The sequence below is a fragment of the Saccostrea cucullata genome, unplaced genomic scaffold (assembly GCF_032062105.1).
Source record: "Saccostrea cucullata isolate Sc308-1 unplaced genomic scaffold, CSIRO_AGI_Scuc_v1 ctg746, whole genome shotgun sequence".
NCBI classification, from domain to species: Eukaryota; Metazoa; Mollusca; class Bivalvia; order Ostreida; family Ostreidae; genus Saccostrea; species Saccostrea cuccullata.
Window position 1 is genome coordinate 502,816 of NW_026938715.1, and position 57,510 is coordinate 560,325.

The window sequence follows — 57,510 nt, forward strand, 5'->3', positions numbered from 1 at the left end:
AAGGAGTTTTTACAGTTGCGGTGGGGGCACAATAATAATAAAAATTTTGATATTCAAAAAGAAAGGTAATCATATATTACTTTTGAGGGCCACTAATGCTAGATAGATTCGTTGAATATATTTTATTTGTAAAATAAGTGAAGTCACACATCTGTAAATTTTTAATCAAAATAATTAATTTTAAATAAAAGATTATTAATTGGGGTATATATCAAATGGAACAATTAAATCAATCATCATTTTTTCTGCTTGACACAACTATTGTAAGATAGCTTTTTGTCAATTGTTAAGTGAACATTGTCCAATTTATTGAGGGTAACAAGTACCGGTATATATGATTTTTTTTCTTTTGCGTTAATTTAATACTGTATAACAAGTAACAAGCTCGATAAATTGTCCCCCAAAGAATTATTGAGCGAACTGAAGCACCCGTATGAATGGAAGTATTGGCTTAATGGACCTCATTAGAACACAAAAAGTTCTAAAGAGACCCAGTGGTTGGACCGTCTGCTCAAGAGTGGCGAAGGAAGGAGTTGATCACTACGTCGCGGGTTCGAATCCTACTGTAAGACGTGGAAATCGGTCTTTTGGATGACACCGTAAATGTATAAACCGATCGAGATCCCGTGTCGCAAAAGGTGCTTGCACAAAAAAGATACTTTTTGTGCTTGAATCACAGGTATCGAGGGTTGTTCGAAAAGTTCGTGGACAACTGTCATATCTTTTTTTGACCTCATATGTTATCCAAATTTGGTAGAAATATTTTTACAATAAATCCAAATTATTTGTACTAAGTTTTTCCAAAATATAACGATTTATTCAAAAGGCATCCACACTTTAAAAATGCATAAATTAGATCGCGGAGCAGGTCAAAATTTAGTAAGTTACAGACAAAACGCTATAAAATGCCTATAGTCATATTCTCTGTAAAATGGAGCAAAAACAAAAAAAAAACAAAAAACCAAAAGAAAAAAAAAACCTAGTATCTCAAATTAAGAATTGTTACATGGTTTCGTATACAAAATTACGACTTTATATTGTGCTTTGTTGAAAAGAAATCAACTTAAGAGGATAGGTAGTGCTTATTGAAAACGACAAAAACGATGACATTTTAGAACGTCACGGAGCAGCAGATACGAGGCAATTTTCTGTTTTACTCAGGAAAAAACCCTAATGAACTATAAAAAGAGGAATCTAGAAAATATGTCACAAGCGAGTTGTGCATGTGTGAACAAATAGAACAGTCATTATTTGAGTGACAGAGACTCTGTATCGGATGAAGACAATCTGTGAAGCACGGTTTAACTGTATACATCCTATCAAAAACTTTAAAAAGTTGGAACGTCAAGGAAAGACATATGCGCTCCAGAGTTGCGTATCCCGTGAAAGCAGATTTAAGTAATAAAAGAAATTAAAACCTTTACAAAGGAAATTATACAACAAGAGCAATTCTTAAAAAATAAATGTCATGTATTAGAAAAATAATTTATAAAGTGAGCATTTGATTATACTGTGTGAAATGTTTAGGGATAGTGTTTTTTTTTAAAAATTCTTAACGCTATGTTTTGACGTTACATTGCCGTTAAGTGTGCTCCGCGGGTACAAAACATGTCAATTTTAAAAAGAAGTAAATTGATTCTTGTTAAATCGAATGGAATGATACTTCACATATCAACAAACCAAATGTTTTTACATATTATTTGTGCTTATTTTTAAATTTCTAGTGAGTAATGTAACGAACATTGATATCGTCCACGAACATTTCGAACAACCCTCGTACATATGCTTATCTTTCTTTTATGATTTTGTCTTTCTTTTTGCTTCATTATTATCTTTTTTCTTTGTTCTTCAGATGAAAGTTTATAAATGAATAAAATTAAAAATTCAAGGAAGAGATACACATTATAGAATGTAATCTTCATGTTTTTACTTATTGATATTTCATTTTCTTATATATATCAATCGTATAACATCAATTAGTTATTTATTTATGATTTTGAATACGTCTAGTAATTAGCAAATAATATACTAGTATCACAAATAGTTAGCAATTTGATTTCAAGCCAATAGTCAATTAAACAATTGCATAGTGTGCCAAGCCTTTTGTTGATAGAAACTTAAATAAGATAATTGAAGGCATCAAACCGCATTCATTAAGAAGTAAGAAATTAATTTGTTGCACAAAAAGAGTTTAAATTTCAAGCTTGAATGTTTCGTGAAATGAATTTCTTCGAGAAAAGTAGTGTAGTATGTAATCTGCAAAAGCAAATTCATTTCATTTCATACAGGTTTAGATAACCCTTCAAGCAACAATTCTCACTAATTTTATCATATAAATGAGTCGCCCGCGTGGCCCAGAGATTGGAGCCTCTGCTCCAGAGTCGCGAGGTAAGGAATTGATCCTTACGCGTCAAGGGTTCGAATCCCACTGCGGGACGTGGAGACCGGTTCTTTGGATGAAACCGTATAAACTGAGGTTCCGTTGTCGCAGTAAGTGCTGGCACGAAAAAATATCCCCCCTGCTCAATGGTCCTGCGTGCCAAGTATAGCACAAAATTTGCAACTCTCCACCGACAAGTGGCGGCGTCTCCATATGAGTGAGAGGGACGTTAAACAATATACGATCAATCAATCAAACAATCATATAAATTCTTTATTAAATTCAGAAATTAGCGCCCTTACCCAGAGTTCCTGTTGATTTTCCCGTCAGGTTAAGTCTGTAGCCATCAGCCTCATCAGTGATGTAGAACTGGTCATATCGTTCATATAGGGTTGTTCCATTAGTCAACGTTATGGCAATGTACAACGATGTTTTATTTGCTACCTTTAATTTGTGAATGAGGTTATTTCCTGAAAAGAGTATTTTAAAATCTTTTCAGTCTTTACAAATAATCTTTACAAGACCATATTTTATCTCTGATTTTAAAATCACAGTAGCTACGATTGATTGATTGATTGTATGCTGTTTAACGTCCCTCTCTAGAATATTTCACTGATATGGAGACGTCACCATTGCCGGTGAAGGGCTGCAAATTTTGGCCTATGCTCGGCACTTACGGCCTTTGAGCAGGGAGGGATCTTTATCGTGCCACACCTTCTGTGACACGGGATCTCGGTTTAAACGGTCTCATCCGAAGAACCGCCCCATTTAGTCGCCTTTTACGACAAGCAAGGGGGTACTGAGGACCTATTCTAACCCGGATCCCCACGGGGACACAGTAGCTACGAAGGGTGATTAGAAAGTTCGAGAACTATCTCTATATCTACAAAACGACAATTCAGATTACAAAAAAAATGGTATATACATAGCCATATTCAAATTCTATAAAAAGCATATGCTGAATAAAGTTTTGCTCCTTGTTTGTGACGTCACAATGTGGAAATGAAGTCACTATGTAGAACAGTTGTGATAAAAAATGGTTGTCTCAGTCGTACTCGTTTAACGAACGACTGTAAAATTTATAGAATATCTTGGAAATGCCTTTGCAATAGCAAATAATAATTTGTACACAGTTTATGAAGATAAAAGACTTCCTATAAATTTAATCAATGATTTATTGGTCGTTTTAAGGTAGATCGCTCGTCAGCTTTTTGGAAAAGTTCACACAGAACCTCTTACTTCAAAACTATTTATCAAAATTCCATTTTTTTAACATATTTAATTTCAACAATGTTAATGTCTTAACATTCAATGAAAGAACTGCTCAAAAAGCTACAAAAAAGCAAGACTTGTGAGGGACTATTTTTTGTGGTTGAAGGATATTTAGCAGATAATTCTGCAAATCTGCACATTTATTAGATTTATAATCTTGGAACCTTAGCCTCACATACTTTTACTCGGAGAATATTTTCCATTATCATATTGCTAGGATCATTTAATATAGGTCTTAATTTATATTTTTAGAACACGTTTTACACCTTCCTTCAACAAACGTTGCCAAAAAAATGAAGATATGTCTAAAAAGTCAATACAAAATTTACATCATTATTTGCCTGAAAATCACATATTTTGACCAATATTTCAAAATTAACATCACTGACCCCAACTTTTTCTTTCATTATTTTATAGTACTCGATACTTGTGACTGATCAGCACTTAAGTCGTAAAAAGCTTGATTTCAGAAAATGTTTTATTGCCTATTTAGTTTTTTTAAAAACCCAAAATATGTTACTTTGTAGTACAAAAAGGTCACACAATAATTTACGCGCATTAATTTGCAAAATTTTTTCAATGATAAATAATATTCCAAATATTTTACGTAAATTAGGATAATATATTTTTGCCATGGTTACAAATGATGAAATATAATTAAGGTTTAAGTAATTAACCAAAGAATTAAATTTTAAGTGCAAAAAGGTCAACTTCATTGTACCGTCAATCAGTAAGATGCACACTGACCCCCTATTTTCTCTGCGATTTTGAGTCACTCTATATGAGTACTTATCCAAAATATACTTCTCAATAAATCCTTGATTTAACAAATTTCACGAGTGACATACCTTAAGGTCAAGATCTAGTAAATAACTTTAGACTAATTTTTTGGTACTAGATCCATTATGACGTCATAATCAATTTCAACTTTCTTGTTCCCGTACTTTACGGCTTTAGCAGAATTATGTAGAAAATAGGGTATTTTCATGACATTCAATTTGAAATCATATGAAAAGTAAACTGGATACCTATATTAAATTTTATATTGATATAAAGAAGAAGTCATGAACATACTAATTACCGTTTTCTGAGAGACTGTAGGCAATCTGAATACATTTCTTTTGTCGAATATGAAGAAAACTCCCATACTCATGACTGGTTACCTACAAATTATACCCCGAAACACCTTATTTGACCAAGCTTAAGTTATAAAGCATCAATATAGGAATTTATTTCTCAGATTTGATAAATCTGTAGGCACCTTTCATTTACTAGATCTTGACCTTGAGGAGGGAAGCATGTTGCCCAGTGAAAGCAAATTTGAAAGGAGATGCATTTTAATTATGCAATTTGTTATCAAAGACCTCCAAATTACAGGCTGAGAAATAGTTGAATATCTTAACAATAATTTGTTTTTTAGAATACCGAAGATATCGTTTACTTTAGATTTCAAACATGTAAGATATTATAAAAAGGAGGCACCCATTCTCTATCAAACGTTCATCCTCCCGAGACAGAAGATTTGAGTTTTGATGGTTACCATGCTTATTTTTGGAAAGGATATTCTTATCCACCCATTCAGTCGCCGAGATTTGACCATTTCCAACAAATGAAATGTTCTTGTTATAAAAATTAACTTACATGGAAAGAAATATTAAAGCTGAACACTACTCGTAAATAGGCATTGTCCGCCATATTTCCCGTTCTTCAACGCTCTCCCTACAACTCGTATATAAGGAGCAGATCGCTAGTCAGTTCAATGTATTTCACTATAGAGATCCGACGAGTGTAGACGTATATCTTACAAAGCGTGCTACTCAATATCGATGAAATTATCAAATTTTACGCATTTTTTCCGAAACAGGACAAAAGTATCATGGAAAATACAGGTCAATACATTATTTACAAACAGAAAATGCACATAAAAACAAGAGATAAACGTAAAAAATCTAAGACCACGATAAGAGTACTACATGTAGGCCACGAGTTTCGAGTGTGCAATCGGGTATAACGAAAGCGAACGGTTTATATACCCGTCTGACAGTGCCTATTTATGAGAAGTGTTCAGCTTTAAACTCTTTCAGCTTTTCTGACAGAACGCTACGGTAGGGGTCACGTGAGCGCATATATCACGTGATTCGCGCATAAGCAGACTGGTGGCAGATGTGCATTAAATTTGGATATGACTTATCTAAAATATAATCAACATTGAAATATTGTTTCTTTTATGGAAGTTATTCAATTAGTTCCCAAACTTTTTGATCATCCTTCATAGTACTAGCCATAGGCTTTTAACTTTTGACAAGATTATTCAAAGGTCACATCGATATGATTTTTTTTCATTAGATATTAGAATATCAGGAACTTGATGTGTAATAAAGGAAACCCTCTTATATGTAGTGTATATACACGTGGGTTAGAAAACTCCATACGTTTGAATTTTATTTAAAAAAAAATCGAAAGTACGTATATAATTAAAACATTGACATCATAAAATATTTCTTTTCTATCTTCACTGCTGTTTGTTACTTGTAAGTGTTTTATCGTCCACGAAACCTGTAGAAAAAAGACCGTCCACAGAAACCGGCTCAGTTTGCTGTAATCATTGGACGTCCGACGATTAAAATTATTTTTTAAGAAATGGGATATAAGAAAAATATTCAGCATTATCGTCATATAGTTTACAAAAGATGTTTTGTTTTGTACAAAGGCTACGATGATGAATATGCACGATGTAGTACAGAAATTTATGTCAGAATTAATACTCGAATTTCCTCTAGTGTCTGTCTATATTCGTAATGAAAAGGTGAAGATAATTAATAGTGATCGATTCTGAAGAGAAATCTTTCTAACAATAAAATTTTGTTAACACACGAACAATCGAAAATATTGAATATTTTGGAAATTGTTGGCCAGAAAATTATTTTTTTAAAATCCGATCGCGGTAAATGTTCACATGCACGACGATAAATGGATTAATTATTTTTTATTTCAATATTCAGAGTTTTTTTTTTATTATGGTGATTTCTTTTATTGAAGATTAAAAAAAAATAAACGTTATTTCTTCGTAGTTTTTAGTCGTGATTTTTTCTTTAATTTAAAGAAAACATTTTATAAAACAATATATCTTTATATTTTTTTTCCTTCAAAACATTACGATGAATGCTGTTAGTTTACAAAATAAAGTTCATATTAGAATAATTATTTTACGTAGTTTCACTCAAAACTAGACACAAAACACGTAAAGTTGACCCTGATTACCAAACACAGACTTCATGTGTACTGCTACGTGTACAGAGATTTTTTACATCTTGGGTATTGGGGGTCTCCAGGTAAATAACATCACTTGTACTTCGACCACTCCCCCTCCTCAGGTAACCGTACGGTAAAAAAATTGGGTCTTTAATAGATGTTCAATCATTTGTGACATTTTAGTTGCTAAATTTAAATTTTATGGAATTTATAATAAACCTAAGCAAATTGCTTTATTGATCTTTGCCTGCACATTTACGTTTTTCTGTCATTTGACAGCAAAAAAAATCCCCCTTTTTCCACCGAGGAATAAATTTTTAAAATGCTAATTTGCTACCAAAGTTGTCTGTAGCATATAAGCCAAAAATGTCATAAAACAAAGCAAATGGCTTTCTAGATAGTAAAACACATACCTGTCCACTCGTAAAATCCGTTTACGAAATTCATTTCTACGAGTATTATACTGATTTTTTCCATGAAAGAATAGTTATATATAAAACTTGTTGATGAACAATTTCTCAACAAACTCAAAAAAGACTGTAATATTAATAAAACAACACACATCCTACCTAACCAGTATCATTGAAGATCGTCATTCCTTTGTGAATATGCGTGTTCGATGCGTTTTCTCTCTGTGCTAATTACCTACCTAGCCAGTATTCCGTTTCTGCCGATCAAAACCCTGATTTGTACTCACTCCATGTTCTGTTAAATCGCACAGGGTCATAGACTCGTCTTTGTATAGCCTGTATATAATAAGTAATTTAAGAAAGATAGCAATGTATAGGAAATTACAGATAATTTTCCAAAAGTAGGTGATTTTTACTTTTAGATATTTTTGTTAATTGTGTTAAATTTACGCTTGTTTGTTGTTTCTTTTCAGTAGCTAACAAGCAGAAGGAAATGAATTAAAATCAGTAATTTATAACAGTAATAATATCATATGATTTTTTTCATAAATCTTAAAAAACAACTTCGTAACTGATATCTAGAGAATCACCAATCCCGTTCACGAGCCATTGTTGGTTAAATAAGAATTCGGAAATATGCAGATTACGCAGTACAGTTTAAATTTTATGATATTTCAGCCATTAACAAACCGTCCATCCTCCTCCATCTGTCCTCATATCACAGTACACGTCTACAGGTCTCTGTCTGTCCCTCCAGGGGTATATTCTGTATATACCCGATAAAGGTGGGACAAGGGCACGTAACTCCAAACAAGTGGACGCTTTGAAAAAAACCAATACACAGTACAAGTAATATTCTAAACATTTCTAAACAAGGAAAAATCATTTTAAAGCAAAAATTGTTTATACGTACCATATGGAAATGTATAATACCTCCAGAGTCCAGATTCTTTAGAATTGTTTGCGAAGTTTTTGTTAAGATACTGATGAAGTGGTTTGCAGGATTGAAGACCCGGACTATACAATATTGCAACACAGGCCGAAACCTTAGCACATTCTACTGTGCACATTAATAAACATACTTCGTTAAATTCAGATATATCCTCTGGAAAAATGTCCACGAATGAAACGAATTTCTCGAATTTTGGAATTAACTGCAGTCCAAAACACGAGTGAAATAGCGATACACCCAGTAAGGGTAATGATTGCAGAAATCTCAGTGAGAAAATTTTAATGTTTCGGAAATCAGTTGTTTATTGTTGTATACCGATATATTGTTAATGATTCCTTTTACAAACTGCCTTTTAATATAAATTTATATAATTTCCCTCAAATATTTCATTTAACAATAAATTTGTTCCTTCCCTGCAGTGGAGATTTTAAAAAAAAAATGAATGATAGGTATTTTTCTCCTGTATTCGATTTTCGTTATTTTTAGTATCGAATGATTTTGATATTTAAGTAATTATTTTAATCGAATGATTTTACTCTTTTAAAGTTCAATTGATATAAAATGATTAAAAAGAATGTTTAAGTTCAAAACACTAAAATGGTCGGTTATCACTATACATTACATGTATTTATCATGAGTTAGATATATATGTTCTTTTGTACGCGTATGTATCTACGTGCTTTATTACGAAATAATTTAATTCTGGTTGTAACGCTGTATTTGACTGGATAAAAAATTTATTTCATATCGTATAAAATGGGTTGCCTACGTCACAATGACTTGCGTCAAAAACGTATCAATCCGCCTGACGTTACATTCAAATTTTATACAAACTAAAGTCATTTTGTTAGAACAATCATCTTTTTTTCTTACATCAAATGAATGAAAATTAAATTATAAGCGATGAATTTAATAGCTACCCATTTTATACGGTATAAACTGGGTTGGAACAGTTTACGCTTTTTTATAAACCGCTTCCTTTTCTATAAAAGAAAAATAATTTTAAAAAAGCATTTAGCATTCATTAATCTATCAAATATTCTTCATTAAAAATGATTTGAATAACAAAACATACAGAGTATAGTAGAAACACAGAAAATTCTCACGAACAAAATATATTCAAATTACATAACATTCCTTTATTTGGATACCGTTAAAAACTTCGAAAAAAAATTACAAAGCAGGTTTTAACAAATCTTCTACCAATAATCTAGGAACTATTCTTCTTTGAAATTGGTAAAGGAAGATACTGAAAAATTTCATTAATATTATTTTTAAAAAAAAAAATTAAAATCACAATATCATTTTTTTCTCACGAACAACGGGTTTTTTCTTCATTAAATAAATCTTTTATCAAAGGCTTAACACATTGAAAAATGACTTTTGCAACACTTGAAAAATGGCAAGCTCCAAATATTTCTTTACAAATTATGTTAAGTGATACAGAACCGTTTTACATATTATTTTAGATGTTTATACTATGTACTAGAACTTATACATATTGAAAAATAACTTTTGCAACACTTTGAAAATGGCAAGTTCCAAATCTTTCTTTACAAATTATAAGTGGTAGAGAACCATTTTTATATATTATTTTCGATGAGTAAATGTTTATACATTTAAGTAAGAAGTTTAGTCACACACTTTAAGGTATGTCACTCGTGAAATTTGTTAAATCAAGGATTTATTGAGAAGTATATTTTGGATAAGTACTCATATAGAGTGACTCAAAATCGCAGAGAAAATAGGCGGTCAGTGTGCATCTTACTGATCGACGGAACAATAAAGTTGACCTTTTTGCACTTAAAATTTAATTCTTTGGTTAATTACTTAAACCTTAATTATATTTTATCAGTTGTAACCAGTGCAAAAATTATTATCCTATTTAACGTAAAATATTTGGAATATTATTATTTTTCTATATTGTATCAACTCTCTGATTGGCTCAAACTAGATCACATGATCAAGTATAAAAGTTGTATGGACTGGATGTTTCTATTTTAAAAATTTATAAACCTGCTGTTTCTAAAATTGGAAACGTTCTTCTGTGAAGCAACAATAGTGGTGAAGTCACAATAGTCTTTATAGGCTGGATGTTTCTAAAAACAGATACTGCAGCTGGTTTTCATTACTGTGACGTCACAATGCAAATGACATAACGATGCCTTGTATCGGAAGGTACTGAGTATTAGAAAGAAGGATTTTAATTAAGACATTTCTTATTAACTGATAAAAAATAATAAAACAATTGTAGCCTTTTGATTCAGTACAATCCCTCAATAGACCTTAGAGAAAGCATATCGACCTCGCACTTCGCGCTCGGTCCATATGCTTTCTCTAAGGTCTATATATCGAGGTACTGACCTCATCAAAAGGCTATAATTGTATATTATTTATCATTGAAAAAATTTCGCGTAAATTTTTGTGTGACCTTTTTGCACTACAAAGTAACATATTTTGGGTTTTTAAAAAACTAAATAGGCAATAAAACATTTTCTGAAATCAAGCTTTTTACGACTTAAGTGCTGATCAGTCACAAGTATCGAGTACTATAAAATAATGAAAGAAAAGGTTGGGGTCAGTGATGTTAATTTTGAAATATTGGTCAAAATATGTGATTTTCAGGCAAACAATGATGTAAATTTTGTATTGACCTTTTAGACACATCTTCATTTTTTGGCAACGTTTGTTGAAGGAAGGTGTAAAACGTGTTCTAAAAATATAAATTAAGACCTATATTAAATGATCCTAGCAATATCATAATGGAAAATATTCTCCGAGTAAAAGTATGTGAGGCTAAAGTTCCAAGATTTTAAATTTAATAGATGTGCAGATTTGCAGAATTATCTGCTAAATATCCTTCCACCACAAGAAATAGTGCCTCACAAGTCTTGCTTTTTTTGTAGGTTTTTGAGCAGTTCTTTCGTTGAATGTTAAGACATAAACATTGTTGAAATTAGATATGATATAAAAATTGAATTTTGATAAACAGTTTTGAAGTAAGAGGTTCTGCGTGAACTTTTTCAAAAAGCTGACGAGTGATCTACCCTAAGAATGTCTACTTTATAAAAATGGATTTCTACTGCAATTTTAGTATATTTAAATCTTGAATTCATAGTACGCTTAACTTTTTGTTTCGTTATATATTACATTCAAATTATTTTTATATTTCGATCGAAGTTGTGTTTACTTTAACAAAAATTTACTTGAGCTACATTTACATATAGTATCTAGTTTTAATCAAATCAACGTGTTCTCTCTAGTTTATCAAAGCATTCGGATCAGCCTATCTTTTGTTCTATAGTTCATATATATTATATAGTGTCCCTCGGATAATCTTCAGAGATACTAAACACATGTCATATGTGGAGTCTTCAGATTCCTAGCTTTGGTATAAAACAAATTCTTCACACAAAAAAATGAAAGAATATAAGTTTTTATTGCAGATAAATTATAAATACACGAGAAATGTATTCCACACAATGATCTTCAAGATCTAAGATATATAAATCAATGATATTAATAAATATTTACATTTGCAAATGTTTTCCTTTATGTATCACTACTGAAAGCAATGCGTATCTATAACTGTATAAATACCGGTATGGGGTCCAGATGCCATAGATGTGGGTATTGGATAAACTTCGGCATAATTTCTCAGTGACGTCATAAACGGTCGACGCGCGTTCAGTGAATTACATTGGGTTTGAAAAATAATGCATTTCACACGTTAAAAGTCACAATCAGGCCAATATAAAGTATGTTTAAGTTACAAATGTAAATATAAGTAATAAGGTATGGTTTTAAAACTTCTATCGGGCTATAAATAGGGGTTGGTACGAGATTAAATTCATCATAATGCCCTTTGGGCTTTATAGAATTTAATTTCGTGACCAACCCGTATTTATATCCCGATAGGTGTTTAAAAATGATACCTTATTTTTTAATAGAACTGTGCAAATATATATATATTTTTTAAAATATTACTAATACATGTAGCAGCATTACTATTTTTTTCTCGTTTAAGGGGTACCGACCCTCTGATAAGTGTGATAAAGAGCTCGGTTTACTTTATGCATAAAATTACCCTTTAGATATACCAATTAATTGATTAACAATTGATTTTCCATTTTAAGCATTAAAATAAAATAGAGATTTTATGCTTTCATTTCCTGTTTAAAAATTTTCTTCTAAATCTTAGGTAAGCGGCTTTATGAATTGCAATGTTCTTGAATTCCTAGGTAAACGGGTATAATTGAGTATTTTCAGTGAAGAAAAAAGATATAAGTGCTATTCAATGCATTGTTAACTAAAACTATGCAGTTTCAGTTTTCCAGAAATTCACAGGGCCAAATAAGGCAAACGTGAACCTTGTTCTTTCATAGTTCAAGCAGGGACCTATACACTATATACTTAGTATATAGGCCACTGGTTCAAGAGATGAATAATACTCATAGTTTTCTTTATCAGAGTTTCGTTATTGAGACCTATGAGTAGTCAATTTGACCAAAACTTACATGTGATGGAAGCATTATCTCGTATTTCTTTTCTCAGTTTCTTTTTAATTGTTTTATTATTTTTCAACAGAAATTTTTAAGTCCAGTCTTAAACGCCTTATGAATTGAAGTTCTTTCATTTTAAGGATCATTTTGAAATTTTATTGCTTCAAGTACCAAATACAGAATTTTTGGAAGTATTAGAATTTATCCCTATGAAAAAAATATTTAGAAGAAAGATAACTCTTTGCTGCATGTAACAGATAAGTTTTTTTCTTATAACCACACACAAGATAGGGAGATTCTGACTTAGGAAGCAGCGCTTCATCATGTTTTCTCTAATATGGCTTTAATAGGTATGAAACTAAATATCATTTTTCATATACACCTCAAAGTTTTTATTTCATGTTGTGATAATACATCGTTACTTTTTCTATTCTCAATGTTAATTTTTTCTTCATGAAGGATATGGAGATAAAGAACAGTATTCAATATCAAAGTCCATTAAAAAAAAATACAAAATAGGAGCAGAGCAAACACGGACCTCTGAAACATCAGAGGTGGGATCAGGTGCCATGGAGGAATGAGCATACCCTGCAAACCGGTCACACCCGCCGTGAGCTCATTGTCATGATCGTGAAATATCGGAAAAATCTGTTGTCAAATCAGTGTTAAAATAATGGATTAACAATTGGTATGAAAAAATTCAGTCAGCATTTGACTCAATGATAAATTGTATTTGCTGACAAGGTCATTGTATCGACCATAGAACTTTCGAAATGATGACTTTAAACGAGACTGCTGATATTCGATATTCTTGTTTCATCAACTTGCTTGTCAATAATTTACCTCGTTTTAGAAATTGTTCATACGTAGAGCTTGCTCTCGCGTATCGAATCAAATATATATACACTCCGTATATAGGTGATGAAGGTATATTGCTGCATAAGTAAGGAAAGTTGACGATAGAAAAGTTAAAGTCGTCACGTTTATCATATAACTTGGTTGTTAGATTACCATTAACGTCTTTTTCAAGTAAAATATCCATGTATGAAACAGATGTGTCAGACTCTGTGGTATCTTTTATCTCAAGCTCTCCTGGACTGGATATGTCGTATCGACGTAGGAATGGAAATTACCATTGTTAATTGACAATACGTCGTCGATATATCTGAAGGTCGAGTTGAAGGCCACAGCAAGTGTTTTCTTCTTTTCACGCATAAGATTTTGCATAAATTCTGCTTCATATGAATACAAAAATAGGTCTGCTAATAACGGAGCGCAATGTTCCCCATGGGAATTCCAATAGATTATTGGAAGGCCTGGTTATAATATTATCATGATTTGACAAAAAATCATTTCTGAAAAGATAGGTAGAGCTTCATACCTCATACTATTTTACATTTAAAGCTCATGCTATATTATCTCAGAATGAAAATCAATGTTAATGTTTTTTTTTTACATTATGAAATTTAGAGCAGATGGTCAATAGTAGTTAATACATGTAAATTTGAATTTGAAATTTTAAAAAGAAATGCATGTATATAGAGAATAATACATACCCTTTTCCATATCACATCCTGTATCAGCCCGAGACACCAATATCAGCCAGAGGGCCCAAAAATTGTGTATGATCACAAGTACTGTTTTTGTGGTTTAATTTACTGAGGATTTGATTTGACGTCACAATAGCCGTATCAACCCTGCAGAGCTGATATGGATTTGCGGGGCTGATATAGGTTATCAGCCCTGCAAATCCATATCAGCCCTGCACGGCTATTGTGACGTCAGCCATATCGCATATGCAAAAACCTGTATTTATTACTAAGTGTGTAATAAATAAAAATAATTGTGGAAGACTACATGTAATATTTTTACGCAATTTTACTTATAAAATCAACAATAGAGAGGAATTACAATTATATAACTGCAAATATTGTTCAAAAACACAACACATTTAAACTTTGATAACGACCAATACTTCATAACTTAAAAAACATCGTACATGTCATATGATGGCAAATGTAAATACACTCATTTATATATATTAACTAAATCATGAACCACACAAAAATGATATCGCACACATTTGGACTTGTGATCATTACTGTATACAAGGAAATTTTCGACCCCGTTTTATTTTCGCCCCTTTCGCCGGGCGAATATAAAACGGGGCGAATTCACTAACACAGTATCATTTCTTAAGCAGAACTGGGACTGTGCGAATTTAAAGCGGGGCAATTTGTAAGCAAGCGTAAAAGGGCAAAAATAAAACGGGGCAAAAATAACCCTGTATACAGTAATTAAAAAAAAAAAACATTGCAAACATTATGGACAACCCTAATAAATTAAATTTTTAATCACAAATTAAAATGGTTAAAAGGTACATCCATATAAAAACTACGAATTTCAGCAATGTTGTTTTGAGCGTGCACTGTTGTAGAAGGCTTTGAGAAGTTCTTACAATACACGCGGATGAGGAAACACTAAAGAAGAGAACAACAACAAAAAGATGCTTGAAACATGGCATGTTTCTTCATATTTTATATATCACGAAGGGGTACAAAATAATCAGATATATGAAAGATACAATGTACGTTGGCCGACTTATAGTTTTTTCTCGTAAATTTATCAATCAATTTCATTTGACAGAAAATATTTTTTGCATTTATTAACAGACTCAATATATCAGACATGCATTTGAGTCTTTAATTGAGAACGTTTAAAAATATATTTTGAAAAATAAAACAATAAAACATTCGAGAAAATTAACTTTATAAGTATTTTATTGGCTAACATCAATTTGTGATCTAGTTTCAAAGACAGATGATTATGTTTTTATCACTGATTCAGCATAATCATTACAAGACATACGCTGTCTATCAGAGGGACAGCATATGATCCTGTGGTATATACTGATGATTGCAGTTTAAAAACATGAAAAATGAAGAATTTATCTAATCATCATCATAGTTTCACGGACATCTGATCTACTAGGCACCGTTGGCGCCCACGGTGGATACCAGTAGTCGGAGTTCAAAAATGTTAGTGAGCAATGATTGAACCACCAGCCTCCTTCCCGAGTTCCACATGGTCCTCCTGACCACATATCGTTGTCCCTATCAGCTGTGGAGAATTTTATTCCATTGAGATTCCAGGATCTATTAGGGGGCGTCATACTATTTCCTATTCAAGTAAAGAACATCAATTATAAACATCAATCATCAGCTTTTTTATCATTTGTAAAGTGTATATTGTCCAAATGAATGACGAGAACAAGTATAAATTCTCTTTTTTTCCCCTTTTGCGTTAATTTTATACTGTATAACAAGATTCCGTCAATAAATCCCCTTCCCCAAATATTTTGCAAACTGAAGCGCCCGGATGAATAGAGTTATTGGCTTAATGGGTCTCAAATGTACACAAACGTTGCCCGCATAACGCAGATTTGAATCCCAATATGGGATGTGGAGAACGCTTTTTCGGATTAGACTGTACATGTATAGAGTGCGGTACCATGTCTCAGTTGGCACGAAAAAGATCCCTTACTGCTCAATTACCAAAAATGCCGGGGATAGGTCAAAATTTGCAGCTCCCCATCGGTAAGTGGTGGCGTCCATATGAGTGAAAATTTTCGAGAGGACGTTAAACAACATACAAACAAACATAATATACATTTATTGTCTGAGTTCTAGGGCAACATGCGTTTTGTCGGATCCAAGAACCAAACGGCGTCAGGCAGACAGTTTGGTTCGAGGATCGACAAAATGCATTTTGACCGAGAACTCCGTCAATAAATGTTTAATTCTTTCTACATACATGTATTTTAAACTGTATTCCGTGATGTAACCTCAGATTCGTCACTGTTAAACACCAACGAATGAAAATGAGATGAAGCTCCGCCCATTAGCGGTCCAACATCTCATCGACCGGTCCAACATCGATTTTTTTTGCCCGCTTAGCAAAACATTAGATATGTTGGACTTTTTTCGTATAGATTTGTATAGAAACAATTTTTTAGAGGTATAACAAAATACAAAATTAATGATGTTGAACACATGCATTAAAAAAAAATCATAATCATTGTCCATACCAAGACTCCCTGTAGCGTTTCCCTTCAGGTTAAGTCTGTAGCCATCAGTGTCATTAGTGATGTAGAACTGGTCATATCGTTCATAAAGGGTTGTTCCATTAGTCAATGTTATGGCAACATACAATGCAGTTTTAATTTCCACTGTTAGTTTGTGAATGAGGTCATTTCCTGAAAATAACATTTTCGAATTTTTTTAATCTTTACAAGTATTTTCTGTCTCTAATTTTAAAACCAAAGTAGGTAGTTCTCGCAACCCGTCTTTAAAACTTCTTTGACTTTATTTTTTTTTTTTTGTCATATAAGAATACACATTTTGGTGTGTTGTAAATGGAACTCTCGTACATGTAAATACAAGCATGTGTTTAACATAAAATTTAAAAAAAAAATACACAAAAGGTGGTAAGTTTTTACAAATTTTCAATCATTTTGGAACAATTTTATTTTTATGTTTAACTCTACATGTATGTGAGTTGCTAAATTTAAATTTATTGGATTTTTATATCAATTTAAAGACCCATTAGTCTTCATATAAAAATGATACAGTGATTAAACGCTGTTCAGGTTGCCTTATGGACCCTCAAAATATTGTTTTTTTCCGACAACAAATTGTTATAAAAATTCATTTCATCACAGCAAAGGTTAAAGGCTCCCGTTCGTAAATTTTAATGCTTTGCTGCACCTTGAAAATAAAATCAAGCTACACTACAAACATTTTAAAACAATTGCAAAATATTTCAAATTCAATTGAAAGCTTTTAATATTTAATGAAAAACACGGAAAGATAATTGTATATTTAAAAGAAAATAATCATTTCTTTAAAAAAATGTACACTTCTAATTTAAACGGTCTCGAGAGGGACGTTAAACAATATACAATAAATCAATCAATCTTTTAAACGGATAGGGTTGGGCGGTGGAGTTTACAATACACAATACTTTGATTGCCTTAGCAGACACCAGAGAAGCGTGAAATAATGTATTTTTTTAGCATTATGCGATTTCAAACACAGCTAAAAAGCTGCAGATTAGAAATTTGGAGTATCATGAAGGTTAAATATTAAATATTTTTAAAGAAGATAAGTAGATCAAGTTGCAATTCGTAATAATTATTGCAGAAAAAAATATAAGAATATTCCTCTGTCAATTTTACACACATGTAGTTTGAAATTTGAAGGATACTAAAGTTTCTTAATGAGAAGATTTATGTATCTTCTGATATCAATTTCCAACAAACTGTCTGAATATCAATGGGCACTTAATGGTGCTCCGTTATTAGTCAACATATTCTTATTTTACCACGAAGCAGTTTTTACTCAAAAACTCAGTAAGTAGGCGAAATTTAGCCGTGACCTTCAATTCATTCAGACGTCTGCGTGGCACAGCGGTTAGAGCGTCTGCTGTAGAGTCACGAAGTTAAAGGAGTTGATCCTGACGTCGCGGGTTCGAATCCCACTGTGGGAAATGGAGACCTGTTCTTCGAATGAGACCGTTTAAGCGAGGTCCCGTGTTGCAGGAGGTTCTGGTACGATAAAGATCCCTTACTGCTCCTTACTGCTCCTTACTGCTCAAACGGCCTAAGTGCCGAGTATAGGACAAAATTTGCTGCTCTCCACTGGCAAGTTGTGCCGTCTCCATATGAGTGAAAAATTCTTGAGAGGGTCTTTAAACAATATTCAATCAATCAATTTGATTCATTCAGATACTGGGTATGTCGATGGTTTTTTTTTTAGTTATTTTCATTTGTAAGTCGACTCGAAATATCAGTGAACTTGAAATAAGAGTCTGCCATATCTGTTTCATATTTAATTGACTATGTACAGACGACAAAGGCTTCAAACGACTATATTGTATGTCAAACAAGAAACTTTTTCCATCGTTAACTTTCCATAATAAATTTTAGGACATATATTGGCGTTTTTGTTTCTTTAATTCTTTGCTAATCAACAGCTTACTCTGAGTATGATCCAGTTTTAAAGAGAGGATAGCTACTCACTAATAAGTTGATGTTTCAGGGATTTCATCAACCTCGTAAAATAACTGTTATTAAGACCTTGTTAGTCCATATACTAGTAACCTATCACTGGGTCGTATTGTGGATGACTTGTTTCATACCAATTGTTAGGCCTATGTTTAATACTAAATTGACTACGGAGAGTTCCGCCTTCTTTATCAATACTATGGCTTATGGGGGTTTTGACCGGTGTCGCATAATATTTGGTCCGCCTCGTTTAAAGGTCCGGCCGGACCAAATACGATAACATATTAGGTCCGCCTGGCTCTATAAGAAAAGGTCCGCCCTCGACCTATTATATAAATTGTATGCCTGTGTTCATTCGATATTAATTGAAAAACTACTGTTTTAAAATTAATTGAGGATATAAAGTCGTGTTAATAGCTAGTGTTTCCTCCAAGAGAATGTAATAAACAACAAGTAAGAAATTAATACATAAATAATGTATTTATTAAAGCAATGTATAGATTTATTGATCGAGTTTCCTGTCGGGAAGATGGAACATGCTTATTTTGTCGTTTAAATACACTGGTATCAACATTATCATTTTAAAAAATATTAAGAATACAAATGTACATACATTTACCTTCACCGCCTGTTTACTGGCAGATTAATCAGTATGCAATGAACAGATGAATGTTCGTAAGTCCAACACAAATCATTTATTTACACTCTCTTTCCAATAAGTACATGATAAACGTCCGACTTCCAGTCGCAAAAGTAAATTCACATCATTCAAAATATATTTCTTTATAGTATTAATAAAAAAATCTGTCATTCTTTACGTTTAATATTGTTGTCAATAAGTGGGGGGTCACTGTGACAGGGGCTTATGTCACGGTGTACTACCCTACACCCGTTATTGTAAAAACAACATGCCTGCGGATTGGGCAGTTAGGGGTTAGTCTATAATTGTCTCGTTTGAGAAAACCTAAAGTAGCATATTCCCTGTGTTTTTATAAGTTAACAGTTTCTTACCTATTCAAAGGCTAATAATTATATCTACTAGATCTCTGCATTTCATTTCCTGAATTTTGCATTACATTTTCCGACAATTTTTGTTATTATTTCGGAATCCGACATTTTTATTTTCATTTCCGACATTATTATTTTTTTCACATTTTTGGATTTTTTAAAAGATACCTTTATGGCACTTTAAGTTAACATATATAACAAAGATGGAAATAGATTTTTAACTGGGTATTGTATATATGTATTATATAATATTATTTATGACGGAAGTATGATTTTTTTTCATTGCCGAAAAAATACTGACATGAATTTGACAAATGTCGGAGATGAAAACTTTTAAAATGTAAAAACTGTCGGAAATGAAAAGTTTTTTTTTTTTTATTTTATTTTTTTAAATCCCGGAAATGAAATGCGGCCCACTAAATATTACTCCAGGACAAGGTAAATGTGTATTACTTGGCGAAATCAAACTAAAGTCGATAGATTGCTGGATTTATAAATGCCTTAAAGTTTATTATTCATATTTAATATACATGTCGCTCATATAAAATCTCTGTGCATTAATTAATTATACTTATGTCTCTCGGTTTCAATCAAAATCCAAACATTTTATACGCCCCTCCTAAATTTTTTTTTTTTTTTTTTTTTTTTTTTTTGGGGGGGGGGGGGGGGCGTAGTAAAATCACGCGGATACGTGTCAAAAACCATATATATCCCACATTTTCCCCCAGAAAAAAGAGCTTGAGTTTAAAGACACCACCAATTTCAGAAGCCTGGCATACTAGAATTTCCCGTTAGCATCTAACAAACAATCCCGACTTGATTTTCCACCAGAGAAATACTGCTTCAGTACGGATTTTTTTTTCTCTCCCTTTCCACTGCTTTACGAGCTATAGGGAGAATTTTTTCAACCAATACATATTAAAGAGAAACTTAAAACGCATACATTTTTTTTTTAAATAAATTAAATAGAAATAATCTTTTAATATCATGACGTATCAAAAACTTCCTTGTAGCTACTTGGTTAACGTTAGATTTTTCTATGACTGATTTCTTTTTATCATCGGCCACAGCAGCGGCCGATCTATTTGTGATTGTGTTAGAAAGGGCACATGGGGAAATGAGATTGTTCTTTTTTTGTATTAGTTCAGTAAAATAATTTTTAAATGATAACGTGTAAAATCATGAGTAAAATATTTTTAAAAACTGTTTTAAACTAAGTATTAATTGTTGTTAATTATGTTTCAACTTCAAAGTCATTTCTCGTCAGATAATTGACAATTTATGGTTATACAAAAAAGAGTTTACAATAGGTACTCCCTGACTTGGGAGTGTGTAAGATATGGAAGAAAATCGTCATGATTTTCCGGATAATAATGACATATTGTAAAAGTGCATGAATAAGAATTGAAAAGTTGTTCAACTTGTAAAAAATTGTTTTGAATATGTTAGAGCTGCGAGTGACATAAGGATAATATCTCTTCATTTTGCACCGGTCTTGCAGCATAGCCTATCCTGCAGAATCCAGTGACATTATCATGTGACAAAGATCCAGGTGGTTCATCTTGAGAGGCCTACATCTTCATTTTGATGACAATAAATTCTTATCAATCCTCATTAAAATTATTACATCGATAAATCCATTTTATGAGCAAATGTTCTAAATTTTCTACTTATCTATTTTTTAAACTATTTATTTTGTTTTGAAGGCAGTCTGAAATAAAAATGATCACTATTTCAGCTTTGAATATCGTGTTCTTTCCTAGGATAGATGCTTTTTTAATTGTGAAATTACTTTTTAAAATACAGAATTTTGTTCGCGGCCGATTTGATGCTTTGCATCAATTTAACTTGTGTGTGTTTGTAAATAGTTTATTTTGTTGCGTTCAGAGAGATATTCAAGAACGTATGCAGATATACAATACAGAAGACATATCCCCTGCAATTGTACATACACTGGATCGTTAACCGAAATCATTATAGTTTTGACCTCTTGTCAGTTTAATTGTACAAAAACAAACAAACAAACTACTAGTGTATGTCACGAACCAGAAAAAGTTAAAGGAACTCACAGCATCATAGAACAATGAATTACATGTATATATAATAAGTAACAGGCGCGATTTAAGAAATTTACTCTCTCAATGTACATAGGCGTCAAAACCGGGGGGGGGGTGGCACTTTTTTGCAAAGATAGTCATATTAATATATGCAGTGAAAATTGGGACACAAGTTTAACCCCACTTTCAACGGGCACGTTGCAGTGTAGTCAAAGAAGGGTAACTGGTAGTGTTTGGGGAAAAATTGGTTCTGGAAAAAGTTAAAATCACCTAACCCCTCCCCCCGGTCAAAATTTCCTTTTTCTTTTTTGTGATTGTCAAGGTTTTTTTTTTTTGAGGTTTGACATTTTTTTTCCCTTTGAAATAACCCCCCACCCCCTCCAATTTACTTCCGACGCCAATGATGTTACAGCAATTGAAATTTTATTTCTAAATTTTTAATTCTAAAGATGGTCTTTACAGTGTAAGGAAGTATTATCTTGCGTAGATTTTATAAGTATATTCCTTGCTTATATATTCAAATTAAACTGTAAAAAGAAATGAAATTCATAACCAATAGCATTACATGGAATGCATGGTTAGAGCGTCGAAGTAAGGAGTTGGTCCTTACGTCGCAGGTTCGAATCCCTTTTTGGGACGTGGAAACCGAGGTCCCGTGTCGCAGTAGGTGCTGGCACGAAAAAGATCCCTCCCTACTCAATAGCCGTAAGTGCCGAGTAAAGGACAAAATCTGTAGCTCACTGGCGGCAAGTGGTGGCGTCTCTATATGAGTGAAAAATTCTCGAGAGCGACGTTCGGCAGCATTTAATCAAAAAATCAGTCTTTTCTGTCGAAGAATTTTCTTATGTCAGTAGACAGTAGTTGGAAATTAAGTTAGCAATTGTCTATTTTTTTTTCAAAACAAAAGGCGGACCCTTTCTTCTGGTGCGTTTTAAGGTCCCCCTGCTACTCTTTAGCTCACATCAGCTGAAGGCTTAAGTGAGCTTTTCTCATCACAATTTGTCCGTTGTCTGTCGTCGTTTTCTATTGTTAATGAGAGAGATGTGCCCCGTCCATAATTTTTGCTGTGTAATAAGATATACAAAGGACGGACCTTTTCTGATAACTGCGTTTTAAGGCCCGCCCTGTCCCTTTATCGTGTTTTTAAGCTACGAAAATAAACCCTGTCCAAAAATTTCTCTTTATGACATGAAGATATATCTGAAATATAAAGGGCGGACCTTTTCTGATAACTGCGTTTTAAGGTCCGCCCTGTCCCTTTCCCGTGTTTTTAAGCTACGAAAACAAACCCTGTCCAAAAATTTCCCTTTAAAATATAAAGATATCTGAAATATAAAGGGCGGACCTTTTCTAATAACTGCGTTTTAATGTCTGCCCTGTCTCTTTCTCTAGTTTTTCAAAAGTTTCCCCTTTAAAACATAAAGATATCTGAAATACAGGGGGCAGACCTTTTCTGATAACTGCGTTTTAAGGTCCGCCCTGTCCCTTTCTCGTGTTTTTAAGCTACGAAAACAAACCCTGTCCAAAAATTTCCCTTTAAATATAAAGATATCTGAAATATAGAGGGCGGACCTTTTCTGATATCTGCGTTTTAAGGTCCGCTCTGTCCCTTTCTCGTGTTTTTAAGCTCCGAAAATAAACCCTGTCCAAAAATTTCCCTTTAAAACATGAAGATATCTGAAATACAGAGGGCGGACCTTTTCTGATAACTGCGTTTTAAGGTCCACCCTATTTCTTTCTCTAGTTTTTTATATACGGAAATAAACCTGTCCAAATCTTTCTCTTTATGACATGAAGATATCTGAAATACAGAGAGTGGACCTTTTCTGATAATTTTGTTTTAAGGTCCGCCCTGTCCCTTTCTCGTGTTTTTAAGCTACGAAAATAAACCCTGTCCAAAAATTTCCCTTTAAAACATAAAGATATCTGAAATACAGAGGGCGGACCTTTTCTGATAACTGCGTTTTAAGGTCCGCCCTATTTCTTTCTCTAGTTTTTTAAGCTACGAAAATAAACCTGTCCAAATCTTTTTTTATGTCATGGAGATATCTGAAATACAGAGGGCGGACCTTTTCTGATAACTGCGTTTTAAGGTCCGCCTTGTCTCTTTCTCTAGTTTTTTAAGATACGAAAATAAACCCTGTCCAAAAATTTCCCTTCATAACATACAGATCTCTGAAATACAGAGGACGGATCTTATATATTATACTGCGCTTTAAGGTCCGTCATGTCACTTTCTCTGATTCTTATGCTATACGAAAATAAACCCCGTATAAAATTTCCTTTGCAATGAGCAAAGACCACCTTTAACCAAAATTATCTAAATGGAATGAAGAGCAGTCATATCCAAATAAAATTATTCAAAAGTTGTTTTTCTGGTTAAGGGTGGTCTTTGGCAACAAATTGTCATCGTTAGGTGGATACCTCAATATTTATTATATATTCCTTACAAACTGGATAATTTTTATATTTATCATATGAGGGAACTATTACATTGGCATATCATTGTTGTGTGATTTGGTTTTATGCATGTATAAACTAAGATTGTATAACAAAATTTAGGTTAAGCAATGTAATTAAAAAAATCACTAGTAGTGTAGGCGAAAATGCCTATCAAATGCGCTATGGCTCTTTCTGGGTACTGTTGCGGGCTGGGGTGAGGTTGGGGGGTCTGCAGAGATTCAAAATTAAAAAAATACTTGATACACAACATATGAAGAGGGTCAAGTGATGCAATGCTGGATCCAACTGTAAACACATGTATGCTTTATTTTTTTTCTTCTATTTTTGAGTATATGGACGAGAACTTATAAAAACTTTCCCCCTCAGGCTTAATCCTTTTCATACAGGCGTAAGATAAATAATTATAAACAATTTTTCGCAAAAGGCTCCATGTCGGTTATAATAGAAAATAATTTACAGTTATTTCAAAAAGAATAATTAATTTTATAAAATTATACAATCAGCTTAAGTTTTTGGTCTGAGTCGTAAGTTCTTTTGTAAAACATCCCCCTGATGTATATGTTTTCCACATTGTGTGAGCTGCTTTAGTCTTGAACTGAACATTACAATCATGTATTTTGTTTCTGCAGTAAATGTAAATAGAGATCGAATTCAATATTAGGTTATATTTTACACTATCCACAAATAAAGGACCAAAATATGATTATAAACAGAAAACAAAAGGTATATGTAAAGACTACTGGAAACCAGAGAATTACATGTAACCTTTATCGATCTTTCATGTAGTATTAAACTCCACACTTGGGATAAGGAATTTGTTTAAATCATATAAGGCGGTTTTTTTTATAAGTTAAGACTTACAATATTAAAAATATCTTTCTTTTATATACAGAAAGAACCGCTGTATTTCATTTCTGACATTTCGTTATTTTATTTCCGACAAATACTCTTTTTTCCCGACATTTATTTCTTTTCATTTCCGGAATTTTTGCTAGGCACCTCTCCGGCAATTTAATGTTTAACAGGTACATGTACGTAGAAAAGGAATTTTGAAAAAAAATTATTATACACAACATTTTTAATATAAAAATTCTGTATATATATACATCTGTACATGAAGCACTAAGTCTAGTTAACAGAATTTTTTTCATTCATTTTGTTCACCAAATTAAATGTCAGAGACTGCGCCGAACTTATATCCAAGACATTTGATTTACTAAACAGTCTATAATTTATTCTTTAAAATTTTCCATTACCGAAATTTAAATCAATTGCGTTTCATGTATAGATATCAGAGATTTAAAACAATGACCGATTCTTATCGACTCGGAATTTAAATATCAGACACAGTTTTGATTCAATTAGTTTGAATTTAACTAATAGAAACGTCGGTATATTAAAGTTCAATATAGGTAAAAGTTTTAATTTGAACATAAATATCACATCTCATGTAAATTATTATACGCTTAATCTAGTATTTTTAAATTTTAGCTCAGATTATGATACGCCATATTTAGCTTTTCAAATAAAGACTATACGATTATACTTATTACAAATGTCGCAGTTTTGAAGTGTACGCATGAGTAGTTTGTTCCTTAGCATAATTTATTAATTTAAAAACTTCAAATCTATAGATATATAAAGCTAACACATGACCATTAGGTTCACCGACCATTCAATGACAGCGCCATCTGCCGCCGGCTCTACCTGTGGGTACCTGTCAGGTAAACAAATACGTCACACCCCATTGTTTTATTAGCTATACACACCGACAGATTTCACACCTTGAATCGTACTAATTTACACAAAGTAAATTCTAAGGAAAAACAAACACTTGCACAATAATTGTGGCATTATTTTTAAAGAAATTATGGTCCTAAACGGCGATGCTCAAAGCACACTAAAGAGTAGATTCTTGTCTAGCGATACGTGTATGTTGTACAAAAAATAAAACACAATAGGGTAAATCCTTCTTATCATATAGTATAAACTGATTCTCTTTAATATCATATGTTAAAGTCAAGATTAAAACATTTTGCACCACCCGGACCTTAAAACGTAGGGGGACCTTTTCTTATACGGGCCGGACCATTTCTTATAAAAGGCGGACCTAATATGTTATCGTATTTGGTCCGGCCGGACCTTTAAACGAGGCGGACCAAATATTATGCGACACCGGTCAACATGAGATTCTTTTTCTACCTAGGCAAATGATTTAACCTCTAATTTTCAGAGGTCCGTATTTTAAACCCTATTCCCATTTTTGTATTGTTTATACATTTTTCATCGTTATCTTTACTTTTTACTTTAACGTATTAATTATTTACTAAATTGTGCGATTTAGCGTTCACACTGAGTAAATTATTCATGATCAATTTAATTATGCAAATTCCTTTTATTGATCTGCGCCTGTAGATTAACCTTTTCTGTCATTTGACAGTGACCCCCCCCCCCCTCACTTTTTTTACTCAGGAGTAAAGTTTTTAAATGATAATTTGCTACCAAAGTTGTCAGTAGCATATAAGCCAAAAGTTTTTTTTAAAACAAAACAGAAGGCATTGTAGAAAGTAAAACACATACTTGTCCATTCGTAAAATTCGTTTACGAAATTCATTTTTGTGAGTTTTATCCTAATTGTTTTATGAAAGAATAGTTAAAAAAAACTTGTTGATGAACGATTTCTCAACAAACTCGAAAAAGACTGCAATATTAGTAAAACAATACACACCCTACAAAGCCATTTTCATTGAAGATCGTCATGATTGGGTGATTGTGCTTGTTCGATGCGTTTTCTCTCTGGAGGTAATACCTACCTAGCCAGTATTCCGTTTCTGCCGATCCAAACCCTGCCTTGTACTCACTCCATGTTCTGTTAAATCGCACAGGACCGTAGACACGTCTCTGTATAGCCTGTATATAATAAGTAACTTAAGAAAGATAGCAATGTATAGAAAAATAATAACAGATAATTTTCCAAAAGAGGGTAATTTTTACTTTTAGTGATTTTTGTTGACTGTGTTAAATTTATGTTTGTTTGTTGTTTCTTTTGCAAAGCATCTTATCATATATAACAAACAATAGGAAGTACAGAGTTGGAATGCATCATAATCAATCATTTTTAACAGTTATAATTTTATATGATTTCTTTTTATAAACACTAAAAAACAACTTCGTAACTGATATCTAGAGAATCAACAGTCCCGTTCATGAGCCACTGTTGGTTGAATAAGAATTCGGAAATATGCAAATATTCAGTACACTTTGAATTATATGATATATTTCAGCCATAAACAAACCGTCCACCCTCCTCCATCTGTATTCATATCACAGTACACGTGTACAGGTCTCTGTCTGTCCCTCCATGGATATATTCTGTATACACCCGATAAAGCTGGCACACGGGCACGTAACTCCAAACAAGTGGATGCTTTGAAAAGACAATACATAGTAATCGACGGTAATATTCTAAACATTTTTAAACAAGGAAAAATCATTTTAAGGCAAAAATTGTTTAATATACTTACCATATGGCAATGTGTAATAACTCCACGCTTCAGATTCTTTAGAATTTTTTTCGAAGTTTTTGTTAATATACTGATGTAATAGTTTGCAGGATTGAACACGCGGACTATACAGTAATGCAACACAGGCCGAAAACATAGCACATTCTGCTGTACACGTTAACAAACTTACTTCGGTAACCTCAGATATTTCCTCTGGTAAAGTGTCCACGAATGAAACAAATTTTTCGAACTTTGTAACTAACTGTAGTCCAAAACATGAAAGAAATGGCAATAGACCCAGTAAGGGTATTAATTGCAGAAATATCAGTGAGGACATGTTCGAAAAAATTAAAGTTTCGGAAAGCAGTTGTTGATTGTTGTATAACGATGAATAGTATTGGATTCCTTTTACAAACTGCCTTTTAATATGAATTTATATAATATACCTCTAATATTCAATTTAACAAAAATTTTGTTCCTTGCATGCAGTGGAGATTAAAAAAATCGAATGAGAGGTATTTTTCCTCCAATCGATTTTTTTTTTTTGCAAGATCGAATGATTTTAATTTTTAAGTGATTTTTTTTTTCAATCGAATGATTTTAATTTTTTAAAGTTCATTTGATATAAAATGATGAAAAAGAATTCTAAGCTCATAATGCGCTAAAATCGTCGATTATCAGTTTATTATTCATCATAAGTTAGATATACGCTCTGTTGTACGTGTATATATCCATGTGCTATATAACGAAAGCAATTTTTTCTTGGGATATCAACTACTTTCTCGTTTATTACCTTCTTTTCTATAAAGAAAAATCATTTAAATCATTTGATATTTATTAATATGTTCAATATTCTTAATCAAAAAATGATTTGAATGACAAAACATTTAGTGGATACATAGAAAATCCTCACAAACAAAAAATATTCAAATAACATACCATTCAGTTATTTGGATACGATTAGAAAAAATTTTCGAAAAAAAATACAAAGCAGGTTTAAACAAATGCTATCAATAATCTAGTGACTAGTCTTTATTGAAAAATAACTTCGGTGGAGGAGAAACCTCAGGAGTACTATGAAAGATATGGAGATAACGAACAGTATTCAATATCAAAGTCCATAAAACAAAACAAAATTGGAGCAGAGCAAGCACGGACCACCGAAACATCAAAGGTGGGATCAGGTGCCATGGAGGAGTGAGCAAACCCTGCTGACCGGTCACACTAGCATATTCATGAAACTTTGGATACTGAAAAATTCCATGAATATTATTTTTTTAAAAAAACTTAAAATCACAATTTCATATCAATCTCAGAAACATCGGGTTTTCTTCATTAAATGAGAGAAAAATAAATTAATAAAAAGAGATGTGTTTAAGTCACATTGGTCTTATATATTATTTCTTTTGTTGTACTGCTGCAATAAACCTTTATTAATTTTCTTCTTTTATTAAAGACATTGACACATTGCAAAATAAATTTTTCATCACTTGGAAAATGGCAAGTTCCAAATATTTCTATAGAAATTATATCAAGTGTTAGAGATCCGTTTTACATATTACATTGTATTTTCAATGAGTAAATGTTTATACTAAGTACGAAGTTCAGTCACACACTTTCAGGATGTCTACGTAATGAAATGTTACTGCAGTGTTAGAATATTTAAATTTTGAATTCATAGTACGCTTAACTTTTTTATTTCGTTATATATTACTTTTTTAAATTTCGGTCGGTGTTGTGTTGTCTTTAACAAAAATGTTTTGAGCTACATATAGTGTTTACTACTTATTAAATCAAAGTGTTCTCTCTAGTTTATCAAAGCATTCGGATTGGCCTATCTTTTATTCTGTATTTCATACACGCATATGGTGTCCCTCGGATAATCCAAAGGGATATTAAACATATGTCATATATAGAGTCTTCAGATTCCCAGCTTTGGTATAAAACCAATACTTCATAGAATGACCGCCGAAATATGACTGAAATATTGCCGATCCGGCTTAAACAATAACAATCAATCAATCATTAAAAGAATTGAAAGAATGTAAGGTTTTATTACAGATAAATTGGAAGATTCCCATGTGTACTATTTCAAAATGTTCTCAAAAAAAATGTAAAACCTGTGACATTTTGATAACTTACCCTTACTTCACCAGTAATCTTACTGGGCAGAGCTCTTGGGGAAATCTGAACTTCAAATCGTCTAATGTTGTCTACGGAATAAAATAAAACCTGTGTGGACTTGGTTAAGTTGGTGAAACCAAGGGATCTTGTAATAACAGAATATCAGGTAATAGATTTAAAATAAATAATGGGGTCAACAGCTTTTATACAAGCATTTCAATTTACCTCATCATTATATTTTGTCAATGAATTCTAGAAAAATTTACCACAATACAACTATATAAAAGATACTATCTTGGTTTTTGGAGTGCAATTCTTTCTTAAATTCGAACACTTTGTTTCTTTCTGTAATTTTTCAAAGGTAAATTGTGACATTATTTACAAGAAATGATTGCAAGAAATATTTGAATTTACTGGAATTAATATTGATCAAATGAAGGCTTGAAAATATGTACATGAAATAGACAAAAATTGTTATCAAACATACAAGTATAAAAAAAGGAATTAAATTTTTTTTAACTTGGCTTGTGTTGATAACTATATGTGTTTAACCGGAGTCTGAAATCCTGTTAAAACATTACAAATGCGACTTTTATTCATAACATGAATTATTTTTTAAATGTAAAGATTTGATGACATGTCCAGATTAATATTTCTACAGTTAACATTTAGTTTTGGATTTTTTCTACCTATCTTGGTTTTTGGAGTGCAATTCTTTCTTAAATTCGAACACTTAATTTGTTTCTTTCTCTGACATTATTTACGATGAAATATTTGAATTTACTGGAATTAATATTGTGGCATGTACGATAAAATGTATTCATAATTTGGCTTGTGCTGCACTATTGTTTAACCGGCGTCTGAAATCCTGTAAAACATTACAAATGCGCATGAATTATAATGAAATGAGCCCCATCAGACTTGACGCAATTGATGATTGAGAATATTATATACTTCCGTATGGTAATGTTTACACAAATATGTTTGCATTTTTTTAATATATAAAATATCAAACTTATTTTTATACATGTAATCATCATTTTATATGTTTTCCTTTCAGGGACCACTTGTTTGGATTTACGTGGCCTAGTCCCAGCTTTATCGGATGTATACAGAATATACCCCTGGAGGGACAGACAGAGACCTGTACATGTGTACTGTGATATGAGGACAGATGGAGGGGGATGGACGGATTGTTCACGACTAAATGTTATCATAGTTTAGAATTATCTTTTCAATGAACACTGATCGTGCGGCTAGGATTAGAATTATGCTTTATTATACTTGAAAGAATGCACAATGTGTACAAAACCAGGTCTTTATTTTGGTTTGTTTGTTACTGTAACAAATATCTTGTTAGCAAATACAATCTACATGTATCATTAAATTGTTTGCTGACGGACGCTTTTGATATTAAACGTTAAGCCTTTAATAGCATACCTGGTACTTAATTGTCTCGGTTTTTTTTCTCGTTTTTTCGATCATAACAAGGGGATACGGGGGATAATCACTTCTCCATTGCACCTGATCCTGCCTCTGATGATATAGAGGTCCGTATTTGATCTGCTCCAGAAACGCATTGTTTAAATGGATTTTTGGGTTTAAAGTGTACCCTTTTTGCAAAATATTAGTAAATAATTTCAAAAATAAAAAAAAACAACTTAGAAATATTAAGTGAAAATACAGTTTTGGGGGGAAATACAATATTATACACATCACTAAAATCAAAAGATTTTCTCGAATTTTGGTTTACTATCCAAAATTGCTGATTTTTTTTTTTTCCAAGTGTAATTACATTCTTAAAGAGTTTCTATATTGTAGATGTTAAAACCGGGGCGGTTCCCTTAAAACAAACACATGCCAAAAATTTCAATCTCTATTAATGGAAATTGACTTCCAATCACAATGCTTAACTTCTGAAAAGGTAACCCCCTCTTCCCCCAAATTTATTCCTAATATCGGATTCATGCAAGGCTTCAAAAATTATAATTCAGCTTTATATATGAACATCCAAAATCGAAAAATTGGTAAAATTCGTAAAATTAGTAATAAAAATAGTAATAAGGCCTATTTAAGTATTGACATCTACACCTAATATACACCTTAAAATCAGTAGTATATTTTGTTTTTATAATTGTTGCAAAAGGTTTAAGATACATTCATTTTAAAATGTATACAATGTACATAGGTAATGTGCAAGAAAATGTGTTGAAAAGAATTCTTCTGTCTTTGTTATTTTCAATCTTTAGAAGTAATAATATTAAGGTAGCTGACTAATCAATTACGTGGTCTGTCTAGAAAAGTTTAACCAACTAGTATTTTGCATTTCATTTCAAAAGTCTAAAATTGTTTTAGTGGGTTTGCTATTTTGATTTTTATGATGGCATTTTTCTTAAATATGGCTGCGTAATAAACTGAAAAAGTCTAGAAAAATGCTTTCTTTCGAAAATTGCCTCTAATCTTATTCATAGGCTAAATAAAGATTAATTATTAATTAAATTTAATTTATTAATTATATACAGGCTATACAAAGACGAGTCAGCGGTCCCGTGCGTTTTAAAAGAAAATGGAGTGAGAACACAGCATAATTTCTTAAACAGAACTATGACTGGGCGAATTTAAAACGGGGCGAAACTATCACTGGGTGAAAATAACCCTGTATACAGTATATCATTTTTTTGTAACCCATCTGAGAATTTTCCCCCGTATTAAATTGACACGACACTACTGACCAGAGGGAGCGGGTTGCACATTTTAGAAGTAATGAAAGGTATTTGGAATATTCTGGAGAAAAGTTTCCAGTATTTTGCATTTCATTTCGATGACACCATCTATTTTGATATGATGGTTTCTTATTCGTACATGTTCTCTTTCTTTCAAATTGCCTCTAATCTTATTCATAGGCTAAATAAAGATTAATTATTAATTAAATTTAATTTATCAATTATAAACAGGCTATACAAAGACGAGTCAGCGGTCCCGTGCGTTTTAAAAGAAAATGGAGTGAGTACTAGAGGGGGTTTGGATCGGCAGAAACGGAATACTGGCTAGGTAGGCTGTGTGTTGTTTTAACGAGGCTGGGGTGTGGCAGCCATTTTGATCTCCTTTAAAAGAAGAGCTCCACATAAAGATATACAAAAATGATCAAATTTTAAAACTAAAATATATGAATTTTTCTTTGCCAAATGATAGATAACAGCTTAAGATACCGTATCTAAAAAAAATAAGTTAAATCTGGTGGTTAATTTATGATTAATTTGTTGACCCCCAGCCTCCTTAAAGCACAAAGAGAAAGCACATTAAACTCCTATATTCACCAAGTGAAATTACAGTCTTCAATGAAATATAGAGATTTTCAATCAAATATCATTTGGACAATTCTAGACATAATTAGCTAAAATGTTCTTCTTTGATTTAATTATTTTTAATTATTGTTTTACAATCCATTAATTAAATTTGTATATTATTAATGAATAATTTTATCGAACCAGTCTTGAAACTTCTTGATTACTCCCTTTTATTTTCATTTAAAATAGAAGTTAAAATTGTGTTATAAATAAGAGCTTGATTTCATACTTTTTTTTTATTCAACAAACATTCCTTAAATATTTTTGTGAATATCTTTTGAACGACTTTGCTTGCACCAAAAAATTAAAATACCACATGATATACCATGTTATGTAAGTAACAGATCAGCGTCTTTTAAAGATTACACAGGTCAAAGTGGAAAAACAAAAAGATAGATATGTATTAATCAATTTTAGGAAATGAAATTATTCACAAATTGACCGCAGAAAGCAAAACTGCATTGTACATTGCCATAACATTGACTAATGGAACAACCCTATATGAACGATATGACCAGTTCTACATCACTGATGAGGCTGATGGCTACAGACTTAACCTTGCTGGAAAGGCTAAAGGAACTCTGGGTAAGGTCGCTATTTTCCAAATTAATTAAAACATTTATATGGTAAAATGTTTGGTTTTTTTTTTTGGTTGTTTTTCTTTTTTGTATGTTGTTTAACGTTTAACGAGAATTTTTCATACATATGAAGACGCCACCACTTGCCGGTGGAGAGCCGCAAAATTTGTCCTGTACTTGGCACTCAGGGCCATTGAGCAGGGAGGGATCTTTTTCGTGCCAGAAACTCGAGACCTCGGATTATACACTCTCATCCGAAGGACCGGTCTCCACGTCCTACAGTGAGATTCAACAACCCTTACTTCGCGAATCTAGAGCAGACGTTTTAACCACTGCACCACGTGGACGACTTTGATAAAATGAATGAGAATTGTTGTTTAAGGGATATCTAAACCTGTATGAAATGAATTTGCTTTCAATGATTGCATACTACACTACTTTTCTCGAAAAAATTCATTTCTTGATATATTCAAGCTTGAAATTGAATCTCTTTTTGTGCAACAAATTAATTTCTTACTTATTAACGAATGCAGTTTGATGTCTGCAATTAATCTTTTAAATATTTAATAGTTTCTATCAACAAAAGGCTTTAACTTGGCCCACTGTGCAATTGTTTAATCGACTATTGGCTTGAAATCAAATTGCAAACTATTTGTGATACACCGGTATTACTTGCAAATTATTAGACGTATTCAATATCATAAATAACTAATTGATGTTATACGATTGGTATATTTAAGAGAAAAAAAACATGAAATGTCGATAAGTTAAAAAGAGACGATTACATTCTATAATGTTGATCTTTTCTTTGAATTCTTAAATATATCCATTTATAAATTTTCGTTTGAAGAACAAAGAAAAAAGATAATAACAAAACAAAAAAGAAAAAAAATCATAAAGGTCATTATTTTTAATTATAAACTATAATTAGGGGGATATTTACGCTTAAAATATTTTGTATTTTTCCCGAAAAAGATTGCTTTATAGTGCTGCAGTCAATTTCTATATATTTATGAAGTTTTTTTAAATTATGAAATTAAAAAAAAAAAAAGATCAATGCTTTAGCACTTTTTCACAAAACGTTTAATTATTTACATTTTACAAGTTTTACCTTGTAGTGGTGATTATAAAACATATTTTAATTTACTAGCATTCTCGAACAAAATAAAATTTAAGATATATTAAGTTAATTTTGATATCTACTCTCATCTTTGATTTATACAGAAGATAGTATGAGGGATTCGACAGCAGCCTGAAACATCAATGGAATGAAATTCTCCACGATCGACAGAGACAATGATCAATGGAAGTTCGGACGATGTGTTTATGAATATGGGTTTTGCGGATGGTGGTTCAACTATTGCGGAAGAACGTGTCTAAATTCAGATGCCTTTCATTTTTCACCCTGGCCCCCACACGTAGCTAACAGAACACAAATTTACCTAACAATGATGATGATTAGATAATGAAATCATACTATTTTCTTACAAAACTGGAGAACACCTTCATTCAGGTCTAGTTATTTTGTTGGTTTGCGTTTGCTTGCTAGTTTCTTTTTTTTTTTTTTTTTTTACAGATATTGTAAGATATAAATATGCTTTAATGGTTTTTCTATTCCTTTAGCTAAAAAGGTGTCTTAACAATATCAGAGAAAACTTCTTCGGGCGATTGATATTGTGATTATTTAGATATATATATATATACGAGGGTTGATCCAAAAGTAATGTCACAACTTTGATAAAATTGCTATAAATCGACGTAAAGCAACACAATTATAAATAATGGAAGCTTTATTTATTTCAAATCAGACCTGAAAATTTTAAAGGAATATGATGTATACTTTCCAAAATATCGCATTTAAACAATGTGCGTTGATATTGTGCACCTAAATATAACGTCATATATACGCACTTCATATATATATATATATATATATATATATATATATATATATATATATATATATATATATATATATATATTGTGTTTTTTAATAAAAACAGAATTGCTTAAAGAAAGATATCTCTTATTTACATTCTTTTTCTGTAAGTCTGATTAATTCGTAACTGTCGCTTGTGAAATTTATAATGATGCAAAAATGCATTACAACTCGTCGAGCCGTTTTTTCCCATTACGACAATCCCTTTGTTCATTCAATTTAACACTGAGAGTAAAACAACAATGTTTATAAATTGTCATTTAATTTTTTCAGTAGAAAATGATTGTGTCTTTTAAAAAAATGGGAGATAAGGTACTTTTTAAAAAAAATTTTCTAATGTGTTTGTCTTTTTCATAAGAAAAAAACACTTTAAAAATATTGACTCTCTATGTTTTAAAAATCTATAGAATAAATTGAAGTAAACATAATTAAATTAAAATTTCAATGTTACATGTAATTAGATTTATATTTGTGCATCTTTTAGTATATTGTATTTGGTAATATGGCGCCAAATATAAAAGATATGGACACTGTGACATTACTTTTGGATCAACCCTCGTATATATACATATTGTATTTTTAATAAAAACATTTTAAAGAAAAGCCAGCTTTTTTGTAATATTCAATGAAATTTTAATATCAAATTGTCGACTGATTTTCTTAAAATTTTGAAGATAAAAATTTTGTCATCTATGTGTATGTTATAAATTGTTTTTAGTTGATTGGACTAGTCACATCTAGAATAAACAAAATATTGACTCTCAATTGGATCATTGATATCCATGTATTACAAACTTGTTTGTCAAGAGCTTGTCTCTTTTTAGATATTATATGCAGCTATAAGGTCATTCTCTTGCGTATTGAATCAACAGGGAGCAATAAACACCATATAAAAAAGTGTAGTGGTATATTACTACTTAGAAAGGGTAAGTTGACAATAGGAAAACAATAGAAAAGTTGAGGTCATTAAATGGTATAAGTAGTAACTGTTCTTCATGGTACAGTAAAACTCGTTTAGTACGGACACAGATATAGCGAATTCACGGATATAGCGAAGTTTTTCTTGGTCCCCGGCAAAATTCTTAACAAATGTTTTTATGATAAAAATACGGATATATATATATATATATATATATATATATATATATATATATATATATATATATATATATATATATATATATTAATATTTTTAATAAAAACATTTTAAAGAAAGGCCAGCTTTTTTGTAATATTCAATGAAATTTTAATATCAAATTGCTATAACCGAGTTTTACTGTACTCTAATATTTAACATTAAAATTTTGAAAATGGTTTTTTATTGTGAAAAATTTTGCCATCTTTGTGAAAATGATTTTTGAATTTTCCTATTATAAATTGTTTTCAGTTGATTAAACTAGTCACATCTAGCATAAACAAAATATTGACTCTGAGAAGAAGATTTTTGGATTATTGATATCCCTGTATTACAAAAACTTGTTTGATCAATTATGGCTTGTCTCTTAAGAAGAAGATTTTTAAAGAATATATATATGCAGTCATATTTAACTTGAATCTACACTTCATGCTTCCATATAAATATGATGAATTAATTATGGGAGAAGATTTTTAAAGAACACCTATATATAAACAGGTGTAGTGGTATATTACTGCTTCCATATATATAAAGGGTAAGATTTTTAAAGAACTATATAAAAAAGTTGAAGTCATTAAATTGTATAAGTAGTAACTATTCTTCGTGGTACTCTAATATTGAATTACATATGTACAAAAAACACAGACATTGAAAGACTTACATATGTTCATGTACTAAAGAGCCACTGCAGACAACGTAAAACTGTAGACATCAAGTCAGTGCAGGTAAAATGGCTCGTTACAGCTTTTGTAGGCTCTAGAAAGTTTCCCATACTTGTCAACCAGTGCAGGGGTTCGAAAATTTTCTGTTCAGGTGGTACACATCGACGCTAGCCAGGGGTTTATGGGGAGCGGAGTGGATTAAAAAAAACCCTTGGCTAGCAATGATGGGTGGAACAAAACTCTCTTACATCCAATGCAAGCACTGCATTCAGTTATACACCCATTATACCTGATAACAGGTAGTAATGATTTGATTGTAGTTTTAAAAATCTCTCTCTACACACACACGTAAAATACAACTTGACACATCATAAAAATTGACAAAAACGTTTTAGTTCTTAAATTTTTTTTATCTACATATATAGCATATTTTACAAACATAGATCACTTTAAACAGTACGTGTTTCAAAATAAAACTTCATTTTGTCACCATATGTCTGAATAACAGTAAGAAATTTACGATCAATATACTTTATTTCCAGGTGAAAAAAAGCACAAAATAGATGAATTCTGTTCTGTGATTTGTCAGCTCATCTCGTACTTTGTTTTAAGGTGCTTCATGTCTTTTTCTGAAACTTTTCCTTTCTCTTTTAGATTGTCCAACAAATGCTGCAACACTGCAATTAAAAGTTAGAGAATCAAATGAATAATTCCACCAAGAAACAACTCCAGGGAATTACCTAATCTTTGAAGATACCATTTATGAAAAATTAAGAGATTAATTATCTATTGTACATGTATTTTAAATTCAATTTTAAATTTTAAATAAAGATATATACAATTCTTGATGAATTTCTACAAGCCACCAGATCAACTATTTACGAATTGAACATTGTATTTTTGTTAACCATTAGTGTTCACATTCCTCGTATACATAAACATGTGATATATAAAATTGTATGTGTGAAAATTTACTAGTATATTTTACCTTGTTTTTCTTTCCTTGAGAAAAACATAACCGTCATGCCAAACCTTTTCACTTCTGTCAGTTTACTCATGTGAGGGAAATAATCTTCTCCAGCACTAAAAGTAGAGGTTATTACATTGCTTGTGAAGTTTATGAAAAAAAGAATTATTCACTGGAACATGAAGAAACTATGGCCTGATTTTAACAAGAAAAGAACATATATACTCTGTGTGTTTAGTGAATTTTTTTGCTAAATAAAAGTCTTTCTGACTCAAATACAGATTTTCTTTTAAATTTTCAAGCAATATTTTACAAAACAAAAAAAAGAAATTATACACATATGGACCATATGTTTAACTTACGGTATGAAGCAGTTTTGAAATACTGATAACATCTTCATCAAAATTTCTGCATCTAAACACTCTCCAAATAACTTAGGGTATAGGGAAGGGTCTATCTTCTGCAACACAGTAAATAAACAGTGAAATGATTTACATATAGCAAATAGAGCTTAATATACAATTCAAAACTTTGGTAATGGTATCTTTTACACTTTATAAGATATTGAATAGTATCCATTACATTTCATAAGATTTTTATTCATATTCTTTTGAATGAATTTATTTCCTAATAACAAAATTGGTCTTTACTTTCAAATAGTTATAAAATGCAGTGGTGTCATTCTTCAGCACTTTGTAATCAGCTTGAAATTGGAATGAGGAGGCTGGAACAGAAAAGCTTCTGGGTGACACAGATTTGCCTTCTGATCTGGGACTTATGGATGTTTTAGCCTCATTCTGAACACTTGATAAATCCAACTTTTGGTCAGTCTGAGATTTAGATGAATTATCACTATTTATCACAGGTGTAGATTCTTGCACAGTGTGTTGGGTGGATCCAGCATTTATCATGCCAGGACTTGTGAATTTAGTAAACATTTGATTGTCTTTGGATTCCGTTTCTTTCCTCTGCGAACTGTGGCTTTCCTCAACCCTTGATCTGGCTGCTTGTCTAATATCTGTCTCCTCAATACCCACTTCTTCAATCTCTAACCTCCTCAATGGTTTCTGAAATTATAAAGTCACTTATATAATATTTATCAATAATGATGGTGTTTTGCTAAAGAAATGAAAAATTATGTCAGAATATGATTTCCATTGAATGTTATGTGTAAATGCAGTTTTTTTTTAAACCTCTAACTTGTACATAGATGAAGGCTTGGAAACTTTAATGCTTCGATTGTTTAAAAAATTCTTACAAGTAAGTTGGCAACTCTCAAAATTAGATATCTTTGCTTAGTTGACCAGTATATAATACTTCAAGTAATTTTACACTAGGGTTACATAAAACATCCATTTATTTAAAAAATTTTTTAAGAAAAAAAAAAGTTTGATTTCTAGAATTTTCTATGCAATGACAGGAAGGGGAGTTAACGCTTCCCAATACAGAGTAGTTTTAACAGGAGAAATATCTTTGACTGATGAGAGTTTCAAATTATATAGTGATGCTTTTCCTGGCATTTTCTTACCTGGAAGAATTATTATCCTATTACAAAAAAATTTACACATGTATATTTGATAAATTGTTGACAAATTTTCATGAATTTTCTCTTTCCTTTATGGAGAAAATGTAAATGACTGAATTATTTCAAAACAGGTCTCATATTAAGCTTGCATTTCATACAATAAAAAATTATAAATGTATAATAATTAAAAATCTCACCTTTGACCTTTTATTGACCGGTTTTGTAACTGGTTTAACAAGGCCTACATCGGGCCCTAAACTGTCATGAGTGACCATCTGTTCTTTCTTCATCTCCTGTAAGTGTGTGAACAATTAGTTTTTAACAGAATTTAAAAAATGTTCATTAGATTTTAGATGCCTCTTTGCACATTTCATAATGAGATAAATGAAATTATAGTAAACAGCACTTAAATATAAAGAAGAAAAAAGAAACAGATTTTTAATAGAGATACAAGTACATGTACATGTATATAACATGCAAATTCACCAACCATACTTAGACAATAGGAAATGTTAATTGGAAGCCTGGTTGCCCCCCCCCCCCACTTTTAGTGATGTACCGAAAATGCGAAAATGTATAGTATTAGAATTGCAAAGTATGACACTGGAAAAAACTTGTAGGAACTGGCAATTCCCCCCCCCCCCCCCCCCCCCCCCCCCCCTTTTTTTTTTTTGCTTGTCAACTTTTTCAGGTAAGTAAAAAAAATTTTCTCTGGCTGGCCCCCCCACTTTCAAAAACGATGCTACACGCCTGCATGTATATAACATGCAAATTCATTTGCCCAATTTATGTAACCATTTAATTCTCTTTTACAAGAGAAATCACGCTTTAATTGCAAACTATTACGGAAAACTTGTAACTGGTTTTAGTAATAAGAGCAAGTACTGTAGATTAAATTTCCTAATTTTACTTGAGTGCACAAATCATAACATGGCTTATAAATGAATGGATTAGTAAATGGACAGTTAATTAAGATTGTTATACATGTGTTTCAGCACTTTGAAAATAACAGAATTTTTACTTTGTGCATGGTGCTTCCTGCAAATTTAGGTAATTATAATAAATTTCCAGCAAAAAGTAAGGAACCTCCAGTATTTCTTTTATTTAAATGTCAAAACTAATTGATAAAAAATATACCTATATGAAAAAAACAGTACCTTTTCAATTTTTTCAATCTCAAACTTTGCCTGTTTGTTCTGCGGTTCGAGCTGAAGGACTTTTTCGAACGTGTCTTTTGCTTTGTTGAATTTCTTCATGCAGAATTGAGCCGAGCCCAGCCTCAGATAAGCTTTCACATATAAAGGGTCCAAGGTCAAGGCTGTTATACAGTCAACCTCAGCAGCTGCATACCTATGTATAGGATATTACAGTCTACTAAAAAAAATTACTTATAAAGCATATGCATTATATCAACTCATCTTTTAGGCTATCAAAGAATATTTAAAATACATAAGTGTGCTTATATAATTATATAACCATCTTAACAGAAAAAGTTACTTGCTTGTTTTAAAGCCAAACATAGATTGAATATATATGTTTTCATTAGTTTTAAAATGCCAGAGGAAGTTTTATTACAGATAGGACATTGCTGTGCATTTCTCTATACCTTAATTTTGTTTATAATTAAATAGAGGTACAACATACATGTTAACCTATTGTGATGAAAAATAGGGAGATTCAGACCTCAAAAGCGGTAGCATTCGCGCGTGTTGTTTAACGCTTGGATTATCGATATCTTTCATGTAATATACATGTATATTATAAGCCTTAAATGAAATCAGGTACCTACACTAATTAATCTTAAATATCAACAGCAAAGAAGAAGACAGAAACACCTTAAGTTTGACATAAATTGTACAAATTCAAATATTTTTCATGCTCATCATTTTGCTTGGATTGGCTGCTTTACTTAGCCTTTTGAAGAGTGATCTTTGCCGATATAGCTAGAAGCAATAATTCTGAATGTTTTTTCTTTTTTTTAACAAAACAAATGATGACATGGTTTAATCTAGATCTAAAACAAGTTCCTATCTTTCGTTATATAAATCAGATTTCCCGCGATATCGAAAACGAAAGTAGAGATGTGCCACATGGCTTGGTCAATCGAGTGATTTCTATTGACTTTATTGATAAAGTTGTGAGCTTCTGTGCTTTTAAAGACGATGTCAAATGTTTTCATCTAATTCTTAAAAACTGTATCTCCTTTTTCATGGCAGGGATGTTGATTAATTTATCGTAACCAATGTAATCACTGGTAGTCTTGTGTTGTTGTCCTTGTCAAATCCGTGCTTGAAATCTATGTACAAAAAAAGCGTTTGTATGATTCCGAGTCAAATCACGCGATATCTAGCGAGATTTTATGAGAGTGGCTTCAAAAATGGATACCCAAGCGAACCAAAAATACTGTAGACGCAGCTTTTGTAGAAAAGCGGTAGATTTCTGAATTAAATCGGTAGGCGGGAGATGGAGTGAAAAAGCGGTAGACTCCCGCCTAAATCGGGAGAGTTAACATGTATGGGTACAATATATGCACATATAACAACAGGCATATTCCAGGTATGCCTGTTTACTTTTGTATTAGTCAGATACCTAATCGTCTTTCTGTGGTTTGACTTTCTTTTTCTTCTTTATTTTCACTTGGTGGCAGATTTTTACAACTTGCATACCTTAAGCAAGGCTTTTAATATGTATGTGCTTATTCTTATCAAAGATGGGCATGCTTTATCTCTACTTTTGTGAAAAGGGCTTTTAATCATTTTAGTGCAATATACAAGTTTTGACTTGTGCTTTATAATATAAGTCCTGACCAGTTGCAGAGTCGAATACTAACTTCTGTTCTTTAAGCAGGGCCATAGCTCTGTTGGCTGGTAATATAGGATTAGTAGGGTCCAATTCCATCCCTTTTGTATACGATTCAATGGCATTTGTGTAGTCCCCTCTCTTGAAGTAGTCATTTCCCTAGAGAAAGGATGAGTTACATATAATTTACTATAAATATCTCGTTAACGTTTGGAATGAAGAAGACTAAGAAAAGTCTTACTGCATCTTTCTCCATGGCAGCTTGCTGTTTTTTTCTCTCTGCCTCCCATTCTTCATCTGTCTCATACTCAGACGAGTCGGACTTCTCTGTCTTATCTACATCATCACACATCTTATCCTACGAATTGAGTAAATCAGTTATGTGTGTGAGGATGAGTAACATGAATTTTCTGTTGTTAATCAAAGATTTGAAAATGAGAGATGACAATTTTAACATTGGAATTAAATAGAATCATGCAGAGACATTTATTTCAAATCCACTAAACTTAAAAGCATTTCAAAAGTTGACGAATTTCAAACTAAGTAATACATGGCTTCCTCAATATTTTGTCTTATAAATTTTATTGCAATCCAACAATCAACTTACAATGTCTAGTTTATCCCAGGAGCGGTAGTCGTAACCGCTGATTCTCTTCCGAGGCTTTCTTCCCTGACTGTCATCGTCTTTCTGTGGTTTGACTTTCTTTTTCTTCTTTATTTTCAAACTGTTTCTGACTGGTGGCAGATCCTTGCAAAATAAAAAAAAAAAAGAAATATCATTCAAGCTTTATTGACATTTAAAATGTTTATTGCACACACTGTAATATTTAATTTTTTTCTCCATAACCAAATGTCATCAGCAGATCATTATTAAACAGGTCCAGTCTAAAGACTATTTCTACCTACATCATGTTCATGTAAATGTGCTAGGCCTACTACTTTGATTCCAGTACGAAAATGTAATATTTGTTGGAAAATGTGATTGACAGTTTTTTCTAAGAGAGCAATAGCAAAAATACAATCAACAAACCTTTCCATTCACTGATTTTTCACTTATCAATTTTCTTTCTTTTTCTTTAATGTTGTCCTCCCATTTATTCATGTCTTTGACGAAGGATTCAATATCCAAATTGTTTTCTTTTATCTGATGTTGAAGCGTCAACATTTTTTGTTCCGATGCACTGATTTTCGCCATGGTTTGGCTTTAGATTTTCAACAGAACACGTTTTTCAAACACTGCGTTGTTTTACATAGGCGCTGACATGTTTCACGGAATTTGTATATTAGTACTCCTGATCCCGATGTATTTGATACTTTAGAATTTAACAATTTCACATAATTGTTGAATTATTTGTTTTATACAAAATATTAAATCATACAGTTATTGTTTATTTTATTGGTAAATTAATTTATGACATCTGCAGAAATAACAAAAATGTCGAAACTGAACTCAACGTCGGGCACGCAATGCCATAATTTTAACAACGACCTTTGACTTGAAACTAATGTAAACTTTGTGTATTTTGCAAGGTGTAAAAATTGCAAGGTAGGCATTATTAACACATGGTCAATAAATATTATTTATTTAGATTAGATATAATAAATTATTATTATTTCGTCTTAACTAAATATCTTGTTTGCGGTAAAGTAAAATCCTAATATATTTCATCCCGGAAGAAGTGTATATTTTGCATGCTTTGAAGCGAGCAATCAGCTGATCGACATTAGCAAAAATTGTAATGTCAGGATTGGGAGGGGGTCATTTTCTTTCAATATACTTACTTTCAAGCAGTTAAATTGCATATATATACAATTATGCATAACTCAAGTATCATAAGACATTTAATGGATTCGGGCTACACCATGTAAATATATACACTATAGACATTATGCGAATTATCAATTTGAGAAAATTCCCACCAGCGTGAACCAGAATCTTCACAGATAACTGTCCATGTGGTAATGCATGTCAATCTAGAAATCATGACTGTGCACATCTTCTGTTTACTTACTTTGTCTTTTTATTTATTTATTTTTTCATAATAAAATTGTGCTGTTTTATTTAAAGTAATTTGGAAATGTATCAATATTACATTTTTAAAGTTTGTTGTATCCAATTATTGTCTTATTTTTTTTAAATATTTTAGAGTTTTTATATTTAAACACGATGAACAGAGAAAATATTTTTCTTTGGCACTATGTAAAGTAGGGATGTGCGATTTTATCGGTATACACTGTACTGGTATATCGCGATTTTTTGTTGCGTGATACGTATCGTGATACGGAGACCTAAATACCGGTCTTTAGGTACATATTATAAAGTCCAAAAATTATTCATTTATTTGTTCAATCTTTCAATTTACAATTACAGAAAGTATAAAAAATGTTGTAAAAAATGAAAAGAACGGCTGGCATCTTACCGTCCAAACATAATTGATTTTAATATATACATAAAAATTTCAAGAAAGTAAAATGTTTCTCTAGCATACATGTAGTTTTTAGAAAAATAGTGACTTTTCATAAAAAATCATTGTAAAAACTGCTTTTGAAAATATTATTTTATCGTGATATTATAAGAAAAAATCGTGATATATCGCGATACGAAATTTTTGGTGATACCCATCCCTAATGTACCCCCACCAAACAACACCAGTAATCTAATGTCAATTTAACATTTTTATTAAACACATCAAAGGTTGACATGTATACATGTATCATAATGATTATCAAAAAAATAATAAAAAAAATAATTTTCCCATCAATGTATCTCATACATGTATCTCACAATGCTATTTTATTTTTGAACTTGTCATATGCTGTTCTGCATGGTCAATATTAAGGATGTATAGAATCTAAAAAAAAAATCACCACTTGCAAATACGTGTATATCTGAAAAAAGATGATCTGACATTATTCTGTTTACATGATTAACTTAATATCTAACTCTGTGAGTACTGAATTTAAGTGACAAAGTTGGGTGTATTTGTAACATATATGAACAAGCTTAAGGTCATTCCATTATACACAAGTCAAATAATCACAAATGTGTGTGAAACATACATGTATGCATGTCAAAAATCCTGTATTTATCATGCATATACGCTCATCCAGGATGTATATTGATCTATATCTAAGCAAAATTAATCATTTATTCATGAGTTGTAAAGAGATACTAGTGCATGTACAATGTAATTGATTATACAGCGTTGTTCCAAATTTGCAAATTAAAATATTCTGTCTGTTTATGAAATGCTTGACCTGTAAAGATTCAGATTTCACCTAAGTAAAAGTCGCCAGTGTTGCGTGCAGTGGTTAAAGCATCTGCTTTAGAGTCGCATCCTTACGTCGCGGGTTCGAATCTCCACTGTGCGACGTGGAGATTGACCGGTCCTTCCCCACACACACAAACACGAACACACATACACCAATTTGAAATCGTATAATATATATCAATTGTAGGCCCGGAGGAAGCAATAAATTTCATTTTGGGAGGGGCTCAGCCATACATTTTTAGTGGAGGGCGCTATCAACTACCTAATACCGGGGGTATTCCTCGACAAACAAAAAAAAAAAAAAAAAAAAACCGAAAGAAAGGTAATCAGACGTTTTCATTGAGGGAACACAAGCAGAATACTAGCTTTGTTTACTATGGTTTACTATAGTATTCTATATATCGACAAAATTATTAGGGAATTACTAAGTACACTTTAGTGGGGAGAGCATGGGGTCCCCCTGATTTTTTTATTTAAACTTCAAACATTCGGTAGGTTAATTCCCTTGGCAAATTTTCTAGGATACTATACAATAGAATTTCTAATTAACAGAATTATGTAAATTTATCCTGAAGAGGTCTCGTCAATCAATAAATTTTCAAGTAACACGATCAATCCATGATCAAGTCTACAGAGTTCATGGAGTTGTTGTAAATTAGCGGCAGATCTGTAGCTCGCTGGTCTGAAAAAATTGGAATGGATGACCAGAGAGCTACAGTGTCAAAAATTGACAAACTAAAGTGTGTATTTTTTGCGCAAAAAAGTACACTGTTTCTTGATTATTCTTTAATCGTATATTTCAAAATATTACTGACCCTGTATTTCTAACATTTTCTTTTACTACTTCCCAAATCATGCACGATCGAAGTGCACTGGACCGAATAACATACATGTATTGTATCTTGCCACCCATCGTCTCAAGCCACGGTCCGGAGTCCGCATATATAGCTCTCTCCAGAATGGGAGAGGAGCGTACATTTTGGCCGTGGTTTGCGACGATGCTTGCCACCTAATATGGCGGTATAAAATGGCGAATTTTCAATGGTCTCAATTTCAGTCCCATGTATACAAGGGGTTTTAGAAAGGTTTCGTTTCGGAAGTAGTAAAAGAAAGGAACACATGATTAGTGAGACTTTGAAATGGCAATCTGAGAAAAAAAATGCGAAAACGTCGCGCTTTTTTGCGCAATAAACACCTTTTTCATGATCAGTTACTAAGTTTTCCAAAATGAAATAAATATCAAATAATTTCGTTTTTTTTCTTTGATTTTCATAGATGGACGCTGTAGAATCCGGTCGAGGATTGACGTCTGCTGAACGTTTGTTTTTCTACGGCATGCATGGTCTGTTTGACGAAATTGTGTTCACTGCTCTTTATGACGTCATTTACGAACCGGAAGGAAACAGGCAATTGAAGGGATATTCAACAATATTCTCCTTTTTTATATATGGCGTATGCAGCTACCTTGTTGAACGCATGTATGTGAGATTGAAGGAAAATGGAGTTCCATTCAAAATTCGAATTTTTATTTACCTAGCTGTATTGTATTCCTGGGAATTTGCGTGCGGACTTATTTTGAGGCAATTTGATGCATGTTCTTGGGATTATAGCCACTACAGATTTAATATCATGGGATTAATAACGCTGGAGTATGCCATATTTTGGCTTCCGCTTTGTGCGTGGAATGACGTTCTATATAAATACTTGTTAAGTCTTAAACTAACAGGATGGAGCACCAAGGAAAAATTGCAGTAAATCATGGAAGAATTAGTGTAAACTATCAGGTTTAACAGGTTTAGATATCTGTTGAGAAAAGCGATGCATAAAGCGTAATAGAAACGCAATTTTCTACCAAAGAATAACCATATATCAGTTTTGATCTCACAAATAGTTGTATTTTAATTATTGTTTATATCATTTTCTTTCAATTTGTGTTGTTTCACTTTTCTTGTTTGCAGATACATTCTATCAAGGGTCATTTTTGTCGGACTTGTATCATACTAAATGTTAGGCCCTTGTTTTATGAAAGATTTGACTATGCAATGTTCCATAGGCCTAACGTCGGATATGACTTACCGGTACTCAGGGGATACTTACCCCTCCAAGGCATCCGATCCCACCTCGGGAATTTCCAGGGGTCCATGTGAGCTATGCCCTCCTCACATATTTGTAATACATGTATTTGATTTTAGATTTTTCGAGATCAACCGCTGTTCATTATTTTACCTCTTCATTATTCCCACACATGTGTTAAGAATAATTATCTAAAACTAGCTAAACTTTGTCATGTTGTTAATTTGGATTTCACGGTTTGGGCTAAAATTATGTAAAATTTACAACACTATCATTAGAAACATATCTATTAATGTCTATACAGAGTCAATACAATCGTATATAGGACTGAAGTAAAATAATCAGTAAAATTAGCGGCTTTGCAGTATTATCTGTTCTAATGATGTAAAGAAGAAAGCAATTATAGATAGCAATCTGTCTGTAATAAAGAATCCAAAGCACTGAACGCCAATAGTTGTTCATTATTTGTACATGTGCTTTACTAACCCTACTTTCTGACTAGTACATGTATTGTTTGTTCCCAACATTGTTGGCGAGAGAAGGGAGGGGTCCATTATCTGAAGTTTGTTTCTTGATTGTTTTTGTATTTTTTTAATTTTGTTTTATTTTTAAATTATACCAGTTTTTTGTTACATTGTCCAGTATTGCAACATTTACATTTACTATATACTTGTAAGAACAACGACATAATGATTCCAGAATGATGTTTGTTCTGTGTTCCGATGATCAGTACAGTGTATAGTTGATTACTGTGATATATCTGAGTGATATTCTTATACTGTAATTCATTCTTGACTGAAATTTACAATGAACATTACTTTTGTTAAATGCGAAATAAAATTTGATATTTTCTACACTTTTTTCTTAAATTCCCTTTTCTAGCAACTTCAAGTGACAAAGTTTTGTTAACCACGAGCTCGCGTGGCGCAGTTGTTAGAGCGTCTGATCAAGAGTTGCGAAGTAAGGAGTTGATTCTTACGTCACGGGTTCGAATCCCACTGTGGGATGTGGAGATTAGTCCTTCGGATAAGACCGTATGAAACGAGGACCCGGTCGGGTCGCAGTAAGTGCGCAAAAAGACCTTCACTGCTCAGCGGCACTGAGTGCCGAATATAAAACAAAATTTGCAGCTCTCTACAGGTAAGTGATGGTGTCTCTGTGTAAGTGAAAATTCTCGAGAGAGCCGTTAAACAACATACAACGAATCAATGTTAACCACGACGCTAAGATTTATGCTCGCAAATATATTTGCATATAGGTTACAGTTAGTATTCATACAAATCCCTTTCCTTGCTCCATAGTTAAAAAAAAACAATGATAAGATTGAAGAAACTGTAGGAGTTCTATGCAACCTTCTGTTTAGGAAGTAGTTCAAATCAGATGTTTATACTTACAAACTCCAAGAAACTAAAGGATATAATGAAATCACAAATTAAAATTTTACCAGCAAAAAATAAGAAAAAACATACGTTTCCACGATGCAATAATTCTCTATGATAAATTCAAAGTCATGACCAGGTTTTTTGACACCAAAGACAGCTTCTTTTTTCAAGATGAAAATTAACGTCATAAAAATCTCAGTCAACCTTCTCATTGGTCATATGCAAAATTATTTTTTGAAAAAAAAGACATCTCATTGTCCTTCAAAGAGGATAAAAATTGCTTAAGTTTTTGAAGGAAAAATATCTTTTTTTTTTTTTTTTGTTTTGTTTTTTTTTTTTTTTTTGTTTTTTTTTTTGAGATCAAATCTTTCAAGACTTTGTTTGAACTCTCACAGTGACTTTTTCCTGTAACAAAATTTTCAACCAACAGTATGAGCACAAGGTATCCAACTCCGAATAACACGGGGCACCCCCTTCTCCAGAATTGCATTCATTTACACTTTCAGAAGAAATGCACTGACAAACCGTTCATTGTCTTCCTCGACAATTATTATTTATCTACACAACCACATGTGGAATGCTAATATTTATTTTCTTTTATATCCGTAAACAGCGTCAAAACTCTGCTCTCCGAGTAGAAAAGTAGACTTATACCATGAAATGGTACAGTGTATGTGCTAATCGTTTCACTATAATATTTGGGAATAATATATATCTTTTAAAATGCTGAGTATTTTGTAATAGCTCGCTATCTAGTGATAAAATTCTTCAAAATCATAAGTCTTTTTTTTTATATTCCCAACATCAAAATAAATTTCATTTACTATGCTTACACTGGATTCTTCAACTTCTTAAAAATTCTTTCAACCAAAGATACATAGCGAGTGCTTGGTAAATGTTCTACCAAGCCTCTTTCTTTACACCTCAGTTTGATAAAAAAAAAACAAAAAACACTAACATCAAAACGATTTTTCAACACCTTATGCAACCATCCTCCATGATCAATTAAAGTCCATGTTTTTTAATATCATAGACAGCTACTTTTTCAATAAAATGAAATTTTTAAATATATTTCATTTGTCATTAGTCATTTGCAAAATTATTTTAAATATTTAAAAATACTTTAAGGCTTATTTGGTTAAAATACTCTAATTGCATGAAGATGCTAGGATTTCTGTTTGATAATATCCATGTGTTTATAGAAATCAGGGTCGTCTAACAGTCTGTCCGATACCGATTTCACTAGTAAGCAGGGGCCCTCTTTACAAAAGAACTTATGACCAAAATTCGATTCTTTATAAAACTTCCAATTAACATATCTTGAAAATAATTTTTATCTCTTTAAATGGAATGTTGTAAGATATTTTCACTAGCATTTTTAAACAGAATGATTAATTTTGCAAAAGTGTACGATCAACTGAAGTTTTGTGGTCTTAATCGTAAGTTGTTTTGTAAAACAGGCCCCTGACCTTTTTGCTATTCGTATATGAAGCAGAGTTTATCTTATTTAAAATCTTAAACATGAGATTAAGTAAAATTGCTGTGGCCTTCAACTCTATACTTAGATACCTAATATATTGTAATCTCAATCAACAATAGATACTGTAAACCAATTTTATTCGCAAGCGAGAAATTTTAGCGAGTTTTGCAAGAGCGTCATCATCGCGAATATTTCTAGCAGCGAACCGATTTTTAAAGTCTCTGTTTCTATTAACAGCAGATCCAAAAAAGGCTTGATTGCGAAAATTAATCGTCGCGAACTAGTTTACCCCCGCTAAATTACGAAATAAAGTCGTCGCGTATAAAAGTTGGTTTACAGTAATTAAACAAGAGAACGACTATAAGAGTGATCTTGAGATATCACAGAGTGTGACACATCTATGTTTTTGTTTGGATATTCTAGCTACTAGAAAAACAGATATTAATGATAATCTTACAACAAATTAAGCTTTGATTATGATGAACGTTATAACTTCAATTTTTCTATCGTCAAATTGCTTTGCTTGAGGAGCAGTATTTAACCTTATCAACTGAATATAGGGTTTATGTCTACCAGTTAATTCAGTTCGAAATTTTAAAAACGTGCATTTAATCAATCTCTTACTCGACAATTGTTGTTTCTAAGTAAATATTATATGTTTAAAGGATCGAGTGGATTTTTCTAATTTTCTAGGCAACGTTGCCTGATCCGCTACTCGCCTCACAAACCTTTCATCAAGTTCGAGCTACCAAAGTTCAACTGTACTTTACTGCACGACATCTATGTTTCCTTTTATGTACATTAATTAAACACAGTATTTCAAAATGTGAGAAAAATAATGACTTTATGCACAAGTTTCCATAGTTACTAACAGTAAGCTTTCCTTGGAAAATACATTAATTATTATAATTTTATCTTTATTTGTAGATAGACTACGTTTAATGACGATAACACATAATATCCAGCATCATAATTTGGACAAACTGAATAAAGAACAGAATAAAATCAAAAAATCATAACACACTCTACAGAAATAAGAGTTGGTACATTCATATGCATGAAAATAATATTTCTTATCAACAATAAAAACTATTCAAGGATTTGGAATATTCGGCCCTTTAAATCCGTAAGAATTAAATATACCCTTGTTCAATGTACTTGATGATTCTTCAAAACGTATTTCCTCTCAAGATGAAAAGAAAGTTGTCCATTTTATTCAGAAGACTGTTTAACAATTTTTTTTAATGTTCAGAAATTTTGGCATTAATATCTTAGATATATATTATTATAGTATTTAGGCATTAATATCTTGAAAGTTGCTGAAGCAAAGATATCAACCGTTTCGTTTGAAGTCATTTCGCAGTTGCAAGTTCATTAATTGATACGGTGCGGAATCAGCAAATGTAATTATGATATGGTCAGTTGCTGACTGTATGATGTTTTTCATACTACTGTTAGGCCAAGTATTTACACCTGAAACGTCTACGGAGTTTTTTGTTAACCAAATCATGACAATGAGCATCTGACGGGTATGACCGGTCGACAAGGGATGCTTTCTCCTCCGTGGCGCCCGATCCCACCTCTGTTGTGTCTGCTATGCTTTCGATTTCTTTTGTTTAAAGATTCAAAATAATAGTAATAGCAGTAATGTAGCATGGGAAAGATACTGAATAGAAAACAATTTTCCTTCTAGACAAGCATAAGTAGTTTACGACCAGATTTGTGGATTTAACAAGCCAATATTTTTTTTTCTATCATTACTTCCATTGTCCATCGGAAGTAGTTTAAAAAGTTTTGTTTTCATTGTTTCTTATTTCTTCGAAAATTAGAAAAAGGGAGTCTGATGAAATGTTCGGAGTCAAACCGTTTTTATCGAAAGAATGGATAATCAACACTGGAAATATTCTTTTAAAAGAAATTTTCCAGGAGTTCTACGAACATACCTACTCTTTTATTCTCCAGTGTTAATCCAGGCAATCATGCGAGAAACAAATAAGAAAGTTTTAAGTTTTGAAATATTTTCTCATATTTTACTTGTCTGATATAATTATTAAAGGATTAAAGGATTAAGTTGCCCATTTTCATTAAGTAGCCATATCCTTTTCACTTGTGTTTCCAGTCAAGATTTCCCTTGCCAGCAATCGGACAGAAGGCCTAAGCAGAATCAAATCCAGTTATATGCCTATTTCCTTGGATCTATGTTGTAAGACACAGTTTCCTGATTGTACCTGACCTTCATTTCTGTCATTTGTTTTTTGTTCCAGAAACACAAAAATCGTTTCAAATGGTACCGTGGCTCACTAAATCTCCAGACATAAAAGATTGGATTGCAAGCACTGTTAAACAGCATTATCATCACCACAATGGAAAAGATTTGTTTGAACATTTCTGAATCAGAATTGAATGGAAAAGTACATGTGATCATGAAGGGAAAGAATGCTACTAAGAACACTCCAATGATTATGGATATTTTTCTAGCAATCTTTGTTTGCTCTTGTGAAAACAAAGCAAACTGTGTGTGGTCACTGGTGTCAGAAATTCGAATTAACCTTTTTCGAATTTGATAAATAAAATAAAAAAACAGACTGACGTTAAAAGCAAGGATAATTAACAGTATAGTTCTGCAAGTGAATGAAACCGCATTCTTCTTCACACTGGTCATCACCATGCAAGAAAATCCGTATTTGCTTTTCAAATCAAAAAATGTTCCATAGGTCACCAACAGTCCCATTACCCATAATGCAACGGACATTCTTATAATCAGTTTCCTTGTAATAAAAGTTTGATATCGCATTCCTAAAAAGAAAACACAGCAACGATCCACATTCATCGAGGTGATGATGAAGAGAGATACCGTGATGAAAAGGAAACCCGGGTACTTCTTGATATCACAGTGGTACTTTTCGTTAAGAAGAGTATTTGGTATGCATATAAAAATACCCATCAGACAATCAGATAATGCCAAATTGAGGGACATTATCCGGATTTGAAAGCTCAAGCGTGTACAAGCATACAGCAAACATAGAGAAATAACGTTCTCGGTCATAATAATCATCCCAAATGGCAAAACCATATAATGAGGCACAGGAATTACAACAGAACTATAGTTTGAAAAGATATTACTTTCCTGCAATGAACCAGAAAGATTTCCAAAAATATCAGAGTTAATCATTTTTTTTAACGATATTTAGGTTTCAACGATTGAAAGTAAAGTTACACAAAAAGGCTATAACTGGGTTGTTATAAGGAAACTACAGGGTAAAAAAAAATCGATAAGTCATCCAATACTTTTAAGCTATACATATAGGTATGACAAACAAGATGAACTTCTGTCTGGAGTTTTATTCCACTAACACCTGCTTATAGTGTTTCTTTCTTCCAAATTACTCCTTATTTAAAAGCCTGTTTTGAGTAAGATCAATTTTTAAGGTCATACGCAACGTAGTTTGAACTTTATTGGGCTCTTCCCTGGAGTTGAAGAGTTCTACTAAAGAAAGGACCTGTGTGCAATATTTTTAATGTCTATATACGGAGTTGAATACTTTTTTCTAAAACAATTTTTGATGAAAAAAAATCTAGAATTCATGTTTTATAATTTTGGTATTTTTTCTCTGAATAATGCAAAAATTTTCAAAATTTGATATCTTTTCAAAACCCATGGTAACGCTTGCTGATTTTTTGTCAGGTACCTTGCGTATGTCCTTAAATCATGATAAGCTACCCTTTGATATGTTGATGTCGCAGGGATTTTAACAACTGTTTAAAGTCTGCATTTCGTAAATTCTATGATCGATTTAATGACCATGTCAGCGAATATTGCCTTTAATTGGTAACTGTTGGTCGACTTGTTTCATACCAGTTGTTAGGTCTTTGTTTTATTTTAATATGGTATTTTACGGCGGGTAGTCCCGTCTACTAGATCAGTAATAGGGTTGAAGGCAGGTGTGACCGGTCTACAGACGGCAGGTGTGACCGGTCTACAGGGGATGTTTACTTCTACGAGGTTCCAGATTCTAATTTCTAAGGGACCCAATATATACATGTAGCCTCTTTATGCTTTGTAGTGTTGATTTTTTTCATACCTACATTGCCATGATAAAGTTTCATGTTTTAACAGCAATTATTTTGAACTCAGTATCATACAAAGTAACAGGATTAAGGATTGGTACTATCACGCATCATATTATCAGTACTTAACGCTTCACAACTTATTTATAATCAGTTTAAACATCTACACGCTAAAACAACGATTTTTTAATTATCATGCTCAAAAAACTTAAAGGAGAGGCCCTCAAAGGGGTAAAGTTTATCTCTGTTACTTTCATTGAATGAAGTAGTCATTCTTTCCTGAAAAAAAAATATCTATAGTAAGTACATTTTACCTGGTTAATATCTAAGTATTATCAAGACACTGGATATATATTTGTCATGTGGCATTTTTTAAAGTCAAATATATTAAAGAAAATAATTTAGTGTTAAAAATTACAAAATCAAAGTAAAATGAAATATCTAAACATTATTCTATCTACGCTTTTCAGTAAATTTTAAAAAACATTTCAGGAAAAAAGGTTTTCTGAGGCAAACTTGCCGTTGTCTTGTGGAACAATTTTGCATTTAATCGCTGTTTGACAACTGAATGCTTTTGTCATAAAAATGTGAGATTTATTTATCACTCTCTGTTGTGTCTCAATTCAATCTCAAAGGGTACTAAGGGGTGTATATATATATATATATATATATATATATATATATATATATATATATATATATATATATATATATATATATATATATATATATATATATATATATATATATATATATATATATATATATATATATATATATATATATATATATATATATATATATATATATATATATATATATATATATATATATATATATATATATATATATATATCTTTTCTTTTCTTGCTGATTGTTAGATTTTGTATAAAAAAAAAAAATAGACATACAATTTATACTGCAAAATCTACAGCATTAGGTAATGAAACAGGGTTTTTAAAACAAAAAATATACATCTATAGCAGCATTGGATTTCTCTAAAATTGTCTGATGTTTTAGAATTTGCCCCTTTTCTGAATTGTATTCAATGATATATAATTTTATTTTCTCATTGTTATAGAATTTTTTTTAGAAAACTCATCCATTTTCTTACATTTAAATAAATTGTAGTTAGCTTTTCTTAATAAAGCATGGTATATTCTATAAAATTATTTATTTTTTGAGAGGTCCACTCCTGGGAATGTAGACCTGGTCAGGTTTTGTTGACCGAGGTCGAGGACCAAGAGTAACAAACACTTGACGAGGTCTGTGTAGTAGACAAATTTAAATAATTATCTTGAAAATTTACTTTATTTATATATTTTCTTATATACTAAAATAACAATAAACCACAATTTTGTATATACGATGGGGTATCAAAAAGTTCGTGGACTAGCGCCATAAAATTAAAACCGCTTTAGGTACATGAATGAATTTTGAAATATCAACTTAGCATCAACTTTTCTATCTATAGAATAAACCACAAATAATAAATTTTATATTTTAATAAATTAGTAATGTTTTTTAAGCAATGGTATGTCCAGGCGGCGCAACCTCGAAAACGACGATTTTTCGACCTAAGTGTAGCTGAGAAAAACTATTTTGATTTGAATATTTAAAATCCAAATATCACGTTATTTCAGGTACATGTATATGTTGGGAAATAATTTTTCCATAAAATATCGAATTTGATCTCATTCTGGAAGTCCCGTGAAATTTTATGGTAAATTTTACATGGAGTATCCAAACAAATATTGCCTTGAAAATGACGTCAAAAAGGGGGAGGGATTTCCTTTTCCAACATTCTATAAAGTTTTGCCCCTGAAAAAAATGGTATAGACCTAGGAAATATTTAAACTGGCTTCAGAGAAATAATATTCATCCAGAGTACTTGTTTTTTAATGCCAAAATAGATTCAGAGAGAAAAGGAAAGTACAGTCAATGTCGATTTGTAGTCAAGGTGTGAAAAATCAATCACGTTAAATTGACGTTAATCATGTGTTGTAGTTACTGAAGTCCAAAAAGCAAAATATGCCGACACGATCAAGCGAGGATCTCTCCCATTGTAAAAATCCATTTGCAATATTATATGCATTGAAACCGCTGTTCAGGACATTGTAAAATCATATAAACAAGAATGATCGAAGTCCTTACTCAGCTCAAAGGAATCTCACCACAATAAGTGTATGAGGTAGAAGAACCAGACATTGAAAAACAATGATGTTGTCGGACGTCAGAAAACTAAACGGCGACGGCGCCGGGTGATGCTATAATGTCGTTTTTATTTTATAATAAC

General features: G+C 31.8%; 2 protein-coding genes and 1 long non-coding RNA gene across 3 annotated transcripts in view; all 3 read right to left on the reverse strand.

The window, feature by feature from the left end:
• The window catches only part of LOC134251047 (fibroleukin-like), a 7,730-nt gene extending 379 nt beyond the window's left edge, over positions 1 to 7,351 (reverse strand). Inside the window, exons 1-2 of the mRNA XM_062733412.1 lie at positions 7,318 to 7,351; positions 2,683 to 2,850 (exon numbers count right to left, since the gene is read on the reverse strand). Of these exons, the coding sequence (XP_062589396.1) occupies positions 2,683 to 2,850; positions 7,318 to 7,351 (202 nt within the window). The remainder of the gene's footprint in view (positions 1 to 2,682; positions 2,851 to 7,317) is intronic.
• An 8,371-nt stretch (positions 7,352 to 15,722) lies between these two features.
• Positions 15,723 to 27,327, reverse strand: LOC134251071 (uncharacterized). The gene is made up of 3 exons (XR_009988662.1): positions 27,174 to 27,327; positions 16,856 to 17,023; positions 15,723 to 15,948 (listed from the first exon to the last, which is right to left on the reverse strand). It is a non-coding gene; the product is annotated as an uncharacterized LOC134251071 (long non-coding RNA).
• A 10,769-nt stretch (positions 27,328 to 38,096) lies between these two features.
• On the reverse strand, positions 38,097 to 44,210 carry LOC134251031 (RNA polymerase II-associated protein 3-like). Its single transcript, XM_062733392.1, has 10 exons — positions 43,970 to 44,210; positions 43,547 to 43,687; positions 43,181 to 43,297; positions 42,971 to 43,098; positions 41,298 to 41,490; positions 40,338 to 40,433; positions 39,266 to 39,682; positions 38,978 to 39,075; positions 38,637 to 38,731; positions 38,097 to 38,325 (listed from the first exon to the last, which is right to left on the reverse strand). Exons 1-10 carry the CDS (start codon positions 44,132 to 44,134, stop codon positions 38,234 to 38,236), a joined length of 1,542 nt encoding a protein of 513 aa, XP_062589376.1. The 5' UTR covers positions 44,135 to 44,210; the 3' UTR covers positions 38,097 to 38,233.
• Positions 44,211 to 57,510: the final 13,300 nt, after the last annotated feature.

What these genes read in the sequence shown, in the direction of transcription:
- LOC134251031 (XM_062733392.1), bottom strand. Translation starts at nt 44,134, where the DNA reads ATGGCGAAAATCAGTGCATCGGAACAAAAAATGTTGACGCTTCAACAT. An exon ending in GCCCTGCTTAAAGAACAGAA is followed by an intron (nt 41,491 to 42,970) that starts GTTAGTATTCGA and finishes TCCTATACATAG; the next exon opens with GTATGCAGCTGCTGAGGTTG. An exon ending in TTTCAAAACTGCTTCATACC is followed by an intron (nt 38,732 to 38,977) that starts GTAAGTTAAACA and finishes CTCTACTTTTAG; the next exon opens with TGCTGGAGAAGATTATTTCC.